We start from the raw sequence: 62192 nt of genomic DNA on the forward strand, positions 1-62192 counted from the left end.
GTGAGATCATATCCTCACATGGGTTCTCATACCACTGCTATGCGAATGACATTAAACCCATCCTCTCCTTCCCTCCCTCAGATCCTCTTGTTTCTGCTCAGATCCCAGTATGTCTGGCAGACATCTCATCATGGATGGCAGTTCATCAACTGAAAATTAATCCCAGGTAACCTGAACTGCTGTTCATCCCACGTGATTCATCACCATGTCAGGATCTTGTGTTCCTGGACAACTCTCTTATCCCACATTCGGTTACTGCACGCAACCTTGAGGTAACCATGGACAATCCACTGTCCTTTTCCTCTCACATTGCTAATCTGACACACTCGTGCTGATTTCTCCTTTACAACATCAGAAGGATTTGTCTATTTCTATCCATACAGGCCACTCAGGTGCTGGTTCAATCTCTTGTGATTTCGGGACTCGACCACTGCAATTCACTCCTGGCGGGTCTGCCTCTGAGCACCATTCGACCTCTGCAACTGATCCAGAATGCAGCTGCTCAACTTGTTTTCAACCTTCCTAAGCTCCCCTCAAATGGCTTCCTGTAGCTTCCCGCATTACATTTTAAACTCCGATGCTTGCCTACAACGCCAAAAATGGACCAGCACCCACTTACCTCAAATCACACGCTCCCTCTGAACCCCTAGCACTGCTAGACTGGTGCCACCATCCCTCAGGGTACAAGGAAGTCATGTGTCAAGATTCATCTCTGTTCTGGCACCTCAGTGGTGGAATGAACTTCCCCTAGATGTCTGAACAGCTGACTCACTGGCGGTCTTCAAACCACGTCTAAAGACCTACCTGTTCCTAAAGCCTAAAGTACTTAAATTAGGACATTTTTTCATTAAAAAAAGATTAAATAAAAAATTGTTGTGATGTCTGTTTGTATTTCTTATTATATTACCTCCCAACAGAGTTTTAAGACAACCTGTATGGGGATGTATTTATTGATAGAGACTTCAAAGCACTTCTGTTAAGTCGCTCTGGATAATGGCGTCTGCCAAATGCCGTAAATGTAAATGTTCCAGCATCCTCCAGAAAAACAATATTCATTTCTAATTTGTCTCACTTAAGGTTTTATTTATTTTTAGCAAAATGCCATGGAAATAGTCATATTTAAGCTAAGATCAAATCTGTTAAGAAGCCAAATGCAGTAGTAAATGCAGTGAGTCTGTCCAAAACCTCACTAGCTAAGTGTTCTTTTCTCAAGCAATGAACATCAATTTAATTGATGCATACAGTAATTACATTCCGCAGTGAAACGGACATAAGCCTAATCTATTCAGATTGTAATCAGATGCCAAATATCAATATGTCTGATGTTCCTGCACTGTATCATTGTCAAAAGAGTGCATACATATTCTGTACAGACAGCAGTGCGCATTAATTAAAAAAAAAAAAATAAGAAATGTAGTCAGAACAGAACTCACTGAATTAATCAGCGATAATGACAACAATAATCAGTTGAGTGACGAAACCATGATGAGAAATGCCACAAGAGACTTTTTTTTTTTTAGCTCAGGTGATGAACTCAGTGTAACCATAAATTCCTTAAACTTTGGCAGTAATGTTGTTTTTCCATTAATATTTAATGAATGGGGTGGGGTGGGGTGTCTAGTGCAATTGGAAAGGTATCCTGTGATGAATATAACTTCTACAGGTGGGGAAAATATCAATCCGTTTAAAATGCATTTTATTTGACAAAGATTTTGCTTGTATTTTAAACATTTTAAACTATAAAAATAAATAAATAAAAAAAGCAGATGAGACGTTTGCATGAAAAACAATTTATCAGCACATCAAATTCTGCAGTTATTGTTTATCATTGTACAAATTGCTATGTACGATGAGGTTTAGCATCAGCAGTGCTGATCGGTGAAGTATGAATCTAACATCAGCTCTTTCTAGTGCAGCAGCTGAATTTTAAACAGCTGGAGAAAAATGGCCTCAAGACAATTGGACATTCATATATTATATTATAATATAATGTTTCAGGAGAAGTGCTCTAAAGGAGAAAACCCATTCACTCAGTCATGAAAGAAAAAAAAGTGTCATATTAGACGAATGGAAAGAGACGCACACATCTAAACTCTACAATGTTTTATTACAGAGTTTTTTTTACAGACTAAAACAATTCTACATCAGTTCTATGTGCAAAGCTGTTTCGACCCATTGATAAAAACCATCAGCGCTTCTGAGTTTCACTGCACACAGTACGTCTGCTTCCAATCGGAAATGTTTAGCGTAACAATTAACGCTCGTGGGTCCTTCTTGTTTTTACAGACCGTTATTCGCCCTGGCAGCTCGTCACCTGGGTAGAGAGAAAGAGGAAGTCTAGAATTATGCAAACACCAGCTGAAACCTTCAATCCGTATGCTGGATTTCCTCTGTATGTAGATCTGCAGATCGTGAGTTCTGTATTTACATATTTACATGATCGAGTCATGGATCGAAACTGATTTTATCACGTATCAAATACCAATATAAAAGAGTTCTTTTACAGGTTTAAAGTAACTCGTGTGTATATATACCGTATATATATAAGATGAAAAACATACAGGGTATATAGTATATAACGTAACATAAGCTGCTGATATAATTCTATTTGACCAGCTTTCTGTTGAAGTTCAACGTCTAAAAGATTTCAAAAAAAGTTTATAATCATACATCATTATAATTTATATGGAAATTTCCCAGGAGAGACGACTAAAAAGAGGGAGAAGAAGGAAAGAAGAACGGCACCGAGCTCTACTATAATAACTATAACTACAGTATTATGTAATAGATTTGTATTCGCAGACGTTACCCCTGAATGTTCATGTAATCAAATGCATCCATTAGTACAGAAAAAGTATATAGTACAACACAAATCTAAAATAAAACAATTTTATCATAAACACCACAATATTACATACAAAACAGCAACGCAGCAACCTTCAAACAAGCAACTCATGAAGCCAGAAGAATGTTAAAAAATGATTTCTGGCTCAGGAACACTGACGTGCCTGTCGGCTCCAGATGGAGGAGGAGGAGCCGCTTCACAAATCACAGAGAGAGAGAGAGAGAGAGAGAGAGAGAGAGAGAGAGAGAGAGAGAAAGAGAGAGAATACAATGGCGATGATGAAAACAGATAATCACTTTGATTAAGTTCATGTTTCACCGCTGGGGGTAAATGAATGTTTACTCATTTAGCAAACAAGCAAAAAAAAAAAAAAAAAAAAAAAAAAACCTCTCTTTTTATCACTGCTGTTAAGAAGCATTGAGGACAGAGCATTACTGTTACAGTAGAGAGAGAGAGAGAGAGAGAGGAGAGCGAGAGAAAGATAAAGATAGAGAGAAATAGAAGGAGAGAGAGAGGAGAGAGACAGTGAGAGAGGAGGGAGAGTTAGAGAGAGGAGAGAGATAGAGAGAGGAAAAAGAGATAGAGAGTGAGAGAGAGAGAGAGAGGAGAGACAGAAAGAGGAAAGAGATAGAGGAAAAAGAGAGAGAGAGGAAAGAGAGAGGAAAAAGGTTGAGAGAGAGAAAGAGAGAGAGAGATAGGGAGAGGAGGGAGAGGGAGATAAAGAGAGATAGAGAAGAGTGAGATAAAGAGAGAGAGATAGAGAGGAGAGAGAGATAGAGAGGAGAGAGAGACAGACAGAGGGAGAGAAAGAGCGCGAGAAAGAGAGAGAGATGGAAGCACAGTGATGATTTAAACTAAATGTCTGTTCTGTATCTGTTCAAAAGTGTTTGGTGTTGAAGCCGCAGTCTACTGCAGTGTAATCACTCTATTATTTGGCTTTAGGAAACGGCCAGAATGTTCGCTCAAAGCGGCATGTTGAAGGATTCCTCTTAACCCTTTTTAAGAAGAAAAAGCCCTCTGCCTTCTACCTTAAAAAGGCATTTACGATCTGACAGCAGGTTTAATCCATCTCATTATTTTGATCATAATGTTATCGTGCTAATTATTTCCTTTTCGGGACACATGATCGTATCGAGACACAATTTCATCCTTAATTTGAATTCAAAACCATTTCTGAATTTGTTCAAAGTAAGAGCACGTTGGTATGCAAGAGCAAGGATGATGGCGTGGAGGTGGACGTGAAGAGCACCACCATACGTTAGCGGGATGATCTTTCTCACATCATGTCCATGGAGCAGCATTTAATCCTCATAACGGTACGCTAACAAATTAGCATCTCACTGTCTCTTAGTCATACTTTTTTTAGGGCATCGTGACACCTGATATCAGGGTAATATCTCCAGAGGATGAATTTCAACAAGAAGTGTTACTCACGACATATTTCCTAAAAATGAAACTTCGGGCCTTCCATATAAGCAGGCTCTCATTTAAAAAGAGCAGTTCTGGTGGATCTTAAGGCTCTCTTTGAGCTGGACGTTGCCCATGCATGGAATTGAAAGGGAAGGGGGGTGGAGGTGAGGGGGGAGGGGAGGAGGAGGGGTGCAGTCGTCCGTCTTGACGTTATTTGCATTAAAACACATGAAAAACCAACCAAGAGCGACAGAGGCCATAATGAGAAACGAAGAGCTATAAAACATTCCTGTTTTTAACACACACACACTGCACTTTTTTGTGTTGATCCGCCATCGAATGAATATCTATGTGGGGGAGACGTGCATTAAATGCAGCCATCTGCACATCAAGAAATACACACACACACGTTATGGTTGTTGTTGTTGTTTTTAACAGTCTCTTGGTCATGCCAAAAAATAAGGATTCCCAAGAGAATGCTTTCCTGTGCGCTTCTCATTACGGCCCGCCCTTATTACCCCTCGTATCCCTTCGTTCATTCGTTTCGTCTCACTCAAACACCTCAAGGACCTACAAGCATCTGCATGACAAAATAATGACCTTTGCTGAGAAGTCGAGCGAGGCCTGTTGCTTTCTACGGATTGCACAGACTAGTCAATTAATACATTCACTGTGAAGTTGACAAGTTGAACAGCTCATCAGATTAAGACCACGCTGGACTGAAGAACGCAGCTCATAGTACTTTAATGGTTTGAAAACATTTCTCGATGAAGTCAACTCAGCAGTTAACTGCACAGGACGATGCTGCTCTAACCGATAAACACTTTGATATCACTTTTACATGATCTAGTGCATGGGATCTCACGCCGCTAGATTAGCGTCGGATCAGTGGAGCACGGCAGCCCAAATCCGATCTGGAGCTGAACTTGGTGTTAAAACCTCCCCGGACGCTGCTGTAGAAATCCATCAGCAAGCTCGGATTTTATCATCATTAAACGATAAGGAGTTCCCGTGCGGCGCTCTCGGTTAATCGGCGATTTCAGCCGAAGCCGCCAGTTCGTCCCTCGTCCACGAGAGTGCATCTGAAGACCCTTAATTAGCGTAACGTCATACACAGATTAATTAACGTAGCCTGAGAGTGCACCGAAGCTGGAAATGTAAAGTGCAGTGTGGTCCTGAATAATGCAGCGATGTCCTGAAACAGTTTTACTTTAACAGTGGACTAGTGGTTGACTAGTGTAAAAAATTTAATTAATTAATTAATAGCCCTGCAAGATCTAAATGGAAATCTACGCTGAGCATTATGGGAAGTTCTTTCAGCCAAATAAACGTCTAGGTTACTCCAGGAGACACGAGGCCTCTTGGGAGAACTTTCCTAGTTTTAACGATCCGTGCAAATAAACTAAAGCATGACGGATGAAGGTGATTTCTCCGACAGAGCTTCGGGAGTGAGGCGTTTCCCGCCAGGTTTTTTCCCCTCAGAGGATGTTTGTCAGTGTCTGTTCAAATATATTAAAATAACAACAACATCGCCTCCTTTCTCATTAGCGCTCTGAAATGTACTTCTGGAACAGGAGTCGTTCTTCATGAACAGTAGAATAATAGGAGGTGTGTACTCAATCGATATTAGGTTACTTCCTTTGTCACACAGGTTGTGACGGGACATCGTTTTTGCATTATTATCGGATCCTACTGAAGTTCTATGCGGAGAACTCGGATATTATTTTCCATGATTGATTGATTCCATGATCGTTACAGTGCAATGCAATTTTGAGGTTTCCTGCTGAATCTGCACTTGTGATCATTTTTAATTCAACTGAAACTGTTGTGCAAGTCTTTCCGCATGTGCTTACATGGCCTGTAATAGGCTATAGACTAAAATACTGTTTTACCGTACTGAGGTGTACACTATAATTTATCATTATTATAATACTATAATTTGGCTCTGTAAGATATGAGACGCCTTTGGGTCGACTTTGAGAAAGGTGCCATTCTTGGGAAATGTACTCCTCATGGGATTCATTGTGTGAGAGCTAGTGCTGTTAAAATCCCATCAGAGTGTAAACAGTGTAAGATAGGAGACAAGGGGACACTACAGCTACTGGACTGAATTAACCATGGAGTTTGCGATTGACCACACGAATAAGTACGTTCTTTCTCAACCTTGACTTTCAGCCATCTTGTTCTACCGCTCGTTGACTGTGTGTTTCACAGTTAGTCACGGTGTAAGTGGTTTTACAGAAACGTACAGTGAGGGAAAAAAGTATTTGATCCCCTGCTGATTTTGTACATTTGCCCACTGACAAAGAAATGATCGGTCTATAATTTTAATGGTAGATTTATTTGAACAGTGAGAGACAGAATAACAACAAGAAAATCCAGAAAAACGCATGTCAAAAATGTTATAAATTGATTTGCATTTTAATGAGGGAAATAAATATTTGACCCCCTCTCAATCAGAAAGATTTCTGGCTTCCAGGTGTCTTTTATACAGGTAACGAGCTGAGATTAGGAGCACACTCTTAAAGGGAGTGCTCCTAATCTCAACTTGTTACCTGTATAAAAGACACCTGTCCACAGAAGCAATCAATAAATCAGATTCCAAACTCTCCACCATGGCCAAGACCAAAGAGCTCTCCAAGGATGTCAGGGACAAGATTGTAGACCTACACAAGTCTGGAATGGGCTACAAGACCATTGCCAAGCAGCTTGGTGAGAAGGTGACAACAGTTGGTGCGATTATTCGCAAATGGAAGAAACACAAAAGAACTGTCAATCTCCCTCGGCCTGGGGCTCCATGCAAGATCTCACCTCGTGGAGTTGCAATGATCATGAGAACAGTGAGGAATCAGCCCAGAACTACACGGGAGGATCTTGTCAATGATCTCAAGGCAGCTGGGACCATAGTCACCAAGAAAACAATTGGTTACACACTACGCCGTGAAGGACTGAAATCCTGCAGCGCCCGCAAGGTCCCCCTGCTCAAGAAAGCACATATACATGCCCGTCTGAAGTTTGCCAATGAACATCTGAATGATTCAGAGGACAACTGGGTGAAAGTGTTGTGGTCAGATGAGACCAAAATGGAGCTCTTTGGCATCAACTCAACCCGCCGTGTTTGGAGGAGGAGGAATGCTGCCTATGACCCCAAGAACACCATCCCCACCGTCCAACATGGAGGTGGAAACATTATGCTTTGGGGGTGTTTTTCTGCTAAGGGGACAGGACAACTTCACTGCATCAAAGGGACGATGGACGGGGCCATGTACCGTCAAATCTTGGGTGAGAACCTCCTTCCCTCAGCCAGGGCATTGAAAATGGGTTGTGGATGGGTATTCCAGCATGACGATGACCCAAAACACACGGCCAAGGCAACAAAGGAGTGGCTCAAGAAGAAGCACATTAAGGTCCTGGAGTGGCCTAGCCAGTCTCCAGACCTTAATCCCATAGAAAATCTGTGGAGGGAGCTGAAGGTTCGAGTTGCCAAACGTCAGCCTCCAAACCTTAATGACTTGGAGAAGATCTGCAAAGAGGAGTGGGACAAAATCCCTCCTGAGATGTGTGCAAACCTGGTGGCCAACTACAAGAAACGTCTGACCTCTGTGATTGCCAACAAGGGTTTTGCCACCAAGTACTAAGTCATGTTTTGCAGAGGGGTCAAATACTTATTTCCCTCATTAAAATGCAAATCAATTTATAACATTTTTGACATACGTTTTTCTGGATTTTTTTTTGTTGTTATTCTGTCTCTCACTGTTCAAATAAATCTACCATTAAAATTATAGAATGATCATTTCTTTGTCAGTGGGCAAACATACAAAATCAGCAGGGGAACAAATACTTTTTTCCCCTCACTGTAGTTACCGAAAATATCTTGCTCTTTGGGTGGGAGAGGCATACTCTCTCCCTGGTCAATCACAGTGAAATACACTAGCCAATCATGGCCCTCTGCGTTGCAGCACAAGCAGCAAGGCTCGTCATCTGGATTCGTACAGCTCAAACGACTCTATTCTTCAGCGTAAAGACGTTCTAGGAATCGTGATCCGAAACCAAATACTGGCCGAGTTTAAAACCACAGAACCATAACGTTTAGACGCCCTTATCACATAAGGTAAGTTTTAGGTAAGTTATTTCGCCATGTCTATTTATGTATCGTGTGACATGGGCACCATTTGTGGTCTAATATAAAGTAGTACCTGACATCAGGGGTGTCGATGTTGATGTTACCTTCGCAAACACCACGTCTGGCCTTTCTTGTTACTAAATTTGCATGCCTCAAATACCCTTAGAATATATTTCAAACAGGAAGGAAGCTATTGAAGAACAACTCATTCAGACATTAGACCCTGATTAGATTGATTCCAATTACAAAATCTTAATCAGTTCATCTGCTGGTTACACTGATAATTCCATATCAATCCCACTAACATTCAACCACTCGTTCTGACTGGGCCTGCTTGATAACCAAAAAGTTCTCTTGAAGCCTAAAAACACGTGACTCATGCTGTGTAAATATACATGTAGCGATCCACAAATAGATGCAGTACATGCAATTCAAATTTTAGGACTCACTTCCTATTCTATTATACTATTGTATACATCAGTCACCTTGCTAGAAAATCTTAAGTGACGGGAAGATAAGGCATTCATGATACTTGGCGCCTTTATCTATCGTACTGGGAGTATGCGGCGACATCCGAGCACAACACGTAACCCCTTTTATCTAGCGCCGTTATCAGCGGAGTCAAAACAAATATGGCTGACCCAACGGAATTTTTTTTATCTCGGGCCGAACGTCGTTCATAATCTCGGAGCGGCGCTTCATCCATCTACACATCAAATGACATCTTCCCGATTCCTATTATGATAAGACAGACTTATCATCAGTCAGGAGAGTTGGCTGAAGGGAACACGCACACACAACCGTCTGGGTGCACACGCTTCACCTTAACCGCAACAATTCCTCTTGAAGTCCGCCGCTATGAACTAGATAGTACTATGCGAAGCTCAAAGTACAATAAAAACACCATTATGACCAAGACTTAGTTAATTAAACAAAGCAAATTGAATCAAGAGATTCAACAGACACACTGAAGCTAACACTGAAGGAGATGTAAAGCTTCACAGCAGAGATGGGAGAATCTATCCACAGGGCCGCTTTAAGCCATACACGCCACAGAGCTGGGCTTTAAGGAAGAGTGGCCAGAAAAAAAGTCATAAAGACAACACGATCTGAGTTCACCAAACAGCATGTTGTAGAGTTCCCAAACACACGGAAGAAGGTTCTCTAGTCTGATGATCTAGTCAGAATGGAACTTTTTGGCCATTATGGGAAGCGCCATGTGTGACGCAAACCCAACACCCCGAGAACACCGTTCCCAGAGTGAAGCATGGTGGTGGCAGCATCACGCTGTGGGGATGTATTTCATCGGCAGGGATTGGAAAAGTGGTCAGGATTGAAGGAAAGATGGATGGCACTAATACGGCGCAATTTTTTGAGGAAAACCTGTTTCAGTCTGCCAGGGGTTTGACGGTGGTCCACCTTCCAGCAGGACAATGATCCTAAGCATATTGCTAAAGCAACACTCGAGTGGTGAACGGGCGAAAATCTCAGTGGCGAGATGTGCCAAGACAATAGGGACGCATCATGTTCAGAAATATCAACGAAATCACCAATTTCCCCATCCGTCCTCTGAATACAGTCACTGCTGGTACTGTGCTCCGCTGTCATTTTCCTGCACCGCCATTAAAGTGCATTGGGGGGAAAAAGCCACATGATGTCCGGTCAGCCCGTTCTCATTCAACTGAGAAACATGAGGAATTTAAACCTACACTAGCTGCAAAAAGCAACACCGGTGTGGCTGCCAAAGCTCAGGAACCTTGCTGACTGTGTAAATGCCTAAGTTTACTTTTACAGGCTCACGGTGACTTTGCTCACAGCTGATTGGTTCAAGTTGGGTTTGAGTTCGCTTACCCACAAAATAACCTGCCCCAGAGCAGGTTAGCCGTGAAGCGCAAGTTACTATGGCGATGACCACCGGTAAAAGCTGGACCACTTTCATGGTACCTAAAAACCCAGGGTTGGCACAGACTACAGTAAACTGAAACTTACCTGGCTAGCCACCTAAACCAACTTCATGTTGGCACCTATATCACCAGTGTGAAAAAGTAATTGCCCCCCAGCCAAACCTGTTCCTTTCAATTAAATGATCTGATGGTTTAAAACCTGGATTTTGTTTTGTGTTTTACTTGGTTTGTAAGAGAACGAATCAGGAAGGGGCGCCAAAAAAAAAAAAGTTGTATAGAAAAGAAATCATTATGATTCTGTTTCACGAACCTGATTGGACAGGAATAGGATTCTCCAGAAAGAAAACTGTCTGCTTCCAGTGAGTCTTAGTGCAGTGAGGAGATGTAGAGAACATCACCTGGATAAAGAGATGATACTGGATTAAAACCAATTCAGATTAAAACTGATTCTGGTCAAAACATTTCTGATACTAATAATGAATTCTCAAATCCGAAAGTGAGGATTAATGAATTTTCTGACAGCAGCACCAACAGCGATTCGGACTGTGATAATGGGTTTATATTAAAGCACTCTTTCTAGTACGTCATCAATTCTATTACATGGATTTGTACAGCGGAAAAAAACAAAACACTGTGCTGTTATTTAACCAAAGTGTATAAAAGTGATGTGTCTTTCATTTATAAAAACAGTAGCCTGTTGGCAAACCACTGTGGTATAAGCAGAATAAAACCCTTCAGGCCACGCTGTGATACGACAATAATCCACTTCAGGGTGGTAACTCTGTTATTCCTTATACATGAAACTCAAAACTAATTCTGAATCCTACAGAACTCATTCCGGTCAAAATGCCTCTTTACCAGAGTATTCATCATTAGAATGAAAATTACATTCACTAACTAATATGAAAGTGAGTCGCGTACGCTGAAAAATAGAAAAACGCTGTGAACGCACTGTGCCTCAAAATCTGTTTGGCTGATGGAGGACGGCGAATGCTGAGTGCGTATAAAAAAATACTAATAAAAATAAAAACACCTCGGTGTGACAGGCGAAGTGTGAGAGTGTAATTGTAATTGGTTTGCTGTTAAAGCAAACTCACCTTGTTCGTGCAGTCTCGGTCAAAAAAAATATCAAAATAGCCCACGACAGCCTGGAGAGAGAGAGAGAGAGAGAGAGAGAGAGAGAGAGAGAGAGAGAGAGTAAAAAAAGAGCGAGAAGGGGGGGAGCAAAACAGAGAGAGAGAGAGGGGGAAAAAGCAAAACAGAGAGAGAGGGGGGGGAAGCAAAACAGAGACAGAGAGATCAAGAAAGATCAAGAGAGAGCGAGAGAGATTGAGAGATCGAGAGATTGAGAGAGAGCGAGAGAGATTGAAAGAGATTGAGAGAGATCGAGAGAGAGCGAGAGAGGGCGAGAGAGGGCGAGAGATCGAGACGAGAAAGAGAGAGAGGTAGGAAAGCCAAACAGAGAAAGAAACAGAGAGAGAGAGAGACGGGGGGGGCATTAATGTAAACATAAAACATATTTTTTCAGTTACATTCAAATGTATTCAGAATGTGATAATCGTTGAGTTACTTTAATGCCGCTGTAAGTTCAGTTCACACGTCCTTCTGAAAGAACTAGGCTGATTTTGGTCACATCTTATTTACACAGCACTGAAACATGAGACATTTTACGCTAAAGTATTGTTTTTAAAAATGCCTTAACTTTACTGAGGGTCAAAACTTTTTCCTTTTCACATTCTTTCTTTCTATATGTATATATAAATACACACAAACACGTGTGTGTGTGATTAAACCTGTTCATCTCGTCACCTTTTCTTCTCTTCCTGCTCGGTCTCTCATCGATTGTGTTCTTTGTGTGTGGTGTTGTCAGCTGTGTCAGGATTAAAAGCTATTAGTTCTGCCTCACTGCCACGCTCTCTCTCTGTGTGTGTGTGTGTGTGTGTGTGTGTGTGTGTGTGATTAATAGTCACTCTCAATGTGTGCTTTCATTCTGCAGCAACAGAATATAAACATACATTAATATATGTGTACCTATGGTTTTGTATGTGTGTATAAGTATAATTAATATAATAGCTGCATGTGTGAATCTAACAATACACACACACACAAAAAAACATGTAAGCACCAACACATGACCAAGAAAATGGAAATAATAATAATAATTTTTACATATGTGTGTGCACACTCCACCTTTTTTTTTTTTTTTTTTTTTTTTTTTTTTTACAGTTGTATCCATTTTCGCTTCCACATGTGATTTTCATGTGTGCACTGCACACTCGCATTCCCATGATGAAACCGTGACCTGCTTTGGCTCAGGCTCGCAGAAGTCTTTGCTGGAGGCGGTACGTTTCATCACACACACACGCGTGATCTTTCAGTCCTTGTAATTGCAACACTCTGAGAAAATGAATTCCCGGTTTGGAACAGTGCTAACAACATGAACCGTTTCAGCTAAACTCTCCCTGGAGGCCTACTGCACACACACACACACACACACGCAATCACACAATCACACATGCAATCACACAATCACACGCACACACACGCAATCACACACACGCAATCACACGCACGCAATCACACGCACGCAATCACACGCATGCAATCAAGCAATCACACACACGCAATCACACACACGCAATCACACAATCACACACACACAATAACACACACAATCACACACACATGCAATCCCACAATCACACACACATGCAATCCCACGCAATCACACACACATGCAATCCCACGCAATCACATACAATCACACACACAATCACACGCACACACATGCAATCACACAATCACACACATGCAATCACACGCAATCACACTCACACACACACATGCAATCCCACGCAATCACACACACGCAATCACACACAAACACACACAAACACACACAAACACACACAAACACACACAAACACACACACACAATCGCAATCACACACACGCAATCACACAATCGTAATCACACACACAGGCAATCAATCACACACACAATCGCAATAACACACACGCTATCACACAATCACACACACACGCAAAATCAATCACGCACACGCATGCAAACCTACAATCACGCGCACACACAAACAAATACACAAGCACGCAATCACACTCACACAATCACTCACACGTCTGGAATTATGACATTGTGAGGACATAAGAGTTTATAGGCACTCACTCATGAAGTACAGGCTAATTTACATAACTGTGTACCTTCTGCCAACACACAGTCGATTATATTTACATTGTTTTTATACATTGTTTACTTCCACTAAAGCATGCCAGAAATAGTTTTCCAGAGCAAACGATGTTGAACTATTTACGTTTAGACCTAAAAGATCCTTTTAGAAAATACATGTATTTACTTCATAGGTCAGAACTAATTATTCACTTCAAAACAATACAGCATTCTAATTATTCTAAGTTATTCTATTATTCTATTATTATAAGTTCTCTTTCAGTCATAAGACAATAATTTACTCAGTGTATAAGCAAATACGTGTTTAAAATGATTTCACACGTCACTAAGAGTTCCCAGTCGTTTATTTATTTTCTTCCCAATTATTATTATTATTATTATTGTTATTATTATTATTATTATTATTATTTCACCCAGCACAGTAACGTGCTTCTACACCTCAACAAAGGGGTGCAGCGCGAGAGCACAGAAATGAGAAAAGCGCGCGAGAAGAAGAGGGGGGACATGAGCGTGTTATTTATTAATTTTTTTAAATTCTCATCAGAAGTGTCCGGCCTTCACAGGCGGCAAGGCGTCGAGGATAAGCAATGAGAGCGCGCGCTGTCGTGCCCAGCCCACGAGCAACACGACAAGTGCGGGGAAAATTAATAATTATCATCATGACGAGCGCCGACCGGGGAGCAATTCATCATCATTCATCTCTTTCCCGGCGCTATCGTGGCGGAGCAGCGCGTGCTGCAGCCAGATACAATTATGCGGCGCGAGCTGCAGAGGAGGGCGGGCTAACGGGGCTAATGCGCTTTTGATGGGCTTTATTCGCGCGTGAGAGCGGTCACGCTCGGCCACACTGCGCGCGCTCGCGCTCTCTCTCCATGCGCTCCCTTAACACACACACACTCTCCGTTACGTTCCGCCGCATTGGTAGCGAACAAACAAGGTTTAATTCGTGAGGAAGAACCGTGAGCCCTTACACGCGCTGGCACGAGCGCGCGCCAAATGATAAAGACAATGCAGATACAATGAGCGGTTTTACAGCACAGAGAACCCAAACCCGTCTCTCTCTCTATTTCACATTCTCCTTACACCTTTTATATCACACTTCTTTGTCTTTCTCTCTCTCTCTCTCTCCGGCGCGTTATCTCGTTGTCTGTAATTGTTTTCTTCTCTTGTCTTTCTTTTTGTTTTCCTTTATATTCCCTCCACCTCCATTCATTATTTCTGTCGTTTCCTCTCTTTCTCCCAACCCTTTCCCGCTCTCAATTCCTTTTGTAACCGTTTTCTTTATTTTCCCCCCCGTTTTTGTCGTTTTCTCTTTTTCGTCGTTTTCTCTTTTTCTTCTTCTGGTTTCTGACGCTCTACTGTCATTCTCATAATTTTTCTCTCATTTGTCGTTTTGTCATCATCCCCACTCTTTCTTTTCTCTTTCCTTCTTTTTTTCTCCTTTTTATTTCGCTGTTTTCTCTTCTCTCACTCCTCCTTTCTTCGCCTCGCTTTCTCCGTCCTCGCTCCCTCTCTCTCCCCGTGTCTCTCTTTCCCTCTCCCCGTGTCTCTCTCCCTGTCTCTCTCTCTCTCCCTCGTCTCTCTATCTCTCCCCACATCTCTCTCCCCCTGTCTCTCTATCTCTCCCCCATGTCTCTCTCTCCCCCCCATCTCGCTCTCTCCCCCCCCCATCTCGCTCTCTCTCCCCCTGTCTCCCCCCATGTCTCTCTCATCCTGGTCTCCCTCCCTCTCTCCCCCGGTCTCTCTCCCATCTCTCTGTCTCTCCCCCGTCTCTCTCCCTCCCTCTCGTTCTCTCTCCCCCTGTCTCTCTCTCTCTACTGCCCTGTCTCTCTCTCTCCCTCTCCCACCTGTCCCTCTCTCTCTACCTCCCCCTGCCTCTCTCCCTCCCTCTCTCTGCCTCCCTCTCGTTCTCTCTTCCCCGGTCTCTCTCCCTCCCCCTGTCTCTCTCCCTCTCTCCCCATCTCTCCCCCATCTCTCTCTCTCCCCCGTCTCTCTCTCTCTCCCTCTCCCACCTGTCTCTCTCTCTCTGTCTCCCTCTTGTTCTCTCTTCCCCGGTCTCTCTCCCTCCCCCGTCTCTCTCCCTCTCTCCCCCATCTCTCTCTACCGCCCCGTCTCTCTCTCGCCCTCTCTCCCCCATCTCTCTCTACCGCCCCGTCTCTCTCTCTCCCTCTCTCCCCCATCTCTCTCTACCGCCCGTCTCTCTCTCTCCCTCTCCCAGTCTTCCCGGTCTCTCCCTCATTCTCTCTCCCCCTGTCTCCCCGGTCTCTCTCTCTCTCTCTGCCTCCCTCTCGTTCTCTCTTCCCCGGTCTCTCTCCCTCCCCCTGTCTCTCTCCCTCTCTCTGTCTCTCCCCCGTCTCTCTCTACTGCCCTGTCTCTCTCTCTCTCCCTCTCCCACCTGTCTCTCTCTCTCTGTCTCCCTCTTGTTCTCTCTTCCCCGGTCTCTCTCCCTCCCCCTGTCTCTCTCCCTCTCTCCCCCATCTCTCTCTACCGCCCCGTCTCTCTCTCGCCCTCTCTCCCCCATCTCTCTCTACCGCCCCGTCTCTCTCTCTCCCTCTCTCCCCCATCTCTCTCTACCGCCCGTCTCTCTCTCTCTCCCTCTCCCCGGTCTCTCCCTCATTCTCTCTCCCCCTGTCTCCCCGGTCTCTCTCTCTCTCTCTCATCCTGGTCTCTCTCTCCCCCTATCTCTCACTCCTGCCTTTCTCTCTCTCCCTCTCTCCCTGTCTCTCTCTCTCTACCTCCCCCTGTCTCCCTGGTCTCTCTCTCATTCTCTCTTGCCCCCCAGTCTCTCTCTCCCTCCCCCTCGCTCTCTCTACCGCCCCGTCTCTCTCCCTGTTTCTCTCTCCCACCGGTCTCTCTCTCCCTCTCTCTATACCTCCCCCTGTCTCTCTCCCTCTCTCTGCCTCCCTCTCCCCGTCTCGCCCTAACTCCCTGGTCTCCCTCTCTCTCTCCCACCTGTCTCTCTCTCTCCCCCGGTCTCTCTCCCTCTCTCCCCCATCTCTCTCTACCGCCCCGTCTCTCTCTCGCCCTCTCTCCCCCATCTCTCTCTACCGCCCCGTCTCTCTCTCTCCCTCTCTCCCCCATCTCTCTCTACCGCCCGTCTCTCTCTCTCTCCCTCTCCCCGGTCTCTCCCTCATTCTCTCTCCCCCTGTCTCCCCGGTCTCTCTCTCTCTCTCATCCTGGTCTCTCTCTCCCCCTATCTCTCACTCCTGCCTTTCTCTCTCTCCCTCTCTCCCTGTCTCTCTCTCTCTACCTCCCCCTGTCTCCCTGGTCTCTCTCTCATTCTCTCTTGCCCCCCAGTCTCTCTCTCCCTCCCCCTCGCTCTCTCTACCGCCCCGTCTCTCTCCCTGTTTCTCTCTCCCACCGGTCTCTCTCTCCCTCTCTCTATACCTCCCCCTGTCTCTCTCCCTCTCTCTGCCTCCCTCTCCCCGTCTCGCCCTAACTCCCTGGTCTCCCTCTCTCTCTCCCACCTGTCTCTCTCTCTCTCTCCCTCTCCCTCTGTCTCTCTCTTCCACCTGTCTCTCTACCTCCCATGTCTCTCTCCCTCTCTCTACCTCCCTGTCTCTCCCCCTCTCTCTGCCTCCCCGGTCTCTCTCTCATTCTCTCTCCCCCTGTCTCCCCGGTCTCTCTCTCTCATCCTGGTCTCCCTCTCTCTCTCCCCCTGTCTCTCGCTCCTGCCTTTCTCTCTCTCCCTCTCCCCCTGTCTCCCTGGTCTCTCTCTCATTCTCTCATGCCCCCCAGTCTCTCTCCCCCTTGCTCTCTCTACTGCCCCGTTTCTCTCTCCCTCTGTTTCTCTCTCCCACCGGTCTCTCTCTCCCTCTCTCTATCTCCCTGGTCTCTCTCTCATTCTCTCTCCCCCTGTCTCCCTGGTCTCTCTCTCGTTCTCTCTTGCCCCCCAAGTCTCTCTCTCCCTCCCCCAGTTTCTCTCTCTCCCACCTGTCTCACTCTCTCTCTCCCCCTCGCTCTCTACTGCTCCGTCTCTCTCTCCCTCTGTTTCTCTCTCCCAACGGTCTCTCTCTCCCTCTCTCTATACCTCCCCCTGTCTCTCTCCCTCTCTCTGCCTCCCTCTCCCCGGTCTCTCTCGCTCTCCCTCTGTCTCTCTCTCCCACCTGTCTGTCTCTCTCTCTACCTCCCCGTCTCTCTCCCTCTCTCTACCTCCCCCTGTCTCTCCCCCTCTCTCTGCCTCCCTCTCCCCGGTCTCTCTCTCGTTCTCTCCCCCCCGGTCTCTCTCTCTCTCCCCCTCTCTCTGCCGGCCTCCCCCCATCTCCCCGGTCTCTCTCTCGTTCTCTCTCCCCCGGTCTCAATCTCCCTCTCTCCCCCATCTCTCTCTCTGTCTCTCTCTCTCTCTCCCGGTCTCTCTCTTTTTCTCTCCCCCTGTCTCTCTCTCTAACTCCCCGTCTCACCGTCTCCCCGGTCTCTCTCTCGTTCTCTCCCCCCCGGTCTCTCTCTCTCTCCCCCTCTCTCTGCCGGCCTCCCCCCATCTCCCCGGTCTCTCTCTCGTTCTCTCTCCCCTGGTCTCAATCTCCCTCTCTCCCCCATCTCTCTCTCTCTCTCTCTCCCGGTCTCTCTCTTTTTCTCTCCCCCTGTCTCTCTCTCTAACTCCCCGTCTCACCCTCTCCCTCTAACTCCCCGTCCCACCCTCTCCCTGTCTCTCTCCCCCTGTCTCGCCCTCTCCCTCCCACCTGTCTCTCTCTCTCCCTCCCCGTCTCTCTCCCTCTCTCTGCCTCCCTCTCCCCCTGTCTCCCCGGTCCCTCTATCGTTCTCTCTCTTTCTCCCGCTAGTCTCTCTCTCCCTCCCCCTGTCTCTCTCCCTCTCTCACCATCTCTCTCTCTCTCCCCGTCTCTCTTTTTTCTCTCCCCCGTCTTTCTCTCCCGCCTGTCTCTCTCTCTAACTCCCCGTCTCACCCTCTCCCTCTGTCTCTCCCCACCGCCCCGCCTCTCTCTCTCCCTCTCCGCCTGTCTCGCCCTCTCCCACCTGTCTCTCTCTCTCTACCTCCCCCTGTCTCTCTCCCTCTCCCCTGTCTCGCTCTCGTTCTCTCTCCCCCGGTGTCTCTCTCCCCCCCCAGTCTCTTTCTCCATCCCCCTGTCTCTCTCCCTCTCCCCTGTCTCGCTCTCGTTCTCTCTCCCCCGGTGTCTCTCTCCCCCCCCAGTCTCTTTCTCCATCCCCCTGTCTCTCTCCCTCTCCCCTGTCTCGCTCTCGTTCTCTCTCCCCCGGTGTCTCTCTCCCCCCCCAGTCTCTTTCTCCATCCCCCTGTCTCTCTCCCTCTCTCTCCCCTGGTGTCTCTCTCCCTCTCTCTCCCCTGGTGTCTCTCTCTCTCCCATTAATGGAAACCCAGTGTTTATTATTATGATCTATTTAAATGGTCCCACAAGAGTGGTATCTCTCACACTGCGTGTGTGTGTGTGTGTGTGGAGGGCACTGCTTCCCACTGACCAACACTCCAGAGCCCAGCGAGCGTTATTTGTCTTCGGTCGGCACGAGCGCTGCTGTGCTGTTCATTTAATGCAAGGTTAGGCAGGCTGATGTGATGAATGGAGTGTCGGCGGTGGAATAAAAGCACGCGCTCAATCATCAGGCGAGGGGTTTTTTTGGGGGGTTTTTTTAAACGCTACGAGGTCGTTTTTGGTCTTGTTTGAATCTGTACCAAAATTATCCTGAATATCTATTTGCAGTGTTGAGGGGAAAAGAAAAATGCAGCCTGTAGATATTTCCGTTTAAGGTGGACTGGTATAGGGGTCGGTTTCGAGTGTGCGCGCATGCGTTAAAAATTTAATAGGCTCTCCCTCTCTCTGAGTATAAACTCATGCAATTAATTTGTGCCAAAAGATTCGAGCAGAACTTTTCAAGAAATGAACAAAAATATACAAGAAGAAAAAACATTTTGAACCTAAAAACAGTTCAATCAGTGGGAAAAAACTTAACATCTCTCTCAAAACTTACAAATCTCACATATGGGCAGGGCTTAACAGTGATTTACTCTCAATGACTACGTTTACATGGACAGCAGTAATCTAATTATTGACCTTATTCTGAATAAGACAGTATTCTGATTAAGGTGTTTACATGAGTCGCTTTTAGAATACTCCTTTCATGTTCCTGTTTTACATGTTATAGAATGTAGATCGATTAACAGCACACATCATTACATCCCGACGCCACGCCATCCGACGTCCCTCCAGAATTTCACGTATCGACGTAGAGTTCGTCTTCGTTATGGAACCGTATACAGTTTTCATTTTTAATTTTACGAAAGCATCAAGCGCAGTTAGTTATTTGTCATGCATTAATATCAGATTATCGTTGTTTATGTAAACGTAATGAGATCTGGATCGACAGGTCGAGTGTCCGGGTGAGGAGGAGGATGATAAGGACGAAGACGACGCCGCCGCTCCCGAGAGCTCATGTCGAACAAATAGTCGTATAAGACTACCCAAACCTCGAATATTAATTATGAACGATGAATCTGTTAACAAAGAATGCTGTTTATTTGAAGACCATGTGACTTTTTGTGGTCAGGCGACCACATACTTTCGGCACCTGTGTTTAAAACCTAGTATAATATCATAATGCTAATAAAATAAATTGAACAATGTTACAAGTTTGGTTTATTATCTGTTTTTCAGTTTAAGAGACGTACGGATTGAAACGTGTGGCAACCAACCAGTGTTCTACATGTGCTGGGCATGAGGGAGAGGAGTGCCTGGTTTTTTTTTTCTGTTAACATTGACAAAGAGAAAGACAGAATGAAATGAAATGATGTTTACAAACTCCATTTCATCTGGCATAGAACTCCGAAAGCAGGGGGAAAGAGATAATAACAGTGTATTGATTAATCTATAAGACTAGACATGTGCGTGTGTGACCGCACTGGAATGGGAACAAAAAGAAAAATTAGTTCCTCAAAATGTACTACTGTTGTTTTTTGTCTCTTTCACACACACACACAAAAAAGTTTAGTTTTGAAAGTAACTGTGAAGTAAAACACCTCATTCACCTGGTAGAGTGGGTAGGATTGGGGTCATCTATCAATCAATCAGATGTCACCTGACCCATCTCCGCCAATCAAAGGCCTCATCCATCTCCTCTCCCCTAATTAATCTTCACTCTTGACAACCTTGATTACTGTGTGTGTGTGTGTTACTCACGGTGCAGAATGTGTTTGCTGTTATCTTCAGGGTAAAATCAGCAGTGAACTCCAGCTCATCGAGAGTGACAGTATTACAGTCCAAAGTCTGGGGAAGAGACACACGCACGTACACGCACATACACGCACACACAGCATAGGACCCAAATATTATTTAATTGTATTTTACCAAATATAAGCTGTCCTCCAAAATTATTGGCACCCCTTCTTTAAAAAACAAAACCAAAAAAAACGATTGTATGAAATAACTATTAAATACAGCAATTAAGTTTTTCCACTCTAACATTAGGAAAAACATTTTATTTTGTTCTAAAAAAAAAATAGCACTTAAAATCAGCAGGACAGAGAAAGGTATGTATGTAATGCAGGCAACTCTTTTTGAAGCACCACTTAAATTTATAATAAACGAGTAAACATTCCTGGCGTGCTGGAAAACATTCCACGCTCTTTAATAAAAATCGGGGGTGGGGGGAGAGATAGGTGGAGACGCTGAACGTGCGTCAGAAGTGAATGGAATTTGCCAAGATGATGAAGAGTGGGGGTTAGGTGCAATGCCAGTCAGAGGCAAGTGATGGACAGTCTTAGCGATGGAAGGGGATCTCCTGTGCACAGCTCTCAGGTCACTCCACAGGTTTTCTGTAGGATTTAGATCTGCGCTCTGACTGGGCTGTTCCAAAATGTTGATCATCTTCTCAAGCCATTTCTTTGTTGACTTGGATTTGCGCTTCAGGTCAGCTGTCTAAAAGAAGGCCTGCTGATGTGCTCAAAATAGGAGCTCTCCATGATTCCATTCTATCTTGACTAAAGCCTCAGCCCCGGCTGAAGAGAAGCAGCCCTGTATCATGATGCTGCCACCACCATGCGTCACCGTAGATATCGATGCACTTTGGGTGATAAGCCGTCTTGTTTTTGCACTAAACTACCTTGTTCTAAAAGTTCTACCATAACACATTTTGCCACATGGATTGGGGTGATGTAGGTGAGCTTGGGTGTTTTTTGTTTGTATTTTTTTTCAAATATAATCGACGTACCCGAATAACAGTCGGCTCCGAGATGACCGTTTCGGCTTTCAAAACCTCGACCACGGCTTCAGGAATCACCGCCTTCTTCATGCATGGCATCTTGAAGCCGTAAACATCGTCCCAGAACGCGATATGACCACGGTGTTTCTCTGCATCGCCCACTGCTGCTAGGCTAACGCTGCATTGGTCAGGATAAACTGAGAATGAGACAGAAGAAACAAGTTACACAAAATGGAAAATAGTTCTATATGGTATAATGCTTTATTTCATTCCACTGTCGTTTGTAGATCAGTGTGCAGCCATTTCTCGGTGTTAAAACCGCAGTGCATCATGGGTAATATACACCGTTCTTCGGCCGTCAAGAATAACGCGGTATGAGCACGCCGACGTAAAATATCCGCCATCGGGAAGTCTCATTAGAGTGGGTTCTTCGCGGTCTAGACTTTGTGGAAGAGTCTTGAAATGGAAAAACGTTCTTGAAGAACTCGGAATTAAGTCTAGCATTTAGGATAGACTTCTGTTTCTTCTGTGTTTTCGAAAGAGACGCTGAATGTTTCCTTCTGCGCAAACCGCTAAAAGCCAAAACAGCTTCTGGCGAGAGAAAATTAAACTGGTCATAACTGCTCTGCATACATTCATCAGTTTTAATGCGTTTTATGGTCATAAGCAAAGTGCCTGGAGCTAAACTTACTTCCTGCTGTGGAAGCTACATATGCTACATGCTAATGCTAGATTTACTAACGCCAACTAATGAAGGCTGAGGTCTCTCTCTCTCTCTCTCTCAGCCACCTACACAAACACCAAAACAGACCCAAGGCAACAGCAAACACTCCGATTATAACCATAATCTAACCATAATGTAACTGCAGACACGGTGCAAAAAATAGGGCTTGAGTGAGCCCTATTGTTCTTTTTTTTTAAAATGAAATAAATACAAACTTGTCATATGAAATGAATACAATGTGTGGATATAGTTCTATGATATTAATGAAGTCCATAGGGATCTAACTACATCACATCACATCACATCACACGCACTTCAGTGACGCGCAAATGCTCATCGAGTAACGGGACGTCCCACCACAAGCGACTGAGTGAGAGAAAAGATTCATTGCTTTGACACCGTTGTCCTTCTCGAGCCGGTGCTCATGGCGCGTTAATCACCTCGCACTCGGCCATGAAGAGGTGCAGAGGAAAGTGCCTTCATCATGGAGGGAGGATGAGGGGAGAGGAGGAGGAGGATGGAGGGGGGTTAAAACTATAAAACAGAGCAGTAATAGAGAAAGGAGTGAAAAAAAAAACAGAAAGGGTTTTATTCTTCTTTCAATTTGTGTGTGTTTATTCCTCACCGACCCTCCCCTTATCTTCATCCAGTCTTCACCCTTCCACATTCATCACCTACCCTTATTTAGCCTGCTCCTACGCAGGTTGCCACGTCGACGCCATCCTACAGGCGATTTTATTTCCATCCAGACCAGCAGTGTCAAGGTTTCTCTCGCTCTCGCTCGATATATATATATATATATATATATATAGATATAAATAAAATATCAACTGATTTTTGGTGAGCTTGAAGCGGACAGTTTTAGTCTGGATAGACGCGTCTGAGTTTACAGGCAGATGCTGTGACAAATAGTTTTATAGTTTCGTATGTGTAGTTGCCTTGGGTGCAAAACAAAACAAATATTAATAGCTTCCATCATAGTCTGATGGAGGCTTACGAAGGGGGGCAGGGGGAAGCCTATATAAAAAGGCGCTCTAGGAAACTTGAGGATGCTAGGAACTAGGAAACAAGCAAAGTAAAAAAAAGTGTCATTAGGGGAAAAACAAAAAAGGGAAGTCGTCAGAGTTATCAGGAGAGAGAATAAAGACAATCGGAAGACATAAAGTCCTACATTCAGTCAGTTCGGTCGGATCAGAAACCTGATCCGTTCACAGCTAAGGGTTTGTTTCTTCCCCATTACAGCGAAAGCATCACTCGAATAAGGCGTTTATCTCACTCACACTTTCTCTCTTTTATTTTTATTATAGAGAAGGAACATAGAGAGCAGCAACACCCCCTCTACACCCCCCCCACACGCCGCCCCACCCTCCCGCCCTTTGTCCACTATCTGGAGCAATGACCCTGTCTCTTTTTCTCCCTATTCTCACTGAAGCAGTAAAGATCAGGCAGTGGAACCTCTGTGCTGCTGCCACTCACAAATCAAATGCGCGCACACGCATGCACACACACACACACACACACACACACACACACACACACAGGACTGCATATGCTGTATATGACTCGTATGCACATTTCCCTCCATACAGTGGATTTGTAGCTACTATATTTACTACATTCTGAAAACTAATACAGGAATGCAAATACACCGATACAACAACTTATACATTTTTAAAAAAATAATCACTAATATTCAATAATTTAAAAAGTAGTTGGCGATGTATTTCATTATGGATTAGGTGCACCGTGTTATGATGCACGCCATGGCGCTCCTTCACTCCGTTTAGACTTAAAACAAACACTTTTGATGGAAATGCAAGTTACAACAAAGAAAACCTCCTCTAAATCACGGGAAGCCTTTTCGCTCCACTTAGACTGTGTGAAAAGTTTTAAGTGTGTCATCAAAAATTGTTTGTGGGGACGTGGGAAACGGAAAACGCTATCGGAATCGGTATCGCTATCGGTGTCGCTATCAGAAAACGTGATCTCATTACTAAACGGAGAACGGAAACCGCTACAGAGGCACAGTGAAGACCGTGTACGTTCCCGTCAGTAAGACTGCTTTGACGCCAGTGGAATGTTAATGGCACCATGGAAATCGACAGGAGCAAGCTTTCACACTGCGCTGTCAGACTTATGATAATGAAGGTAACGGGGAAAAAAAAAAATCACGTTACTGACCGGTTCCCAATTAACCCCCGGTGGTTTTTTATTTTTTTAGCAACACTTACTTTTCCAGGGTTTTGTCGCCCCCGTCCCAACTTTTTTGAGACGTGTTGCAGCCACTGAAGCGTGAGATTAAACTGATTATGCAGTTCCACTGTTCGACTTTGGCGAGCAGCTGGAATTCCAACTGACCAAATATTCTGTCACATCAATCGGAAAATAGAACACTTTAATCTGAAATATCTGATTATGCAAACAATTATATTTATATAGAAATTCTTAAGACTTTGGCTCCGAAAAAATATGGACAGCAATACGATATGTGATGCAGTATTAATAATGTCTAACTGGATATAAAAATGAATGCTGCTATATTATATATCTGTATCTATCTATCTATATATAGATATATATATATATATATATATATTTTTTTTTTTTTACAGTCAAAAATAGATAATAATAGCAATATTACACTATGAAATGACAAAGTGCCAAAAAACGCTGAAAATCACAGCAATTAAATATAAAATTCATCAAATTATATGTGTGTATGTGTGTGTGTATATATATATATATATATCTCCTCATTTCAAGCACAAGTTTTCAAATGTAAGCATTTATTTCTAGAAAGAAGCAAAATTACATGCCAGCAGAATAAACTTTTGAACTTGAAATGAGTAAAAAATTAGGCTGAGTATTAGATTTGATTTACAATAATCTCAAAATAACAAATATTACAAATTTTCCCATATTATTCCCCAAGATATTTTCACTATGTCACCTGTTTCCAGTAAAAAAATACAACAACAAAAACTACTTACTACAGCTACTTAGTGCACAATAGGTGGTCTTTCATCGCAGAACTCCATGAGGCTTTCTTTGCTGAAGCTCGCATATTATATATATATATATCTCTCTCTCTCTATATATATATATAAAAACATACTCATACCTTTTTGGGGGGTCTGCTGTCCCACTGTTTTACGCTACAGAGTATACTTTACATTCGACTTTGCACGTGTGACTCACCTGAACCTCTCTCGGCGAGGTATCGACCCCTGGCAAATATCACAGAATCCAGCATCGACTCAAAAAGGAGGAAGTAGCCCTGTACACAAAAACAGAACATTTCATATATTATATATATATATATATATATATATATATATATATATATGAACTCAAACACACACTTCACAACATAATAATGGGCAAAAGCATTTCCAAAGTGCTTTCTTTTAGAGAGTGAAATTATATTAAGGAATCAAAAATCAGACAACTGGGCAATAAATATAATATATACTAGGGTTAGGGTGTACTTAAATATAATATACACTAGTATAATATAAACATTACATGTATTTACATCTGCTGTTGTTGATATTACTATTACTACAAATACTACTGATCTTAAATCTACTACTGTCTCCATAGCCTCTATATACACCGCTCTCCACTAATATCGGCCGAAAAAAAAAAAAAAATTGTCTTTATTGTTTAAACTTTTGATCTTTTGTTTAAAAATAAAATGCACAAAAATACTCTGCTCTCATGGAGATCAAACAATTGCAAACACAACACAAGTTTATATAAAAAAAAAATCTTTGTTAAATGTAGGTGTGCAAGAATTATTGGCACCCTTTTAGTCAATACTTTGTGCTACCTCGCTTTGGCAAGATAACAGCTCTGAGTCTTCTCCTATAACGCCTGATGAGGTTGGAGAATACATGGTGAGGGATCTGAGACCGTTCCTCCATACAGAATCTCTCCAGATCCTTCACATTTCGAGAAGGTTTTCTATGGGTTTCAAGTCAGGGGACTGGGATGGTCATGGCAGGACCGTGATTTTGTGGTCACTAAACCATTTTTGTGTTGATTTTGATGATGTTTTGGATCATTGTCCTGCTGGAAGATCCAACCACGGCCCATTTGAAGCTTTCTGGCAGAGGCAGTCAGGTTTTCATTTAATATCTGTTGATATTTGATAGAGTCCATGATGCCATGTATCCTAACAAAATGTCCAGGTCCTCTGGCAGAAAAACAGCCCCAAAACATTAAAGAGCCACCACCATATTTAACCGTGGGCATGAGGTACTTTTCCATATGGCTACCTCTCTGTGTGCTCCAAAACCACCTCTGGTGTTTATCACCAAAAAGCTCTATTTTGGTTTCATCTGACCATAGAACCCGATCCCATTTGAAGTTCCAGTAGTGTCTGGCAAACTGAAGACGCTCGAGTTTGTTTTTGGATGAGAGTAGAGGCTTTTTTCTTGAAACCCTTCCAAACAGCTTGAGGTCATGTAGGTGACTTCGGATTGTAGTTTTGGAGACTTTCTGACCCCAAGACACAACTAACTTCTGCAATTCTCCAGCTGTGATCCTTGGAGATGTTTTATCCACTCGAACCGTCCTCTTCGCAGTGTGTTGAGACGATATAGACAGACGTCCAATTCCAGGTTGATTCATAACATTTCCAGTTGACTGGAACTTCTTCATTATTGCCCTGATGGTGGAAATGGCCATTTTCAATGCTTGTGCTATTTTCTTATAGACACGCCCCATTGTGTGAAGCTCAACAACCTTTTGCCGCACATCACAGCTATATTCCTTGATCTTACCCATTGTTATGAATGACTAGGATCTAGGGCAATTTTTTACAGGATTTTAATGAGGTTCTTTGGTCCCTAGACATTTTAGTCTAAAACCTGTTTGCTTCTACTAGGAGATTAAGACATCATTCTGAAATGTTTGTTATGGACATCTCAGTTCCTGGATTTGAAGCTTATTGAAAACCCCTATCAACCAAAACCTAAATAAAAGTGCTTTAAAATATTTGGTTTTAAAAGAGAATGTTATACATGACAAAGGAGTTCAAAAAGGTTTGATACCAGCGGTTTTCAAAAGAAAAAAATACATTCACCGTGATGTATAGGTATCAGCGATCTGATAAATATAAAACAAACAAATACATATAATACAATACAACAATGTTAATGTTACAGAGCTCATGATTAACACAAATTCACCCTTTACACACACACACACCAGATTTATCACCCATGTTCCTACATACATGATTACCCAGAGTTCTCTCTGCCCCCACTGACCCCTGTTTGACCCCAGTTCAGCTTGAGAAGGCAGCATGTTCTCCCTGTTACTCCATATCTGCTGAAACAGTGATTTAGCCACTGGCTTTGTCCTGAACAGATAAAATGTTGAACAATTCTGTCCCACAATCCCCCTCTCCTTCTCACAACTGTAAGATGTCTCATGGCTCAGTTCTAAACACCTGTATTTGCGTCAGTTAATAGCACAAATGTGACCGTTAGCTCCAGAATTATTGGCACCCGTGGTAAGGATAGGTAAAGAGGGTAATGGGAAAAAGTCCAGTGCTCCACTGGACTGACATGCCTATCTGTTTCACAATCATTCTGAGCCGTTGTTACAATGCATCTTTCTTTACGACAAATAACCTATCTAAATAAGCTATGTATGCATGTGTGTGTATCTCACGGTCTCTCAGTCCTTCAGGTCTGTGTGATGTGTGTGTGCGCGTGCGTGTCCTTCCTCTCACTCTCTCTGGGTCGCTTTTTAACACACTCAGCATTGGACTGATGGCTAACGCTTCTCCTCCGTGTAATTTAGAACCCAATTTCACACGTGACTGCTTCCTCCGCAGTGAGCGAGCGAGCGAGCGAGAGAGAGAGAGAGAGAGAGAGAGAGAGAGAGAGAGAGAGAGACAGAAGGAGGAAGATTTCAGAAAGCAGAGGAGTGACACGTCCCGTGGTACAGAAGGCCCCGAGTGGAGACTCGTTTAATTATTAATTACTAAAACACGGTGTGATCTCCACCTGGCATTGCTGAGAGGTAAATACAGACCCGGTGGAGCGGATCGCAATAATCACACACGGTATTGACTCAGCTCAACTCCACACACGCTCCTCCGCCAGATTGGCGCACTTGTTATAGCATGTTAATGCTAATTCGGAGGCGACGCTTGCACTGAATGAAGCTACGTCTCCATCCAGCTTTTATTTATTAGAAATTCTTCCAACATGATCCTTACAAAAGCACCCCTTGGATCCCATCCAATGTGTGTATACATCCCAAGTGACAGCGCAACACAAGGCTAATTTATTAATTTTATTTAATCCTTGATTATACACAGTGATAGTAGTTAGCTAGACAGGCCAATCATAGGTGTATCTAGCTGCAATGTACCAGTGTGCTTTCTTTAATATCTTTATTTTTGTATTTACAAAATTTAGAGGCTAAAGCGTGCATCACAATCTACAATCTTTTCAGCAGCTATTAATATTATGTCAGCTTTTTAATGCAACTACAATTACCCTTGTCCCTGCTGCACTTGGCTCTGGTTGTTGTGCCACGTCAGACGATGCTTCACGGATAATGGAGTGGGCGTGACTAACATTTAGAGCACCTCCCACTCCAAAATCAGTTGAACAATGGAAATTTGTGAAACATGTGAATGCCTCCTCCTCAGATCCACCCCAAGTAAAAATGTGCCAAGTCATAAGCCAAATAAATAAATAAATAAATAAAATTCCAGGGATAAATGCATTAGAAAAGTCCACAAATAGGAAAATGAAATACCAAAAAAACTCAAGCAAAGTCATGGGAAAAAGAAAGTACACCCTCCTTCAGTTTTCACTGATCATTTATTTACTGTGTGGTCCTCACCAACTTCTATAAATAAACTAACCTTGGGTGACGCCAAAAAAAAACCCAACAGATTTCAGTATGTAGTATGATGGCGAGCCTCCAATCCATGTGCACAAACCACTGCATGATCCTCACATGACTGCCGCCACTGTTGTGGACTGCGAACAAGAATATTGCCATGGGCCAGGGCAGAGGAATGACTGTGGCGGCTCTTCACCCTCATAGAGAAGACATGAGAGTATAAAAGGTCATCATGGCCACAGTGAGATGCGCAGTTTCTGTCTCCCTAATCGCGCCGACTCCTGACAAGAGCAACGATCCCCTCCCGTGCCACACCGAGAGCTCTTGTTGCGGTCACCCTCGGGAAAGCACTGGACCTCTCGTTGCCACCAACCACCGCTGCTGACCCACGCTACTATGCCTGGCCCATTTCAACGTGCCTCCTTAGTGCCCCAGCAAAGCCCACGGCCCGGAAAGCCAGCACACCTCACATCCTTTACGCCTACACCCTGCCACTTCCTTCTGCTTAAAGAAATAAACACACAATTTTTTGCATCAATCCTTTCTCTGCTGTGTTCTGCCTGCCTCTGCATGAGTCGCACTATATTTTACTGCATTCTTCCTATACAGACAACTTGATTTTGAAAATAAGGGGATTTTTTTTTTGTTAAAAAAAAAGAAACGTAACTCAAATTCTTGGTCAAAAAACTTTTTGATTGTAGGAGTTACACATGTAAAACCAAATGTACTATGATACAGTTCATTACTGCTATCAACTAAAGCAAATAGATTTTTTAAAAACAGTTTTTATTCTATTTTATTATTTTTTAAAAGAAATGTGTTTTACATGTGTAACTCCAACAGTTTAAAAATTATTGAATTTGAATGATTTTTCTTTTGAAAAATAATAAACGACTATAATCTTGGTAGAATATTAACACAGTTGCCCAGGTCATGCGATTTTTATATGGTCCCTTACTGATTCCTTTACTATAAAGTGCTGGTGACCTGCGTTTCTGAGAGATTAGCTTCAGGGGGCTTGAACAGGAGAACTTTTTAAAAATTGTACTTGGTTCTCTGTCCACCCCAGAGTAAGAAAATTTATATTTTGTCCCATTCTATGTGTTTTATTTCTTGAGAAATAGAAGAGAGAATCTCGAATGTGCAGTGAATGTCCAATATAAAATAGGGATGCACCGAATGTTCGGCAACCGAAATTAATGAAGAGGCCGAATAAATTTGACCAAACAATGACGTGTTTGATGACGTGCCAAATAGCCTAGCAACCAGAGTGAGACGCTCGAATTTCACGACCTCCACTTCCGGCAGTGCACTCGGAGCGATGAGGGGGCGCGCGCATGCACGAGCTACATGCACGAGCGCATGCTCTTCGGATGTTGACAACCGTGACACTGTTTACTGTGGATACGTGCGTTTGTTTTGTTTCTGTTCCGGAGTATTCTGTCACGTCGCGAGACATAAGGGAGTAGAGTACGGAAGCAGGTAAAGACGTATTTATTTAAGGGAACATAACATTAACAACGTATCTAACTATACTATATCTACTCTAATACTCTGCGAGGTGTACAGGGACGCAAGCGGTATATATCCCCAATATAATCAGCCGTATAGAACCGAACAGAACCATTTTTTACACTCTTGTCAGTGCACTTTTTTGTTGTAGGCTACAAAGTGTTCCATTCTTTCAGCAGTCAGTTATAGGCGTAACATCGTCTATTCAAGGGGCTCAAAGATAACCACATCAAAATATTTTTATTTTACTCATTTATTTATTTATTTAAAGTTATATTGTGCCTTGTTGGTAGCCTGTGCCTGCTGGAATGACAAAAAAAATGTTCAGTGTTAAATAAATGTTTTGAAATTGTAGTTTTTGTAATTGATTTTTTTCTTTGAAAAGCAAGACAAAATAGAAAAAGCACATTTTGACTATTTAATTTATGCAATGTTGAAAAAAATGGCAAAATAAATGGAAAAAACGTGAAAAAACGTGTTCGGTATTCGGCCTTCAGCCAAGTTTTTCATTATATTCAGCTTCGGCAAAGAATTTTCATTTCGGTGCATCCCTAATATAAAAACCCACTTTACCGCTCTAAAATGCGGTCGACTGTGACAGACGTAACTTCCAAATACTAACGCGTCCCATAGTATACTCCAGATTGACAGGTTTCTGTGCAAGGCATCGGAAATGCAAAAGCAAAGCGGATTTAGTGTTAGTGTGTTCGTCAGCATGCTAATGTTCTGAACATTGCTTCACAGTTATTGTCCTTAATGAGATTCCAATTCAGTTCCTAAAAAGAAAAGATAGAATTTCACAGTTCGGACGTTTCTGTAATGTAGACCCAGGTATATTATTTGCATCCTCAGCTATACAGGTATACAATGAAGTCCCCAAAAAAATTACCGCTTAAAATCTGCCTAATAAATAACTGTAAAGTGTAAAGTGGGTGGGTCCTAAAAATGGTTAAAGCAGGCTGAGAGTGGAGAATCACAAGATGTCAATCAAGCACGTTTCATTAGAATATATTAGGACACATAGAGATCGTTTTCAAAGCAATCTGCTTTTCCAAGTTCAGTTGGTATTTCTGCAGCATTTAAATCACTATACTTCCTTGGTTAGGCAGTTAATCAGTAATTAAGCAAACAGGCATATCCATGCTGGCCAAAACAGGACTAGGTAGTTTGTGATTTAAAACACTACAGTACTCTCTCTCTCTCTCTCTCTCTATATATATATATATATATACACACACACACAGACACACACACACATATATCAGAAACCGAATCTGGGTTTGTGGGATGTGTAGTTGTCAACATTAACATTACAGCACAAGCTAAAAGGTGACAGCAGTTTGAACAGCAGCCATGCATCCCCATTTTGATACAACGTGTAATCAGGAAGTCAGTAGCGGAGCATGACACACATACTGTGACACACTAACGCATTCATATTAATATCGCATATTTATCAAACCCTGAATTTAAAATATCTTTGCAGAAAAAAAAACCCAATGCAAATTTGCCGAAGTGCCCCTCAGTGTGTCTAAAACATGCTGATGAATAAAAGTGGAATCAGCAGAATTCCTCGCTGCACTTTTTCTCCACAATCCTTTCAATTACAGCGCAACGACATCAGCTGTATTCTCCAGGGCGCGCAAAACAATTATATAAATGCCCCAATACGCGTTTCAGCAGGGCTGTGACAGCCACGCATACGATGTACACTCGAGGGTATAGCAACTATCACGCACACTAATGCGTACGCACTCGCACTTCTGTGCTTTTCATGATAACAAAGGAAAGCAGCATTTTGCTGGAAAAGGAAAATTAGCCACGTGTAGCGCACGAAGCTTATAGCCTCCAGGTTACCGCATGCTGTTCCAACTCATTGTACTGCAGGACGTGAGGTTTTCGATTTCAGTTTCCAAAATGTGACGTCAGAAACCAATAACACAGTGCCAATTTGATTTGTATAATTGTTGCGCCCCCCCCCCCCCAACACACACTGTGGCTGCAAAAACCTCCTTTAAACTTGATTAATAATCAATAATAATAATAATAATAATAATAATAAAAATAATCCATCCATCTTCTATACCGCTTATCCTTTTCAGGGTCACGGGGGAACCTGGAGCCTATCCCAGGGAGCATGGGGCACAAGGCGGGGTACACCCTGGACAGGGTGCCAATCCATCGCAGGGCACAATCACATACACATTCACACACCCATTCATACACTACGGACACGCCAATCAGCCTACCATGCATGTCTTTGGACTGGGGGACGAAACCGGAGTACCCGGAGGAAACCCCCGCAGCACGGGGAGAACATGCAAACTCCACACACACAGGGCCACGGTGGGAATCGAACCCCCGACCCTGGAGGTGTGAGGCAAACGTGCTAACCACTAAGCCAACGTGTGCCCTAATAAAATAATAATAATCATAATAATCATAATATGCACATATTACATAACACAATAACAAACAGCATGTTAATAATTTCATTGAAATGAATGTAAACTTATCTGTAACAGACCCACTGATAGACCCAGGGTATGCCCAATTGTTGCCAGTCCCCAAGCTAACATGAAAACAGAGCATTTTGGGAAGCCATGGAGATCATGAATATATGAATGATCTTGAAATTAAATTATTGACTAACCAAAATGGCTGTAAAACTGTAAAGAAATTGAGCAATCGTGGTATCAGAAAAGTAAATACTATACATGTTATACAGGACATGTGAGAATACTGTACAGTCAGATACTGTGCATTTTATGTCCAGCGTATGTGTACAAGAATGTGAGTAAGTGAAGCTAGAGAATCTAACAGTGTGTGTATTTCTGCGTATGATCAGGGGACTGAGTGAGTAATGACTGCTGTCCCCACCTGAAGGCAGCGAGACCACCATCACTAGTAACGCAATCAATCCAGCCACACATACACCCGCACATACTTGCAGACATACAGTACAGTACACCAAAGGCGTGTGTGAACTCTGCTGAAACTGAAACTGGGCTCTATTTCGGTCCCCTAATTTGCAGTGTCCTGGTGTCTCCCTCCCTGTGCGCACAGTCAGCTCAGCTTGGTCTGATCTGTTGTGTTAGCAAGGGAGTGCTGTATAGCCATGGGCATTTCTGCAGTTCACATTGAGCTATAAGCCATTAGTCAGAATTAAACCGATAAAACAACAACGAACGGCAATCCAGCTAGTTCAGAATACAGCAGGACGCAAGGAAAAGAAAGTCGGAGTGTATTACACCAGATTTATTCTATATATTGGCAGGGTATTGAGTACGAAATGGTTTAGTGCTGGTTTACCTTGCTGATCTCGCGAAGCAGTATAGCCCATGGCAAACGCTTCACTAAGCAAAGGTAATCTCACATTAGGAATGCTCTATCGCTTGGCCTACATTCCTTGATTTTTGTAGTCACATTTGTAGTCATATTTTATTATAATATTTTTAAACTGTTCATTAATTAACCTTTATAATGGTAAAACCTTGTCACGGTGACTGGGTCTGTGTAGCTTGATGAACCTCAGGGCTATGTATTAACGTTCCCAGTAGGGCCACCCTTAATGAATAAATCTGATCAATCCTCATGACCTCCATATAAAAGGTAGAATGAAGACCAAGTGTACATTGCCTGGATTAGGGTTACCAGGACCCACGCCTGGAGGCAGGCCTGGGGGTGGTTTCCGTAGGCGAGCATCTGGTGACTAGGTCACACACAATCCAGTCAGGCACAGCCCGAAATGAAAACATGGAGCCATCTTGTGGGGATGCAGGCATGTGATGTGACTAGAATAGAAACTGGTTTTGGGAATGTGGAGAATGTGGTGTTCTTTAACAAGACCTTATGGTTAGCTACATACGATAGCGAGATAAATATCAGGACTCTGCCTGTGATATAACCCCTAAGGTATGCCATTTTCTTATCCAGCCATGAACCATAGCAAGAAATCTCAACATAGGGTTAGGAAAAACATTTCTTGTTTACATAATTTCCACTCTCAGACTGTCTGGGGTGGTTACAATTTGCCCTTTGAAGTTCACTTGAGGTTATCTACAAGATACCCAATAACCAGGATGATCGAAACAAACAAGACTCCTGCCCACTCTGCTATAGGGGTGGGGCAGAGCCAGGAAAGATAAGACTGTACAAAGACAATGGGACAGAAAGTTATCCAAACCTCTAGTGCTATATCACCAGAAAACACTTTCCTTTCAAGCAGACCAAATTAGAAAACTGCTCAGGACACTTTTAACCTCCTTTTTCATGTGTTACTGGTGTGATAATTGCACACTCTATGAATGTCTAATCCCCCTGTTTTTCACAAAGGTACAAGTACTGTAACTCAGCAGCTAGACAATGCTTGGTGTCAATTGCACTGCTAAGAACTTTAACACGAGTTCCACAAACACTCTTGCTTCGTGATATCGTCATTTTACAAACATTTAAATGATTGTCCCCAAAGATTGTCCCTAAAGTGCAGTCCTTAGGGGTGTGTGAATTCGAATTCCACCCCAGGACTCGCCTTTGAACAACCAGTCAACAGCACTGAATTAGGAGAGGCAGGAACACGGACCCGCCTCTTCAGTATAAATCCCAGAAACTCACAAAACAGTGGGCAGTGGTGGCTTGGCGGTTAAGGCTCTGGGTTACTGATCGGAAGGTCGGGGGTCAAGCCCCAGCACTGCCAGGCTTTGGGTTACTGATCAGAAGGTCAGGGGTCAAGCCCCAGCACTGCAAAGCTGCCACTGTTGGGCCCTTGAGCAAGGCCCTTAACCCTCTCTGCTACAGGGGCGCTGTATCATGGCTGACCCTGCACTCTGACCTCAACTTCCCGTCATGCTTGGGTATGCGAAGAAAAGAATTTCACTGTGCTGTAATGTATACATGTCCAATAAAGACTATCATTATCCACCTGGATCTCTGGGTCATGTTGTTGACTCTTAATTCTGGCTAATCCCACCTTGATCTCAGTCACTAAACTTCAGACCTTCAGTGCTATCTCCACTAAAGTATTGCGCACAGTGGGTCACAAAGGCCGTGTCCATGATCACTGGACAAGCTGACTCAACTAAGCTAGACCTTTGGCACTATTTCTGCTGAAAACTGCCCACACAGAAGCGACACTACAGCTAGACTTTCAGCACGACCTCGACTGAACTTTGCCATACTGATTACTCTCTCTGCAATCTCTATGGATGCCATGCTGTCCCTTCACGGATCAGGACCAACCAAGGAGACACCAGTTCACATAAGTTCTAATCAGCTGCCTACACTCACAGTGTACGTCTCCAACATGGAGGGGGAAAAGAAAAAAAATTGGAAAAAATCCATTTCAAACATGTAATTTGTAATGATTATTTTCTCTTGACCTTATCTCTGGTTCACCTGGAAATGGTGGTCTAGGCATCACCTGACGTGAACCTGGATGCAAATTGCACCAGCTGTTAATGTGATCTGCTCCCTGGGCTTGGGACAAACAATGATGCTCAATTTGTGTCTTTCTGTTTCAAGTTTCACATTGATGGTGAACTGTGTATATGCACTGGTATATGCAGTGTATATGCAGTGTATAGTCCGCACAGATCTCATCGCAAAGCTGATCCCCCGACATCATACATACGATTCTCCAAGCTGAAATCATCCACAAGGTTACCTACACTGCTCACAAGATGATCATGTGGGATCATCATGTGGCAGCTGTGACTCAAGTGGTAGAGCAGGTTGTCCACTAATCGTAGGGTTGGCGGTCCGATTCCTGGCCCACATGACTCCACATGCTGAAGTGTCTATGGGCAAGACACTGAACCCCAAGTTGCTCCAGATGGTAGGCTAGTGCCTTGCATGGCAGCTCTGCTACCATTGGTGTGTGAGTGTGTGTGAATGGTTGAATAAGAAACAGAGTGAACTGCTAAGGTTAAAAAAGAGCTATATAAGTGCATACCATTTTCCATCATGCAGCCATCATACCCGTGCGCAAGAAGGCGTAAACCTCATGAAAAAGCAGATATATAATAATATAATAATAAAGGCTGATATTAAAGAAGTTAGACAATAGTTCAACTAGTAGCTCTCAATGGAACACATCTAGCTAGCTAGATAATAATATGGGAGTCTAAAGCGATGGCTCTGGAGCTATTATATATTTAAAACAATTATGTACAAATGGCTTACTTTTTCATAAAACTGATTTCATAAAACCAAATCAGCAACTATAGGGCGCAAATGTAGGTTAAAACAACTAAATTCATGGATTATCCTTCAGAATGCTGCCAGAGCCTCAGGCAACTGGGCTCAGGTGTGCTGACCTCATTTTCTCACTGTAAGGACGTTCTCAGTAGTCAAACCCGGAGTATGCATATGCTTAATATAGAGCAGGTGGAGCTAATGAACACGAAATGCACAATAATTAAATATGTGTGCTGATTTTTGATATATTGTTGTATATATTGTTTACACACTCACCACAGTGACTGTCATATGCCAATCAACTTGGCTGAGAGGGACACTATGTACATCTCGTGTTTAAAGTGCTCCTTTAAACACACAGAGCATGGTTATAATTAAAAAGAAAAAGATCTTTACCATTCCTCAGTGAGAAGACAAAGAAGAAAAGTAGAAACCCAAAGGGGGGAAAAAAGAAAGAGAAGGACACACTGGCTCCATCATTCATTCGCTGAAGTTAAATATATCTAAAGACAATTCATGCTTTTCCAGCTTCGTTAAGAAAAACTCAGTGGAACGCATTAATCATGAAACCCATGTTTAAAGGGGAAGTAGTGAGGGAACTGACCATCATCCATCCATCTCTCAGTCAGTGGCAGAATTTTTTTAATTTGTTTTAATACCTATATTCTTAATTTATTCAAACTAAAAGGGTTTATTACAAAAGATATAACTATAATACACGTCAGTCGCACGGTACTGTATATACAGGAAGTTCAGTCTTTACCGCGAACCAGTTTAAAATACAATCACATAAGGTCTTGACTGGTCGTCTACGGTGAAATTGCATTCTGACCACCGGACCAGTCAACCTAACCATAACGGAAATATGGAGATGGGCGATGGGAAAAAAAAACGACTGTAGAATTTGATAAAAACCGTAAAGTCTGAAAAGAAAAGGCTCTCTAAGATTTTCCTTTTCTTCTTTTATTGTCACTTTGTAAACTAAGGATGACCGTTTTTTTGTCATACTCATACCTACATAACAGCAGCCATAAAAAGCAAAGCAATAATTTAACAAAAAAAAAAAAAGCCTTATACACTTTTCACTTGTACAAAATAGACCAAACAACATGGACTACAACACAACGCAATAATAAACCAGCCTCAGCATAGCTTGCTAGCATTTTAAGAGGGTTTCACAGTGAAACATTAACAAAACATGGGAACAGTTATTTGAACCGTGTGTAAGAAAATGATACCGCAAAAGAAAAATGAACATCAGCATTAACATCTAAACAGAAACAATGCTTTTTCCTTTCACACTGATCAGTGCTATCGCTGCAGAAATAAGAAGCGACGGGACGTTCGTGAAATTATTAACGATCGTGGAGCTTCGTGCCATTCTGCATTACGTGTGCCATCCGTCATCACTTTGTGACAGGCCACAACACAATTTCAATTTTCCTCATGATTGAGAGGGAGCGAGGCACAACGAGGGTCAAAACCTTACACTAAACTGAGACGGGTTTAACCAACACTTGATATTTACTACACTGTTACCCTTCTCTGTTTTATTTATTTTTTTTTGCCTGAGAGCAGAAAGGATGATAAATAAGAACAGTGTTCTAAACTGTCTAAGGCAAAGATGTCCAATCTTGTCCGGAAAGTTCCGGTGTGGGTGCAGGTTTTCATTCCAACCAAGCACAGCCACACAGAGTCTATTGAAAGCCAAGATCAACTGATTAAACAGGTGGAATCAGGTGTGGCTCCTACTTGGTTGGAATGAAAACCTGCTCCCACACCGGCCCTTTACGGATAAGACTGGACACTTCTGATCTAAGTGAAGACTGAAGACATCTTATCATGGCTTAGTGTCCGTTCACTAACCGAATAACCGATAACTGACTGGCTCTTGTTTGTGCACTTAAACTGCAAGAATACTTCGTTTTGTTGTGTGCAGTATAGACAGTTTATGAAATGAAAATAAAGAAAAACGAGGGCTGATGTGTAGTCACTCACCATCCACTCCGAAATAATGATGTCCACTTTCTCCACTGGAAGCTCCACTTCCTCTATCCGGCCTTTAATCAGTGTGATTGTGTCCTCAAGATGATTAGCTCTGGCGATCAACACACACAACCACACAAATCAACATATAAATGGGAGAGAAAGGCTCCATTATGATTTTGCTGACATGATTTGGGTCCATGTTACAGGGAAGTTGCTGCAAATGAATACAAATCACATTTAACCTGTGATTAAAAATTTTGCCAGTAGTAGTCTCCTACAGGATGACAATGTTCTCATCAACACGGCAAAACAGTTAACATTGAATGCTTTGGTGACACAGTGGATAGCATTGCTGACTCCCATCTCCCAGGTCCTGGGATTGTGTGAACTTGGGTACTGTCTGTGTGGCGGTTCGCATGCTCTATCCATGTCTTGCATGGGTTTCCTCTAAGTTTTCCAATTTAATCCCACTGTCTACGCCAAATGTGTCTGAACGGTGCCCTGTGATAAACTGGTGTTCCATCCAGTATGAATTCCTCCCTTGCGCCGAGTGTTGCCAGGATTAGGTGACAATGATCAGGATAAAGCAGTTATTGAAGATGGTCAAGATACTCAAGAGTCTTCTCTGTCCTGCCAGGCAGGTGGTGGAATGAACTCCCCATGGCTGTCTGAACAGTTGTCTCGCTGCATAAGGTTCTAATAATCTTAATCCAGACAGGGAATAGTTTCTGTACGTTCCATGGGAGTCTTTATCAATGTTTGCCTGAAATCTCCCTGTCTGATAATCAAGGGTAGCCCTACTAGGACAATAAAGTTTGTGATGGCATAGCCTTCGCTACAACAAGGTCTCAATCCATGAATAGGCTTTATATGAATAATGGAAAAGATGTGTTTTAACACAACTGTGAACTCCAGTTTCAAGCACAGAACTGTGTGAGGTGATTCCACAGTTAACAATATCCAAAGATAAAAGGTGTTATATCCACCAATCAGCCATAACATTAAAACCACCTGTCTAATATTGTGTAGGTTGCCCTTGTGCCACTAAAACAGCTTTGGCCCATCAAGGTATAGACTCCATAAGACCTCTGAAGGTGTGCTGTGGTATATGGCACAAAGACATTAGCAGCATAGTGTCCTGTATGTTGCGAGGTCGGGCCTCCATGGATCAGACTTGTTTGTCCAACACATCCCACAGATGCTCGAACGGTTTGAGATCTGGGGAATTTGAAGGCCAAGTCAACACCTTGAACTCTATCTCCAAGACCTTAGAAAAGGTTGTAGCACAGCACCTAAATGTACCCACACAGGAAAAACATTCATGAAATGTATCAGTCAGGATTTAGGCCTGGTTAGACAGAGACAGCGCTGATTAAGGGTTGTGTCTACTTGCTTGTGTTGCTTGATCTTAGTGCAGCTTTTGATACCACTGATCATACTATTCTCCTTGATATACTAGAAAATGTTGGCATTAAGGGAACAGTCCTCTCCTGGCTCAGGTCTTATTTGACTGATCATTATTAGTCCGTAGATGTAAATGGTGACTTCACTATGCATACTGAGGTAAAGTTTGGTGTTCTGCCAGGTTCTGTTTTAGGCCCACATCTCTTTTCTTTATATATGCTACCTCTGGGTAAAATTATTCATAAACATGGTATTAGCTTCCAGCTTTATACTTGTGAATATCTCAGACTAAATTGTTTCAGGAATTGAAACTAAATCTAAGATAAAACAAAGGCAACCTGAGTAAACACAAAATACAGTTTTTAAATGATAATGTTATTTACAGAAGCAAAAAGGTTTTCCAATACCAACTGGGCCTGTGTGAAAATGTATTTGTCCCTGTAGTTACTAATTCTCTGAATCAATGAAACTGCATTCATAATGGTGCTCAGCTGGACTAGGCCTAATTACTACCAGGCCTGATTACTACAAAAGTGGCCGACCTTCCAAAATTCCTCCAAAAGCACAGCAATGACTCATCCAGCAAGTCACAAAAGAGACCTACAGGCCTCTCTTGCATCAATAAAGATCACTGTTCATGACTCTACTATCAGAAAGACACTGGGCAAAAATGGCATCTATGGAAGAGTGGTGAGGTGAAAACCACTGCTAACCCAGAAGAACATTAAGTCTCATCTGAATTTTGTCAAAACACACCTTGATGATCCTCAAACCTTTTGGGAAAATGTTCTGTGGATTGATGAGTCGAGAGTGGAAATGTTTGGAAGACAGGGGTTTGGCGTAAACCAAACACAGAATTTCACAAAAAGAACACCTACAGTCAAGCATGGTGGTGGAAGTGTGATGGTGTGGGGATGCTTTTCTGCTTCAGGCCTGGGCAATAACTGAGGGAAACATGAATTCTGCACTCTACATCCTAAAGGAGAATGTCCGGTCTTCAGTCCGTAAGTTGAAACTCAAGCGCAACTGGATTATGCAGTAAGACCATGATCCAAAGCGTAGCAGTAAGTCCTAGTCCTAGAAGTAAGTGAAAGACTGATCTCCAGTTATCAGAAGAGTTTGGTTGCAGTTATTGCTGTTAAAATCTGAATGTGCCACCTTTTAAGTTTAAGAGGCAATCAGTTTTTCATATTTAAAATAAAAACTGTATTGTGTGCCTTTATGTTGTATTTCACTTGAAGATCTAAAACTATTTAGTATGAGATGTACACAAAAACAGAAGAAATCAAGATGGGAGCAAATACTTTTTTACAGCACTGTAAACATGATGCTCCTGAGATACCGGTGATCCTGACCCTTCTGCTCTCCGGACCTGCCCGATCCAACCTGATGCCTTACTTCTGGTTGGAGTTCTCATCAGTTGGAAGTCACATGCTGTTGCTGCTGCTGAGGATGGCCAGGATGATCAGTGGAGAAGTTCAACAAAACAGACTTCATGTAAAAACTGTAATCAATTGCACATTTATAGAAGGGGTGTATTTATTTATAATCACACTATCCGGTGTCACCCAGATGAGGACGGGTTCACTTTAGAGTCTGGCTCCTCTGAAGGTTTCTTCCTCATATCGTCTCAAGGAGTTTTTCCTTGCGACCGTCGCCTCCCTAACCCTAACCCTGCTCATTAGGGATAAATTCGTACATTTAAAATCAATATCCTCAATTTATATATTTCTGTAAAGCTGCTTTGGGACAATGTCCACTGTTAAAAGTGCTATCCAAATAAAACTGAATTGAATCGGTCATGTTCCTCAAACCGTTCCTGGACAATTTTTTGCCATGTGTCAGGGTGCATTATCCTGCTAAAAGAGGCCACTGAAGGGGTGTACTTGGTCTGCGACAATGATTAGGTAGGTGGTACGTGTCAAAGTAACATCCACATGAATGCCAGGACCCAAGGTTTCCCAACAGAACATTGCCCAGAGCATCATGCTGCCTCCACCGGCTCGCCTTCTTCCCACAGTGCATCCTGTTGCAATCTCTTCCCCAGGGAAGCAACACACACGCACCCGGCCATCCACATGATGTAAAAGAAAAGTCCAGTTTTGGTGCTCATATGCCCATCGTAGGCACTTTCGGCGGTGGACAGGGGTCCAGCATGGGCACTCTAACTTGTCTGCGGCTACGCAGCCCCATGCACAGCAAGCTGCGATGCACTGTGTTCTATCACAACCATAATTAACTTTTTCAACAATTAGTACTACAGTAGCTCTTCTGTGGGATCGGACCAGACGGGCTACCCTTTCACTCCCCACAGGCATCGATAAGCCTTGGGCGCCCACGACTCTGTCGCCGTTCACAAGCTGTCCTTCCAATTTTTGGTAGGAACCATCACCAAAAGTAGCCATCACAATCTGGCCCTAGTCAAAGTTGCTCAGATCCTTACGCATGCCCACTTTTCCTGCTTCCAACACGTCAGATTCGAGAACTGACTGTTCACTTGCTGCCTCATATATCCCACCCCTTGACAGGTGCCACTGTCCTAGGAAAATGTAAAAAATGTTATTCACGTCACCTCTCAGTGGTTTTAAGGTTATGGCTGACGGTGTAAACAGTGTATAGACTCACTCACTGTTAGAAACCAGCATTTAATTAGGTTTAAAGCAATAAATAACTTTTAGTTAGTCTGAATTCCCCACAGCATAAAATACACCTGTAAACCAAATGAACGATTACACAATGATCCATTAAAATAATCCCTGCTATGCAACAAAATTCCAGCAGTGCTGTACCTTTGGTCAATGCTCCTGGTCTCCTAAAAAAAATGCATAAACACAAGAGACACGAATATAAGAACATGTTGGGAAATACCTCAATGGTCCCTTAAAGACATCAGTCGAGATTTAACTGGTGTTAATTAGAGCCATTCAGACCAGTCCAACATGGGTGCCAATTTACGTAATACAACAAAGACTCCTCCTGTGACCTTTGCCAGCCCTGCACCTACGTGTGTTAAGCTGTAATGATGATCCTTTAAGCATGTGTATCAATCTCCCTACACACTCCATTATAATGACAGCTAATGTTAGCAAGGACAGGGGCATTATTCAAGGCCTCTGTGTGTGTGTATGTATATGTGTGTGTGTGTGTGTGAGAGAGAGAGGGAGAGAGTCCTAGCTGATCTTTATCCTCACACTATCACACACTCCAGAAATCCGCACTCCCTCTGGCGAGATGCAGGGCGGGGGGGGGGGGGGGGGGAACGCTGTAATCTCATTACTACAGGACAATGGCATCTACAGGATGGAGTGTGTGGAGAGGGGGGGGGGAGAGAGAGAGCGAGAGAAAGAGACAGACAGGGAGAAAGATACACCTTTTTTTTCTTTTTGAACATGTAAGTCACTCAGGAATCCGGGTTGTGGGTTGAGCGATACAACACAAAAGGGATTAAAACACAAAAGTCACACTGAAGTATTGTTAAAGAGTGTGCGTCTGTTTATGGACTGAGAAAAATGGAGGGGGGGGGGGTCAGGAGAGCGAGAGCAAGAGAGATTGGGGAGAGGGAGAGATTGGGAAAAAGATTCCAGAACTCCTCCCCTGTTCTTACCTTTACAGCACTGTAGCTATATGGCAATGTAGGCTAAGTTAACAAAATAAACACTACCAGTCTTCATGCCGTTTGGCTTGTGTAAAAAGTCAGGAGTTATGCAGTTTAAGGATACATATTCCTTTATTCTAGTTGTAGTATTGTTAAGTCTGTTAAGAACAACACTAAAAAATAACAATAAATATTAGAAATTAGAAATTATGGCAATGACAATTTAGTTTCACAACAGTTAAAACCACAGACAGGATGCATTCAGAAAATCACAATACATACCAAGTCAATTCACATGTATTTGTTTTATTTAGATGTCTTATATACGCTTTATAAAATGTTGTACTGTATATGAGACTAAAATAGTGCTCATAGTAAGGATAGAAATGGTAGAATTTAGCTTAAACTGTGGGAATAACTGGTACGCTATTAATTGGTAGGTAACAAGTTCAGCATGCTATCACTTTTTTCTTCTTCAAATGAAGAAGTTAAAGCTTACTAAAAGATAACATTATCAGAACATCAGAGTTCCTTTGATAACTTTTGTTTGGATAGGACTCAAGATGAGACCAATTTTGGTGGACTTGGAGGAGTAGCAAAAATGGAAGTCCGATGAAAGCATTTTCGGAAAGTTATTGTAACTTTTGACCAGTAAGTGGCACTGTCTCAAACGCCCTTGCATAGCCTCAGGGCATGGTCCTGAAGGTGCCTACCAATATTTGTGTCGGTGTACAAAATTATTGCTGAGATACAGCCTCACTTCCTGTTTGCCTGTTGGCCAGATTTGCTAGCCCATTACGGACAAACCAATTGGAATAGTCAAAATGCTTTTAATAACTTGTGTGCCAAATTTGGTGATGATTGGACAAAATTTATATGCTGAGTGGGGAAAAAAAAAAGAGAGATTTTGACACAATCCAAGATCAGAAAATCTAATTAGGCGTAACTGACGTCATAGGATGCGATTAACTCGTCTCGACCCAGGGAATACAAGGAAGCCTGGCTTGTAAATTTTGGACACACAGTTAAAAAGCTATGACAATCACTGTATTTCAAAATTAGGCCCAAATTTGACCCGATAGTGGCGCTAGAACGCTAGCAGCACTTGGCCCAAATTTGGTCAGAATGTTCCTCAGACCCATTGTCTTTGTCTTGCTGCATGATGAAGTTCTCTGTAAATTGGAAGACTATTTTCTGTAGACTTGCAGTTTCCAGACTTTCTGTAGAATTCTGAATTCATTCTGCTGCTACCATCATGAGTTTCATCATCAATAAAAGATGAGTGAGAATGTTCCAGAAGCAGCCATGACACTACCTCCACCATGCATAAGTGATGAGCTTTTAAATTTTGGATCATGAGCAGATCCTTTTTTTCCTCCACACTTTGGCCTTTCCATCACTTTGATAGAAGGTAATCTTGGTTCCAGAACTTTTGTGGCTCATCTCAGTATTTCTTTGCGAATTCCAATCTGGCTTTCTGATTCTTACTGTTGAAGTGTGGTTTGCATCTCGTGGTATGGATTCTACATTTCTGTTCTTGAAGTCTTTTCGAACGGTGGATTGCGATACCTTCACCCCTGCCCTGTGGTGGTTGTTGGTGAGGTCACTGAATGTAGTTTTGGGGTTTTTCTTCACAGCTTTCACAATGTTTCTGTCATCAACTGCTGTTGTTTTTCTTGGCCGACCTGTTCCATGTCTTTTTCAGGACATTCCATATCACTTCTCTCTCTCTCTCTCTCTCTCTCTCTCTCTCTCTCTCTATATATATATATATATATATATATATATATATATATATATATATATATATATATATACACATATACACACACACACACAAACATACATATATAAAATTTATTTTATAGTATTTAAGCATTATTTTTATGGATGCACAAAAAGCACCCAATTAAACTACAGTCCTACATTAATAATACATATTGTGGTGTGTGTGTGTGTATTGGGTTCTTTTCTGTTTTGGACAAACAGTTGTGTAAAGTTTTAGTCTCAAGTTTATATTTGTAACACTCAGTCTGTGGATTTTATTTTAAATACACAAAAAAAATGGTACTGAAAGCTTGCCCCACCCCATCCGATTAATCGAAAAAAATAAACGTCCAAATAATCGATTATGAAAATAATTGTTAGTTGCAGCCCTAGTTGAGATCACCTCAAAAATGAGTATCTCCATCGGAAATAGCACATCATGCTGAGTGGAGACTAGGAGATCGTCACTACACTGTTTCCTTCTTCCTCTCCTCACACCCTTTTCTCTCTGTGTCAAGATCACCTTAAACACACCCAAGGTCTACACGCATCACATAACATGTTTTAATGTGAATAAGATGTCGACTATACAGGTTTACTATATTACACAAAAGCTCTCAGTGCGACTGGAAAATATGGTCTCATTCCCTCAACAGCAGTTCAAATAAAAATATTGTATGCCATTAAAGGCATACCCTCCCAAGGTCCCTCACTCTTACCTCCTGTATGTAAATAAGGTACATCCTTCCACAAACATCAAATTATAATCACAAACGACACCATTGATTATAATCTGACTTATTCTGAAATTATTGTCTCGAGTAGATTAGGTTAAGTCCTTGTTACCACAAGTCTGCGAACAGGTGAGTACAGGCTAAAATCCAGGTTTAGGTGGAGCATTGGGGCACTCCAACTGAGATTTTAGAGACCAGGCTAACAATTTGGCATTAAGTTAAGTGTACTTAGTGTGTACAGGCTCGATAGGAAATACCCGTTTAGGACAACATAAAGTTGATGGACCAAGTCCAATAACCTCTGGTTATTGTCTAGTTACTTACTCTAGTTAACGTGTACATAGGAAACTATGGCATGATTACATATAATTTTACTCAGATATTATTGGTCTGTCTCTGTACATTTTAGTGGTAATGACCTCTGACTAGAGATAACGTTACTATATCTAAGTGTTACTATCTAAGGGGACTAAATAAAGTACTATCTAAGAAAGGGCAAGCATGGGGCGGTCCCCTAAATAGCATTAGTCAATTACCTCTGGCTAATGACCAAGACTGGCGAGTTTGTGACCATGAGATCTGCGTACACGGTCAGCGCAAGACTCTGAGCGAGAGGGAATCCGAATGAACGAGCACAATTTAAAGTATAGAATAAACTAGAATTAATCAAATGTAAAAGATCAAAAGTACCAAAATACAAATAACTAAGAAATAAATACAATATTGAGGTTTTTATAATTGGAGTCAGATTTAATTTAAGAGAGTCAAGCAGAATTGGAATAACAAATTTAATCATCTAAATGTATTCACACGCGGGAATCCTTCTACCACGTCATTGGATACCATCGTTGGACCAGTGAGTGGACCCCTACAAGCACATATGGGTGCGATTGGTCAGGTGTCCATACACTTTTGGCTATAATGTCTCGCATTCCTTGTTTTTGGGTGTGGTGGGTCTCTGTGATAGAACACACCAAAGACTGGAGGTGAAAACACTCTCTGGCTCTCGAACGACACTTCTTACCTGCCAGGCAGGTTTTTAAGCAGAGAGGCATTTTGTAACGTTTGTAATGCATCACACCAGTCATTTTAGTACGGTCCACCCGAGTAGCTTCTAGTCAGTTGAGAAGAACCTGCTCTGGAGCAGAAACTGATATGATTCCTTTAACTCCAGCCCAGCAGAGACCTTCAAGGTCTTCTTCGCAGCTGTGAGCCTCTCAAGAGACATTAAAATAATTTCTTACCCTTCAATCCACAAACACTCCTCAGTGGATATGCTTCATTTGCATATCCAATCTAGTGCTGTGACATAAATGGTTCCATCCAGCAAAATGACGAATCATGATGTTTGTTCTTAACATTTTAAGCAAGACAGGAGAGAACTTTAAAGTCTAGTCCCTGCTAAAAACACAGCAGGCCTGGTTTCCCTCCTTAGCAAGTCAAATGCCCAACTCTTAACCCCACCCCCCGACAAATATCCCGTTTTTGTGCTTTTTTTCCCTAAAGTTAAACAAGAGGTTGGGGGAAACTAGCAGATCTTTCTGCCCGTCTCTTTCGGTATCCGTATCTATTTTATCTACACTCTTCATTTTCCACTCTTTGTGGTGATGTGTTTGAAGAGCGAAATGTCTGTGTTGTGTACAGGCCCCTCACCTCTGAAACACTTAGACACACAGCTGGCCCCACAATGGCCCAATGGTGTGTAAAATTAAACTTCGCTCTTTGGGTACATCCTGCAGACTCCCCGGCATATATAATAAAAACAGTTACAATCATAAACAAACACACACACACATACACAAAGAGCCATAAATGCAAACACAACCTGAAAGAATATATACACTGGGCAGAACACTACAAATTACTGTACAAATCACCTGCAGTGTGTGTGCTGCAAGCAGGTGAGGGAGGAGCAAGGTAGCGTGTGGGATGGATAGATAGATAGATCATTAGAACTTTTATCTGACATCCTTTCTCAGGAAACTTTGTCTACTTTGCTAACCTAATATTACAACTGCAATTACTTCCCAGACACACAGACAGACATCTCACCTAACAATGTCCATGGCATGATAGATGATTTCTGATTGGTCAACACCAATGACCTTCTTGGCCCCAGAACAAGCAGCAAACATGGATAGGATTCCAGTACCACAGCCCACATCTAGCACCACCTAGAGGTGAAAAACAGAAACAATAATGACAAAAGTAAATAAAATAAGTAGCATGTGATAGCTAATGAGTTAAATAGCAGCTGAGCGAGCTATGCAAATCATCATGTTTACGCTCAGTTAGATTCTGACAGAAGACAACTCTCTATTAATACGTTACAGAGAACTACGCTACTTTATTACACATACTGTTGGGTTTAACAGTGAAATGGGTGGGTTAGGGTTACTCTGTTTACAGATGTAACAGTCATATACAGACACTCGAAGTGCTTTATATTCTCATACTGAGAAAAACACTCAAGCATAAGACAGTTTTGATAGAATTTAAGGTTCTGTCCCAAACATCTAGAAAAAACATCTAGGGTTTGTTTTTTTTCCCCAGGATTATGAAACTTCATTAGCTCACGACGTGTTTAAATGAGACACATGACTAACCAATGTTAACTGTGGATGGGAAGATTTTCTCTAGGAAACCAAACACCACTAACTTAATTACGAGATAATACATTATAATTCACTGACATCAAAAAAATGTCATCAAGAGCTCATTAAAAACAATTACAGCCTGATGATTTACAAACGTATAGGATGCACACCATGTAAGCAAATTGAACGCTCACTACGTCATTGTTTATTCCAAATACACTGATCCCGTCTCATTTAATCTTTTTTTATGATTGTTTATATTATTTTTAATTCAAAAATTCAGCTTGCCCTTGTTTCTGTTATCATGCTGACAGGGGCACGCTGCCTCGCTGATCCTGCAGACGCTCGCCAAATGACCTTTGACTTCTGATACATCAGATATCCTTCGCTCCCTCCTTTTCTATATCGGTTTCTAACAACGGCTGTTTAAAACCGATCTACTCCTTGTCAGCACATAATAAATGGCCTCTATATGAGCTCCTGTGCATTACACTGACTGTGTATGTGTGTGTGTGTGTGAGAGAGAGAGAGAGAGAGAGAACATTTCCTGTTATCAGTTCTTTGCAGTCGTCCGCTCTAAAAACATAAAAGGTAGTTCATTATAATAAAATGTTAAATCAGCAACGGTCATCGTGACTGTTAACCCCTCCCCCTTTTAAGCGACCACTAACATTAAGGCAGAGAAAGAACGAGAAGGAGGAAATGATACACACTTTGTCCTTGAACAAATCCGGGTTGCCGTACATAAAATCCCGGTAACTCTCGGTGCGCACTTTGTCCTGCAAGTGAGAAAGCAGAGAAAGAAAGAGAGGAAGAGCGAGACAGAGCAAGAGAGAGAGAGAGAGAGAGAGATAGATGTAAGTAATGACACAGTGTCACCAGTACATTTTCTATTAGGAAGACAAAACGCGTGTCTCTTGTGGCAACTCGGTGTAATCCCCCAATCACTCAGTACTGGAAGTTTAATTCTGTCGCAAAGCCACAGTGGGAGATGATGACGTTAACTATTTTTTTTGTCAAAGAACCGAGGAACAAAGAAAATTAAAAAGCAGGTAAACAGCAAAATCTTTACAAGCAATCTGTAGTACTGTGCGTGTCAGGTGCTGAAAAAAAGTCCTACAGGCTTTGTGAATAGCTAAATAAATAAATATACAATGTAAAATAAAATGAAAAAAGACTTAAATATCAAACGTGTGTATCGCAGCCCTTGGCAAATTCTAAATGGGGTTTCACATGGAGCTTTCGTTTTGCACCTCTTCCAGAAGACTACAGACGACGGCTGACCTCTGGAAAAACTTCTCCCGTCTGAACTGTAAATTTCCAGCTCCTTCAGCGCTCCCCTTGCATCGACCTTGAGAAGGTTGCTTTTCTAAATACCGCCCTCCTGACCTGGGTGCTGAATTTCACCGGATGACCTCCTCTAGATGTTAAAAGGATTTTGATGGTACTTTTCCGGACGGCCAAAAGACATTTCATAACCGCACCCTGACCGATACGTTTCCAAAACTTTGTCCTGAACTGCCTTGATTTTTTTTTCCTTATTCTATGATGGTGTTTGTTTAGGTACGTTTAAAAAGGTCTGATCATTTTTGGAAATAAAATAAATGTAAAAACTTTACTTTTTGGGGGGGGCTATGGTCATTTGTTTAACTGGATTCTCTTTGTCTAGTTTTAGGACTTAGATCTGATGACATTTCAGATCAAGCACGGTTCACAAACTTTCAAGCAGCACTTTATACCATAGATGGGCTGTTTGGTGTAGATCAGGGGTCTTCAATCTTATCCGTAAAGGGCCGGCGTGACTGCAGGCTTTCATTACAGCCAAATTATACGTGTGTGCGAGTATATATATATATATGTATGGGGATGTGTGTGAGTCACTGCTGTAATCTTCATGAGGCAGTAAAAGAACATCGTCACGGTGACGCAAAACTCAGCTTTAACGTAAAGAAGAAAAACACCAATGGGATGCAGGCTCTCTCTGGCACTTTACTGCAGTGTGTGTGAGTGTGTGTGTGTGTGTGTGTGTGTGTGTGTGTGTGTTTCTCCCCTTACAGCATTAAAGCATCGCATCTTAACTACAGGAACCATGAGAAGATTCAGCCTTAAAATCAAACAGCAAACATTTGTGTACACGTATACACACACCCACACGCTATGAGCGATTGGTATGCGTAACCCTGAACTTGAGAAATATGTAATAAATCAACCTGGAACGCCACATGTGCAAGAAACTGAAGGTTCAACATTTAAATAACACATATCTTACATAATTTTTTAAAAAGCTTATAGTTTAATTATAATTGTCAATATATGTGCTTCCCCTTGTCCATAATCGATCATAAACACGGCCTCAACGTACACTGTTATACAGATGAGAGTTATGTCAGTCCACCATGGCTCGTCCTCCGACTTCACTGACAGAACGTATTCTTAAACCATGAATGGATTTTTTCTTTTTTAAATAAAACCCAGATAAAAAACAAATTGTTTTGCCACTAAAACTCTCTTAAAAAATCCAGAAACTCCTATAATGATGTTTCCCAACTGGCCGTTCTCGGAGACAGCAATCCTGTCAACCTGCTCGCCGTAGCGGACAGAAACGTCACACTGATGTTACAGATGTTAATTAGTTATACGTCTTGAATCTCCTCAACAAGTACTAGTGTGTAGAGTCCACCTGGATGATGTGACGGCAGCCATATTGCGCCAGAACGCCACCACACACCGGCTATTAGTGGAGTGGAGAGTGATGTAGCCAATTCAGAGATGGAGATTATTAGGAGGCCGCGATAGAGAAGGGCCAATGGGGGAATAACGTACATAAGATGCACAACAGCACACGCATCATATGGAACGGGAATGCTTCTCATATATGTGTACTTTTAAGAAAATAAAAATCTATAAAATAAAACTACTTCAGATGAAGTTACAATACCTTGAGCATTTCCTCGTGGATGCTGTAATGCCCGTAAGAACTGAAATAGGCCTCGTCCTCATCTTCTCGCAGCTCAGCTACGCTCCCTGCATGCTTCTGCGTCACGTCCGAGTTCAGCACCAGGCCCTGAGCGAGCGTTCTACATGCACCGAGACACGTTTGTGGCATTATTCATTTCACTTAAAAACACTTACTTGAGAGTAAGAAATAATCTAAAATAAGATTGTTTGAAATCACACACACGGCTGGGTCACACAGAGGTCAGCAAAGAGGACACAGGCCACATCTTTCCATTCCTACCCCCATTAATCACACACGTGTGTGTGCACGTGCACTTAACCTTAAACACCGCAGTGGAATCCCCCCCACCTCACTGCACCTCTCGAACTACCAGACGAGCCCAACACCGCCCCCTGCTGGCAGTGTCTCACTCACAAAAACCTTATATCCTTACAGACAGACGGACGCAGACATGGACATGCCCTAGTTCCCTTATCGATCAGTTTCGTCTCTGAGATATCTGCACAATCAAACTCATGTCTCCTCAGAGTGCGTAAGTGTGTAGCATTTCAACATGTAGCATTTCATATTTCAACATGAAATATGAATAAAATCTAGGTGAATAATTATAGCACTTCGATATACTGTACGTTGGGGTCCAAAGGTCTGAGAGTGCACTAGTGAAAATGCTGCACTTTGCATTATTTTTGAATTTAACACAACCATTTTCAGTACAAATTATATTACTCACAACAACGCGAGTGATAAGTAGAATCTTTGAAATACAGTTGTGCCTAAAAGTTTACACACCCCTTGCAGAATCTGATAAATCTTAATACTGTTGACAAAATAAGACGTATAGTAAAAATCCAGTATTGTTTTTTTTATTTAGTTCTGTCCTGAATGAGATGTTTTACATAACAGATGTTTACGTATAGTCTACAAGATAATAGCGGAGTTTATAAAAATTACCCAGTTAAAAAGTTTACACATGCTTGATTCATAATACTGTGTGTCATTACCTGGATGATCCATGACATGATGTGTTTATGTTTTGTGAGAGTTGTTTATGAGTCCCTTGTTTGTCCTGAGCAGTTAAACAGCCCACTGTTCGTCAGAAAAATCCTCCAGGTCCTGCACATTCTTTACTTTTCCAGCATCTTCTGCATATTTGATCCCTTTCCATCAGAAGAAGGCAGACATGATACATTAAGAGCCAGAGGGGTGTAAACTTTTGAACAAGATGATCAGTGTAAATTGTTCTATTTTGTTTAAAGATCTTTTTTTCCCCCATTTAGTCCTGCCCTTCAGACGCTAAATAAGATATTTATAAGACACCGATCATGCTGTTCAAAAGTTTACACCCCCCCCCCCCCCCCCCCCGGCTCTTAACGTATCGTGTTACCTTCTTGAGCATCAGTGAACGTTTGCACCTTTTATAATAGTCGTGTACGAGTCCCTCAGTTCTCCTCAGTGTGGAAAGATGGATCTCAACATCATACAGCCACTGATGGAAAGGGGTTAAATATGCAGAAGATGCTGGAAAAGCAAATAACATGTAGGACCTGGAGGATTTCTCTGAAGAACAGCGGGCAGTTTAACTGCTCAGGACGAACAAGGGACTCATGAACTTTGTGTGAAAATAAATCTTGTAAACGCCTGACTTGAGTTTACGCAGGTCTTCCATGGCACGGCTGAGATTCTCCTCTGCCTGCTGTGCTCTCCGGACCCACACGGACACATCATTGCACGTCGCATCTCCGCCCAGCTCCGCCACATCTGTGCAAATAAACACAAACACTTAAATAACACGATCGACTCGAATTCTATACACACCCTTTAAAAGGATTTTAAAAGAATCACGTGGCAATTTTCCACAGATAAAATGCGATAATACAATGAAGAAAAGACAAAGCATAAGAAATATAAGATTTGGAATTAAATTTTAAAAATAACTAAATCAAAAATTTTTTTTGATTTAGTCTCTTGCTTCTTCTACATCGACTCTACTAAAGCTACTAAAGCACTTACAGTGTTTTAGAAAGTATGGCACTCCAAGCTGTTACACCTGGAGTTAAGAATCTCCGAGTATTCCTCTCTGCAGAACCTCTGTTAAGTAAACACTGGGTCCCTGGCTTTTTTATCAGGTTTCATCGAAGTAACAAAAAACTGATGGAATTTTAGACGTTTTACAATGGCGCCTTACTTTTCTAAATGTTATGTTTCAAGAAGAAAAAAAGTAAACAATTCGAGAGAAATCATTCAAAAGGTACTTCACCAAAAACATGTCCGGATCTAATTTGTGTATGTAATTTTCAGTGAGTAAATCCATCCACATACTTTTTACTTTTTACCTTTCTAGAAGATAAAACTTTTACACACTTACCAGGTGGCAAAAAATAACTCCACTTATAGTTTTATAGTCTGGAAAACGCAGGAATTGTAACCTCATGCATCCTACACAGGGTTGCATGGGGCCTACAGCGTATCCCAGGGAACTCCTGTACAGGGTGCCAATCCATCGCAGGGCACATTCACACACTACATCATTTTTTTTAGCCTACAGCACATGTCGTTGGACTGGGGGAGGAAACTGGAGTACTTGGAGGAAACGACCGAAGCACACGGAGAACATGCAAACTCCACGCACACGGGGCAAAGGCGGGAATCAAACCCCCGACCCCGGAGGTGCCCCCCTGTAATCTCATTAGATTACATTACATTTACAGTATTTGGCACACGGCCTTAGCCAGAGCGACTTACATTTATCTCATTCATACAACTGAGCAGTTGAGGGTTAAGGGCCTTGCTCAGGGGCCCAACAGTGGTAGCTTGGCAGTGCTGGGGCTTTAACCACCGAGCCATCACTGCCCCACTAATCTCATACATTTTGTGTTATTTTTGACTATATGATACTTTCTACCATACGGCAACAATTTACCTATAAATTCACCAAAAAAAAAAGACTCATTCATTTTCAATTATAGAGGGTCAAAATCTCTTTTAGAGTAAGGCTGTGGCATAACAAAATGTGGAAAATGTATCCTAATTATACTCTAATATGCTCTATTGGTGTTTTCATGTCTCAAAACCAGTTACTGGAAACACACTATGAACAAAAAATGGATTATTTTAGTCATAATATAATTCCTGTACCAATCATTTCTGTCATAATATAATTCCTGTACCAAAACGTAATGTTCTGTACCGATCTGCAGTAGTGCGTCATCAGGCAGAGCCGGCTTCATGTTCTCATCTCCGCTCCATGGCAAAACACCGTCTGAACACGAAGCCAAACTCTCCACGCTGCACTTCTACAAGAAACACATAATGCAGTATTTCGATCTCGATTTTCTTTTGCATATTAAGGGTGGGAAAAAAAAACAGACAAAAAATAAGGACTAATTAATAATTTTTGAGAATTTGTGTACAACATCTAATACTAAAAACTACGACTTAATACTTGTAATAAAATACAAACATCACACACTTCCGATTCTTTCTTTTCTCCATTTTACATGACCTTTAAACGCATCAGGCTTTAAACCTCTGGTTCATACACTTTCTAATAAAACACAATAAATATTTAAATAAATCGCTTACAATACGTATAGTTATTAATAATCATACGAACACTTACCGCTGTTCTAATATAGTTTATCATCTTTATGTATCCGTAGTCATCAAGCCCTGTGAACAAAATTCACAAATAAACCCATAATTAACCTCAGCAAACAAATAAACCTACATAGTCATTGTATACCTTCAGTGGGTTATATTCAATATAGTGTTTATAAAAACAATACCAGCATTCACCTTAAAAGAAGCATGCGGAGATAAACAATGACCAATCCCTTAAATCTACATTATGATAATATTGTAAGCTATAATAAAAGTCTGGGCAAACATGAATAGTTTAGTTCCTTTTAATGATATGAACAGTTGATATCCCCACCAGACAGACTGTGTACTGCATTATAAAATAAAATATTGGGTTTGGTTACTATAGTAATTATGGACGCACTAAACATTTTATATTCCGTCATCGGGTGGTGTTGTTTTCCTCGGCTGTTGCTCAGTACACCAGAGGTTTCTTTCTTATTCAGGACATTCCAAACTGTTGTATTGGCTATGCCTAATGTTTGTGCAATGTCTCTGATTGATTTTCCCTCTTTTCTCAGCTTCGAAATGGCTTGCCTTTTCTCCCATAGGTAGCTCTCTGATCATCATGTTGGCTTATCCTTATTAACAAATGTAGGTGAAACTGAAGGCTAAAACCAAGAGTGGATGTTCAGAGCTATTTCTTGTGTAAACTGATAGTATAAGTTGATATGCAGAGTCACTTTACTGGTATTATATCGCATCTATAATCGTGACACTTCAGTAAAGCTCAATTATGTTTCACAGAAAAGTGTTTGTCCATATTTATGAATATTTTGTGTATCTCTCATACTTGTGTATATTTAGGGGGCCAAGCACCAAAGGTGTGTAGGCACTCTATTGTTAATCTACCTTTTCTTATTATTATTCTTCTGCTTCATATTCTTCTTTTTCTTCTTCTGGCTGGGGTATCTATAGCAGCCCATAGAACTGTCTGGTAAAAAGTTGTGAAATTTGGCACACTGATTGGGGAGGGTCCAAGGAACATTCTGACCAAATTTGAGCCAAGTGCTGCCAATGCTCTAGCGACACCATCATGCCAAATTTGGAAGTATATTTATGGTTATAAACTTTGAACCGTGTATCCAAAATTTAAAAGCCAGGCATCCCTGGATTCCCTGAGTCAAGATGTGTTGAACCCACCTGATGACAAAAATTTCCACCTAATTAGATTTATTGCGATCTTGCATTTTGTCAAAAATAGTTTTTTTGCTACTTCTACAAATTTTGTCCAATCCTCACCAAGATGGCACAAGTCATCTTCAGAGAGACACAAAAATGATCCAAATAATTTTGAATACTTTGAAAACGGTGTGCTCATAATGGGCCAAACAGGGAGTGAGGCTGTATCTCAGCAATGGCTTTGCGCACTGACACAAAAATTGGTAAGCATGTTCAGGACCATGACCTGACCCTATGCAACTAATTTTGTACCAGCACCACCTACTGGTCAAAAGTAACAACAACATGCTCAAATATGCTTACAGCTAATTGTCATTCCTTCAAATTTTGTGCAATCTTCCCCAAATTGTTCTCACATCATCTTGAGATTTGTCTAAACAAAAGATATCAAAAGGATATTCAAACCATTCTCCCATACATTTTATGTGACCATGCTCTGATGCTTACTTAGCTCCTTGCTTTGCTTCTGTTGCGCTTGACTTTATTTGTATTCGCACATTTGTATATTTTGTTTAGCAGATGTTATTCGTAATACATGTCCAGTATTTGATAGTGGAGCTACCACAATAACTTCAATGTGCAGTTTTTCCGAATGTGTCCACTGTGCTAATGACTTATGAAAAGACTTTCACTTGTAATTAAAAGGACCACACTTACTGTGCTTTTTCACCAAATCTGCTATGCTAATGCCGTGATCTGCCTGGCAGTGATGGAAAGTTTCAAAAACAGAATGGAGACACCTTCCAAATCAAAGAGAGACACAGATTAGAGTATTTTTATTATAATTATTATTACTTTACCTACTGTATTATTCAGTATATTATTGATGCTTTCTTCAGTGAACACACTATAGGAGCATATAGTAAAGTCGTAACGAGACAAAATTACTATTAATATTATTATTTAGTATATAAAGTACGTAAAGCTACAAAACTCTGAGCTTTATGTAACCACACAGCGAAAGCACACAGCACACATACAAGCATTTGCAAAGAAGATAATCTACTCCCAGCAATATATCTACACTTTATGAATGCTAATGTGTACAAATAAGTAATAACTAATCATTTAAACTTATTCATTAAACTTATTAATTTAAACATTAAATCTGAAATACCTCTCCATGATCTGATTGATTTTGATTTAGCTTTGGTAGTCTTTACATTCTAAGCCGTTCTAATAACGCTGTTTTTTAAAAACTTTATTATAAGGCACATTGCTTCGGCTGGATATCTTGGCTCAAACCACAATTTCAGAATGGTCTTCTTGTCTGCTGTTACTTTCTACATAAGCGTCATACAGTGAATTAAGGTAAAGCAATCAAACAAAGACCATTGAAAGAGGATACCACAGGAAGTGTCATATCATATAATTGCTTATTCGCAAACGACTTTTTTGGTACGTTTGAGGCTGTTACCTGTCACAGAAGAGGCACAACACACGTTCTGCAGTCTCATGTTCATCTTCTTCCTCCATCCACTGGTCTTCATCCTCACTGTCAGATAGTTCAGGAACCTCATCGGCTGTGCCACCGAGATCTTCGGAAATATAATAACGCTGCGTTTACACTTCTGATATAAATTTAGACAGGTTTGGGTCAGCACTGACTTGGAAACTGCATGGACACATCTAGTGGATGTCGCATTTAATCCTCCTGATATACAGAACACATGAAGGGAAGTGTGTGAAGAATGCCACTCGCACTGCCACGGCTTCTACATGAGCACACAAAGTCAAGTGGAAAGTATAAACCAGGCTCCTCTGCTTGGCGTCGGGCCGTACCGCACCACCATCATGTTGGATGTGACAGCGGAAAGACAAGCCCCCTTTCAAACACACCTCCTAACTTTTTTTTCCCCCTGAAGTTCACTCTTCTAACTAGTCTGGTAAGTCAGTGCCCTTTTGTTTTTCGTTACACATACATTACTAAAGTAAAAACGTAGAAATGTTACAACAGTCCTGTATAATTATAATTAAGATATAATTCTGGAATAAATAAATAAATAATTTAAAAAGGTGGTCAGTCTTGGGGTCACAGAAGCTTTGGGGTCGTATTGCACAGCAGTACTGATACAGTGCTGTAAACTCTGTTAATACAGCCCTGTAAGAACACACAGTCTATTTTTATCCTCAAGAAAGATTTCGATTAGCATCTAATTAAAAACTTGCGAGGTTTATATAGATTATATCTACATATACTCATTTGAATGCTCTTCCATGGAGACACCTTCCAAATCAAACAGACATGGATTAGCGTATTTTTTATTATTATTATTATTATTATTATTATTATTATTATTATTATTATCGTCATCAGTAATAACAATACCTTTATCTACTGTATAATTGTTTTGTTTGTTGAAGTATAGTGAAGTTGTAACAAGACAAAATTATTATTATTATTATTAAAGCCCGAGGATTCTTCTGGAACAAAACCGAAACGTTTAGTTTATAAATCTATTTTAAAGTCTTTTCAAAACACGACGACAAACATTCTAAGCAATAGATAATCAACCATATTTACATCTTTCACGTGTTACCTGTGTATTCCGCCATTTGGATTCTTCTTCTTCTTTCAGTTAATGGTGGATAGCAAACCAGCAAAATAGAGGTGCATACCGCCACCTATTGTACAGGAGGGTGTAATATCAGGGTTTTGCATACTTTAGCAGTGGTTTTCAAAGTGGGGGCCGCCAGGGGGCGCCCGGGGGCCTCAACAATTTGGCGTGAAGAATAAATTCTTTCTCTCTCTCTCTCTCTCACACACACACACACACACACACACACACACACACACACAATCAATTCCTAATGTAATGTAAAGATGTAAGATGTAATTATGAATAATAAAAAAAGGGGGATATATTCAGAAGTTTGTATTTTTAATGTGTTCTAAAGACATTTTGCAAAAGGGGGGCCTCAGTCAAATCTTAATGCCATTTGGGGGGCCTTGCCCTGGAAAAGTTTGGGAACCCCTGCTTTAGGATATATATATATATATATATATATATATATATATATATATATATATATATATATATATAATTTATTTATTTATTTATTTATTTATTTTAAATTGTATTTTAAAAAAAAAAAAAACAACAACAAGGAGAGCCTTACAACAATCCTTCATTTTCTCATTCATCCTTAAAATCCCTTCTAAATTCCATCCAGGTTTTTCATATTAATAAATCCTGTCACGTAAAACGATCCTCTCTGTGCTTTATTTACTACACCACAAAATGACACGCTCAACATCTTCTGGGACATTACAAGCGACATGTTGATCAGAAACGCACTTAAATAAAGAGTTGACTTTAATCCAATCTTAACCTTGAAAGAACCACTTCCTCTTCGACACTTTCCTTGACATGCCTTCACCTTGATTGGTTTTTGAATGCTGTAAATAGTGTCTCCCTTTTTGATATCTGCATCCTGCCGCTTCTTCTGCCACAAATCCCTCAATGCTTTTCTGATGAATGATTTGGCCTCACCTTTTCCACAAGGAACTTTCATTAGTTCATTCTCATTTCATTTCAGTGCTTTCTTTCTCATTTCCCCTCTACACCAACATGAGCAGGAACCCAACAATACTGCACATCAGTTCCAACTCTTTGTATTCTTAATGTTATTGTAAATATTCCCAGCAATAAATCATCTCTGGATGTTTCTTTTGAGTTCAAGCTACGAAGAGTCTGAACAAATTACAACTCTCTCAGGCCTTACCTCTTCTATCTGTTGTAATCCTAGGATTGTGGCAACTCTTTCAGTTGTGAATACAAATACTCTATCATGAATTCTTTTGCATATGACGACATTAAACTCCTGCTCCTACATGCTTGCTCGCCGGGTCTTTAGATCCAACAGAAAATATTGGCATGTAATTAAGATAATTCCTTCTCACATAATCATGGACCAAATAGCCAATATTACTCACATTCCTTTCAGACCATTCTCTCTTCTGTTCTACAAGACGAACGACCTTGGGCACTGGGAATATCCATGGAGGATATTTATACCCCTGATCAGTTTTATGGCATGCTCTGTGATTTGTCACAATGTCTCTGTACAAGAACAGATAGAATTTTTTTTTTTTTCTTGGAAGGTGTTGTTTTGTGAGCACCGAATCACCCCGCCCTTCGTCCTCTGGTAGAACACACATCTTTAGTTCCTGTATCACTAAAGCCTACATGGTAGGCTTTTTCTTTGTTACCTTTCTTTGTTGTGCATATTCCCAAAAATCAGCACCGTATACATATCCACAAGTGATCGTTTGTCTGCTCCACATTCATAACCAGCAACTGATCTGCAACATTTTGCTTCAATATGATTCCTCCATATTCATTTCTCACCATAACCCTAAATATTTGAACTCTGTTACCCTTTCCATGTTTTGACCATATCATTTAAGCTGTACGTTATTTGGCCTTTTCTTTCTGGTTATGAGCATGTAGCATGACTTTGCAATTGACATTTTAAATCCTCAGTCATACTACCATCTGTCAACATTCAATACTACTTCTGACGTCTTCTGGGTGGGAATGGTTGAACCGGAAGTACAGTGAGGGAAAAAAGTATTTGTTCCCCTGCTGATTTTGTATGTTTGCCCACTGACAAAGAAATGATCAGTCTATAATTTTAATGGTAGATTTATTTGAACAGTGAGAGACAGAATAACAACAAAGAAATCCAGAAAAACGCATGTCAAAAATGTTATAAATTGATTTGCATTTTAATGAGGGGAAATAAGTATTTGATCCCTCTGCAAAACATGACTTAGAACTTGGTGGCAAAACCCTTGTTGGCAATCACAGAGGTCAGACGTTTCTTGTAGTTGGCCACCAGGTTTGCACACATCTCAGGAGGGATTTTGTCCCACTCCTCTTTGCAGATCTTCTCCGAGTCATTAAGGTTTGAAGGCTGACGTTTGGCAACTCAAACCTTCAGCTCCCTCCACAGATTTTCTATGGGATTAAGGTCTGGAGACTGGCTAGGCCACTCCAGGACCTTAATGTGCTTCTTCTTGAGCCACTCCTTTGTTGCCTTGGCCATGTGTTTTGGGGCATTGTCATGCTGGAATACCCATCCACGACCCATTTTCAATGCCCTGGCTGAGGGAAGGAGGTTCTCACCCAAGATTTGACGGTACATGGCCCCGTCCATCGTCCCTTTGATGCGGTGAAGTTGTCCTGTCCCCTTAGCAGAAAAACACCCCCAAAGCATAATGTTTCCACCTCCATGTTTGACGGTGGGGATGGTGTTCTTGGGGTCAGTGGCAGCATTCCTCCTCCTCCAAACACGGCGGGTTGAGTTGATGCCAAAGAGCTCCATTTTGGTCTCATCTGACCACAACACTTTCACCCAGTTGT

At 41.8% G+C, this 62192-nt stretch overlaps 1 protein-coding gene across 1 annotated transcript; it reads right to left on the reverse strand.

Annotated features, from left to right (window-relative positions):
* Positions 1 to 2088: 2088 nt before the first annotated feature.
* Positions 2089 to 59746, reverse strand: prmt3 (protein arginine methyltransferase 3). Its single transcript, XM_053634321.1, has 16 exons — positions 59364 to 59746; positions 58241 to 58361; positions 57481 to 57563; positions 55622 to 55671; positions 55190 to 55295; positions 53646 to 53760; positions 51982 to 52120; positions 49757 to 49822; positions 48499 to 48620; positions 38956 to 39055; positions 25576 to 25654; positions 21663 to 21850; positions 20633 to 20719; positions 11380 to 11430; positions 10593 to 10680; positions 2089 to 2314 (listed from the first exon to the last, which is right to left on the reverse strand). Exons 1-16 carry the CDS (start codon positions 59377 to 59379, stop codon positions 2205 to 2207), a joined length of 1521 nt encoding a protein of 506 aa, XP_053490296.1. The 5' UTR covers positions 59380 to 59746; the 3' UTR covers positions 2089 to 2204.
* Positions 59747 to 62192: the final 2446 nt, after the last annotated feature.

Source organism: Ictalurus furcatus, chromosome 10 (genome assembly GCF_023375685.1).
Source record: "Ictalurus furcatus strain D&B chromosome 10, Billie_1.0, whole genome shotgun sequence".
Lineage (NCBI taxonomy): Eukaryota > Metazoa > Chordata > Actinopteri > Siluriformes > Ictaluridae > Ictalurus > Ictalurus furcatus.

What these genes read in the sequence shown, in the direction of transcription:
- prmt3 (XM_053634321.1), bottom strand. An exon ending in TGACGCACTACTGCAGATCG is followed by an intron (nt 53,761 to 55,189) that starts GTACAGAACATT and finishes TTATTTGCACAG; the next exon opens with ATGTGGCGGAGCTGGGCGGA. An exon ending in CAGCAAACACATTCTGCACC is followed by an intron (nt 11,431 to 20,632) that starts GTGAGTAACACA and finishes CTCTCTCTCCAG; the next exon opens with GCTGTCGTGGGCTATTTTGA.